Consider the following 72,089-nt stretch of genomic DNA (forward strand, 5'->3'; position numbering starts at 1 on the left):
CATTTCATCAAATCGTATATGAATCTGACTTATTTTTAATACTCGTAGAATTGTTTATAATTGGAGTGCATTGTTTATTTAAACATTCTCTTATTAAAATGCATTCAAAATGCTTTGTTTTAGGAGAAGCAGCCTATTGTAACTGTTAAGAGCGTGGCTTTGAAACTCTGCTCTGCTGCTGGCAGTTTCCTGACCTCAAGGGATTACTGCCCTTCTCCGCATCCCACGTGGACGCATTTAAATAATGGTGAATGAAGAGTGAGCCTATCGCATAGGCTCTTATACAGACTAAGGAAGTGCCTGATGGACCATTTGTTTTTCACTATTGCCCACAATGACACAAAGTGCACCTTTTTAGGCATTTGCATGTGTTCCTTTTGGTTAATATTTGTGAAGTTGAACTACTGAGTTAAATATGTGTGGTAACCATTTATAGATAGCATATTGGAAAATTATCCCCCAGAATGTTTCAGTTAAATACTAATCAATACTATGTACCCTGGTAAATATCAGGGATTATTGTTTTCTTTTTAAATCTGGCCAATCTAATGTTTAAAAATCAACTATTTTCATTTGCATTTCTCTGATATCTAGTGAGTTGGGTTATAATAGTTGTTTAACTCTGTCTGATACTGTGATTTATAATAAGAAATATGCATTTGGTCTTTGTTCCCACTCGTGGCACAGAGGTCCTAAACCCCTTGGACTTTGCTACATGAGAGCGTAGTAAATGTGTCTTCCGTTATGTTAATGAGGTGGACTCATCCCATCTAAGGATGAGGGACTGATTACCAGGAGAACCAACCATGTGTTTAGAGGAACTTTCAGTCTCCCAGTCCCTACCTCCAGGGAGGGGAGAGGAGTTGAAAATTTTCACTCAGCAATGGCTACAGACTGAATTAATCATGCCTGAGTAATGCAGGCTCCATAAACCCCTCCAAAGACAGAGTTCAGACAACTTCTGGGTTGGTGAACACTTGGAGGTGTAGGAAGAGTGGTGCATTCTGAGAGGGCCAGAAGCTCTGCACCTTTCCCTCCAAACCTTGCTCTTTACATCTCTTCCATCCACTGTGCCAGAGTTATAGCCTTTTTGTAATACACCAGTGATTCAGTAAATAAAATGTTTCTGAGTCACTCTAGCAAATTAATCAAATCAGAGGAGGGGGTCATAGGAACCTCTGATTTATTGTCAGTCAGTCAGAAGTACAGGTGACAACCTGGACTTATGATAGGAGACTAAAATGGGGTTGGGGGGTGGAGGGACACAGTGTTGTAGGACTGGCCCCTTCAGCTGTGGGTCTGCTGTGTCTCCATGCAGACAGCGTCATGATTCAGCTGAACTGTTAGAACACCCAGCGGGTGTCAGGAGCACTGCTTGGTGGTGCCAGGCAATGCCCTTTTCCTTTATCCAACCCATTGGAATTGTGATGGGGACACAAATACTTTGTGTAACAATTTACCCCAAAACTTAACAGCTAAAAAGAATTATTAACTCAGACAGTTTGAGCAGCTTTGCTGGATGGCTCTGTCTTGAGGCCTCTCCTGTGGTTTCAGCCAAGCAGTCAGCCACATTCAGGTGCCACGTCTGAAGGGGCAGGTGCCTCGTTTCTAAGCCCATTTCACGTGGCCATTGGCAGGAGGCTTAAGTTCCACACTGTGTGGGATTCTCCACAGGGCAGCTCACAACGTGACTTTCCCCAGAGCAAGATGGAAGCTACTTGCCTTTTTATAACCTAATATTAAGAAAGACGCATCATTACTTTTGCTCTTATTTGTTATAAGCAAGTCATTAAGTCTACCCTACTGCTTAGTGAAATGTGTCACTAAGACCTGTGTGCCCTCTAGGAGGGAGGATGATGCGTGGACACAGTTTTAACACCTTAGCACTGAGCTTCTTTAATCCTTCTGTGGACTGCTTGTTCACAGTGTGACCATTTACTCCACTACGTATGAGAATCTACAAGACCTAAGCCACTATGCTGGGTAACAATAGAGTCACATTCTTTGTTTCTCCCATCAATTACTTTAGTAAATGCCTATATCCCCCAGTGGATACTTGAAATAAGGATAGTACTATGCCCTATATACGCTATGTTTTTTCCTATATACACATACCACTTTTTTTTTGGACATATCCGAATTGCCAACCTTACTATTCTTGTGCTTGGGACCATTGTTAAGTCAGATTACTTAATACAAGCACTATAGCACCATGACAGTCAGTCCCATAACAGAGATGGTACTAAGTGACTAAGGGCAGGCAGTGTGAACCCTCCAGCATTCACCTTCGTTCATATCCATGGGTTATACATATATATTCTTTGAGTCCTCTGTTTCCTATACCATTTTTATCTTTCCCTGTCTATTTTATGCCCACTAATTATGCTTCTTCTTCCCTGTACCTTTCCCCCCCTATTCCTCCCTTCCCCCTCCCCACTGAACTCCCTCTGTGTGATCTCCATTTCTCTGATTCTGTTCCTGTTCTGGTTGTTTGCTTAGTTTTTGTTTTCATTGTTTTTCTTTTCTTTTAGGTTCATTTGTTAAGAGTTGTGAGTTTGTTGTCATTTTATTGTTCATATTTTAACTCCTTTGTAGGTAACTGTCTCCTTTTCTCTTGCTGCTTTTAGGATTTTCTCTTTGTCTTTAATCTTGTGTAATTTAATGATGATGTGCCTTGGTGTGTTCCTCTTTGGGTCCAACTTCTTTGGGACTCTCTGGGCTTCTTGGGCTTCCTGGAAGTCTATTTCCTTCGAGAGATTGGAGAAGTTTTCCCTCATTATTTGTTCAAATAAGTTTTCAGTTTCTTGCTGTTGTTCTTCTCCTTCTGGCACCCTTATAATTCAGATATTGAAATGTTTCAGGTTGTCCCAGAGAATCCTCAGCCTGTCTTCATTTTTTTGGATTCTTATTTCTTCATTCTGATCCAGATGGATGTTTATTTCTTCCTTTCATTCCAAATTGTTACTTTGAATCCTGATTTCCTTCTTGTCACTGTTGGTTCCCTGAATATTTTGCTTTATTTCACTTTGGGTATCTTTCATTTTTTCTTTCATTTTTCAACCAAGCTCAATCAGTTCTGTGAACATTTTGATTACCAGGGCTTTAAATTCTCCATCAGATAGGTTGGCAATCTCCTCATCGCTTAGTTCTGTGGTTTTGCTGTGTTCTTTTATTTGGGCCATATTTCTTTGTCTTGGCAAACCTGATAAGTTGTAAGGGTTGGGGCTTTAGGTATTCACCCAGGCAGGGTGACCCTCCTTGCTGCACTGTGGGCTGCCTGTGGGGGAGGGGCCAGAGAGGGAAGAACACAGCTTGCCTGCTGGTCTCTAGCGTACTCTCCAACAGACTCTCTGTCAGACTGGAAGTGTCTCCCACCATGGCAACCCCAGCCTTAGCCCACAGTCAGCTCTGAGTCTTAGTTTTTCCCTTAAGTCAGTCCCTCCTGCGCAGCTCTGCGGAGCTCGGCAGCCAGCCGCGCCCCTCAGCCCCACCCCTCAGCCTCCTCGCCCAGGTTTTTCTGAGTGGGCCCTGGAGGTCCTCCTTACCAGTCTGGTTGTTCTGGTTGATTTTTTCTTGAATTCCTTGGTTGTCAGAGTTCAATGAAGTTTGATTTTCTGGCACTTTGGGTTGTTTATTGATTGTAGATTGGTTGTTATGCTCCTCTGGGTTGTGCGAGGAAGTTAAGAGTTTCTACCTGCGCCTCCATCCTGACTGGAACTTAGTTTGGGTTTTAATAATATTCAAGGCAAATGTCAGGGTCCTAAACCAATAAATGATTACCCTTTGTAACATCTTTTTAAATGCTCTGAATTTAGGGACATTCTAATTATTTTCTACTGTGCAGATATTGACTCCTTTTTAATATTTACTGACAAAGTCTATAACCTAGTCAGAACCAAAGATTGACCATCAATTTGTAATTCATTACAAGTAATAATTCTAGCAATTTCATGAGTGACTAGTTAAGAAGGTAAGAAAAGAAGAGGTGTTCCTACTTCTTCTAGAAACCATGCATTCTAGAAAAATGATTTTTTCCCTGAATGATACATACCCCAAATGTCAGGACCTGTTGGGAGATAGAGCTAATATGTGTTGACTACATATAATGTACTTAGAATGGGGTATGTATTACCTATAGCAATATTAAAAACCATCATATTAGGTATGAATTCTATCCATTGGAGATTGGGTAAGAAGTTAAGGTTTAGAGAGTTTAAATAACTCAATGTTTCAATGTCACACAACTAGTAAATAACAGAGGCCAAATTCAAATTCAGGTATGTTAGATTCCAGAATTCTTGATCTAGGTTAGTAGGAATATATTACATGGCAGAAGTTCTTTAACTCTCTTAGAACATCTGATATTTTTTCTAGAGGAAGGGAATATTGACTGAGAGTTTCCTATTACCAGTATAAACCAAGTCTTGAACACTTCTTGTTATGTATTTTTTATTTACATCAGTCATACAATAAAGTAGGACATATCCACCAGCTTTGCCTTTACTCAGTCTCTCATCCTTGGTATTATGGAATGTCATGTCCCTGAACATTTTCCGTGCACTTAGTTTATACACAAAAAGTGTGTCTTTTGTTTCTGGAACCTTCCAGGTAGCTATACGAGGTCTGTCCAGAAAAAGTCTAGCCATTGTTAATATAATGAGAACCGTTTGTGTGACACTGGTGTAACCTGGAAGCCAAGGAAAGTGGACTGGAATATGCATGTGTGAACAATGACAACTTCATTGTACTATTCAATGGAGGTGGTAGACACCATTGAGTAAGCATGTGTCTTGTGTGGCCTTCTCGTTCAAAATTACTGAGCAAAGAGAGCAATTAACTGCATCTCGTTTCGCATTAAGCTTGAATGTTCCTCCATGGAAACTATTCAGATGATTAGAAATCCATAACTATGGGCAACTGGTGACTGGCAGCTTCATCACGACAATGTGCCCACTCATCAATTATGTCTCATACAGAGCTTTTTGGCACAACAGCAAATTACCCACCACGTGACTCAGCCACTCTACAGCCCACATTTGGTGCCCTGTGACTCCTGGTCTTTCCCAAAACTAAAATGACCTTTGAAAGGCGAGAGATTCAGATCATCAATGAGATTCAGGAAAATAAAATGGGGCAGTGGATGGTGATTGGGAGAACTCTGTTAGATCCCAAGATGCCTACTTCAAAGGGGACTGAGGTGTCATTGTTCTATGTATAATGTTTCTGTATCTTGTATCTTCCTCAATAAATGTATTTTTCATAGTACATGGCTGGATACCTTCTGGACAGACCTCATACACTGACAAACTACCTAATATCAAATGTATATGATTTAATTGTTCCCAGCTTCACATCCTTCAATATTTTCCACCATGTCAGCAAGGTTAGAAGCCTGAAAACCATATTTCTGGGACACTTTACCAAGCTCAAGTGCCAAATTTCTCTTAAATACTGACATTGAGAAATACGGGCAGAAGTTTTGAAAGTGGGAGTATCTGAGAGATTTACAAATATTGACCCAGCACATTGGAATGCACACTTCAGGATTTTTTTTTTCCAGGAGCGGCCCTGAGCCCTGAAGTTTTAACTGGTGTCATTAGTCAAAGAAGTTTCTCCAGCAGCTGGGGAGACGTGACTGGTACATGGCTTCCAGAACAGGTGTGGTAGCAGCTTCCTGGTTGTTTCTCTGTTCCTTTCAACACTTGTGTAGCTCATTCTCTGCACCAAACCTTGCTTGGCTTCAGCTAACTAAACTGGTATTTTATGTCAAGACTGAAAACATAGCATTTTCTTCCCTTACCAGCTTTTATATATATTCCTTATCAATTCTGTATTTGTTAAAGGATACTTGTGAATTTTAAAATCATTATTAGTCTTTGACACATTAAAACTTGAAAACTAAATTTCTAATAATAAAGCACATCACATCTCATTATAAAACTTAATATTTTTCCAAGAAAAATTTTCGTAGTGCTTCACAAGTTCATGAAAATTCTTGTTACTGGATTATTCTTTGCCCAATCCTCCATCGTCAGCTTTGTGCTTTACAAAAAGTGTAAATAGAATTAATGAATTTAAAATGAATAAATAATCCTAAAACAAATTCCTTGATATCTGGTTGTTTGTTGCCATTTACCTTATTTCCATCAAAATGCTACTTAGAGAGTAATTTCTGGTGCATTGATGGGCCCATTTAATTGAGGTCCAAATATGAAATAGTTTACCGTGTCTTTTCTAATCAGAGTAGGAATAGGAGAGTGGTAAGTAAGAGTTGTAAGAAAAGAAGAGCAACTAGCTATTCGAGAGAACATCTTTCATCCCCTGAGGGTAAGGAGTTGCACTAATGAGATATATACAGTATACATCATTATGTATACAGGACGAGTATATGCAGTGCCAGTCTGGCCACAGCAGAATGGTTACCCTCCTGCCATACAAATCAACAAAAGAGGATAAAATATATGAAGCAACTGTGTTTAGGCTTTGGGGAAAACACAACATGTAACTATAATCCCTGAGAGAAGGATAATTCATGAGCTGAGTCCCCATTCACCTTGGTTTTCTGCCCGGGCACTTCCCAAATTGCAGCACAAGGAAGAAGAACCCATAAAGAAGACAGCAGCCTCACTGGGCAAGGCAAACACTGGTCCTGTTTGGGACCCACAAGTCTGCTGTGTTCTGTGGCACAAGAGGCAGAGATGAGGGAGTTGCACAGAGAAGGAGCCTCAGAAATCTGCATAGTGGTACCTTCAGGGATTTGGCTAAACACAAATCCTTGCAGTGTGAGGCTCGACTCCACAGGTCACAGGTCTAGCACAGAACGATTGTTGGAACAGTGAAAGCAGAACCGAGACCCTAGAAGTGGCCAGGTGTTGGAAGAAGTTCCATTTCCAAACTGCTGGAGTGAAGAAGCTCAGAAAGGCCACACCTTGAGAACAGGAACTGTGCCTGAGAGCAGTGGTCCCTCAGGTCTGGTCCCCAGAACAGCAGCCTCAGCATCACGTGTGAACTTGTTGGAAGTGCCAGTGTTCTGACCCCAACCTGGTCAGGGAATCTGAAACCCGAGGGGTGGGATCCAGCACTTTGTGGATCAAGTTAAAGTTTACAAGGAAATCGAAAAGTATTTTTAAGTAAATGGTAATGAAAACACAACTTATTAAAAAATTAGTGGAAAACAGTTAAAACCATGATTTTCTGGAAATGTATAGATTTAAATATTTATATTACAAATGAGGTCATTTAGGTCTGTGAGTATGGGTGGAAATGGTTGGGGTGTCAGGGAGTGGCTGGGGGAAAATGGAGACAACTTTATTTGAACAACAATAAAAAAGAGAAAAAAAGAATGAACTTATACATTTATACAATTTAAAAAGAATAGTAAGCTTGGAGAATTGTGTTTCAAGGCCACTACTGTATGATTTTGAAGTTAATTTATTGTCTGCTGTCCTTAACAGGAAAATGAATGAGTCTTTGAAAGGATGAATTCCATGGTCTGTTTATGTCCCTAGATTTTTACTTCATTCTATTTTACATGTTAACCAAAGAGCTGTATCTGAGTTATTAATACTGTGACAAGGTCTGTTCTTGGTTTTCCGTGTTAGCACGTGTCTTTCAGCAAGTGCATTTCTCTCCAGGTCTCATGTTCTTCCTTTACGTAATGAGAGAGTTTAAATAGAGTGTGTCTTTTTGACCTACTCTAAAGTCATCTTTGTTTGCAATATGACTGCATTATTTTGAGTAATAGTTCAATCATCATGGGGCTCTTAATCTCAGTTTTTTAATTCATAAAATTGAAATAATACTTTCTCTTTTGCTGACCATATTGGTATCAAATGAAGTATCAGATATAAAAATGTTTTGTGTAAAACGCTACACTATCATATTATGATTCTATTACTTAGTATAGTGGGTAAATGTCTATTTGAGGGTGTTTATATGTTCATATACACACATTTAATTTTATTAAAGTATCTGTGCTTCACAACACTTTCTTTTAAGTTGGGCAGTTTATAGTAATACTTACCCTTATAGGTATTTGTTACTTTACTTCTTCAGACTTAATAAAAGGTATGGCTACAAAGTGAAGAAATTTGGCCTTTTATTTAGGACATATGTATCTAGCCAACACCCAACATGTCAGCTATTGAAATACTACTTAAATAATTAAAAGCTTATTGATGCTGGATGACTAATTAGACACAGGATTATGTAAGTCCTACAAAAGCTTAGGAGTGCCATTCTAAACTTTTCTGGAAAATCAAAAGAACATTGCCACCATAGGATCATAAAGCTGAAACAAGTTCTCTGCTTCTGGGCCTTTCCTAACATTCAAGATAGTTTTATCTTCCATCATCAAATGTCTTAGAGAGATTGGTTCCCCACCTATGATATCTACATCCATCATTTAAGAGATCCTATGACAAAAGTCATATCCATTCCAATTTTTAGATGTGATTTGTTTTACCACAATCAAACTTAAGGCAGGAAAAAACTTTGGAAGGTAGATCTTCATTAGAATAATAATAAAAAATAACAAGTCTGGAATTCAGTTTTATTTTAATGCTCCACTAACTTTTTGAGATTTTCTACCTTTTCTGTGAACTGCTCTGTTCTGCATGGTGCCCTTTGCTGCGTCTTAATTGTCCAAAGATTCTCATCCAAGTGTTGACCCACTCTTTGGTCATTTTCAGTCATTTGTGAGTTCTTCTCTGCTGTCCAAACAAAACAGATTATGTATTTTTCTATTTTTACCTCAATTAAGCATTTTGAGTAAACCAGATTAACTGATTTATTACAACAAACTATATAGTACATTATTCCCTCACAAATAACCATATAAGTAGTGACAGATTAGCTCAGAGTCAAGTTAACTGTGTATAATCCAAGAATTAGAATTTCAGATCTGCTGTGCTTTTCATGCACGCCCTGGGGAAAACTGGCTCTTACCAGCACAGACATGTGTAATTATACCAGTAAACCAATTTAATCATTAAATGTGAAGAGCAGTTTCTAGTACTGTAATAAGAATACAACACACCTGTACAAGACAACATTTTTAAAAGAAAAAATCCTCTTAAAGTTACCTTTAGTGAAAAATGAGAATACATTTTTATTATTTCTTCATTTAGCAGATCAGAAAACTGAGTGAAGTATTTATTTATCCCAGAGCTCTACTAGGAATTGGCAGAGCTCTAACATACATTTCTGCATCTCAGTCCCCGTAGCTTCAAAACTCATGCTCTTAACTCCTGTGCTGTATCTGCTACCCTTTTAGTAAAGTTTTATGTTCTAAAGCTAAAAGTCAGAAGAGTTCGCATAATAAAACACCTCGAGTGTGATTACCAGAGATGGGGAGTAGGTGCTGGACTGAAGACAGTGGTAGAAAGTACACACTTCCAGTTTCAAGATGAGTAAGTACCAGGGATGCAATGTGTAGCATAATGACTCTAGCTAACACTGCTGCATATATATACATATATAAATACATGTGAAAGTTGTTGAGAGAGTAAATCCCAAGAGTTCTCAATACAAGAAAGAAACATTTTCTCTTTTTTTTGTTTTCTCCTTTTATTGTATCTATATGAGATGATGGGTGCTAACTAAACTTATTGCAGTTATCATTTACCAATGTATATAAATCCAACCATTATGGTGTACGCCTTACACTTATATAGTGGTGCATGTCCGTTAGATCTCAATAAAACTGGAAAAATTCAATTAAAAAAAGGACTTCTTAATATAGAGGCTGGTTCCATCAATGACCTAGACCAATAATTGAAACATTTATTTTCGTGGTTATACTTTCTTCAGAAACAAGGTTCTCCGCTTTGGCCCAGTGCATCTTACTGCGCAGTGCAGTCGGAAACCTCGCTCGTACCCTGTTGCGAGGCTGTGGCAGAGCAAGGATTTGCACTGGTGGATACCAGCGAGGTCCGGGCGTCCTGCAGCCCGCTGTTAACTCTCTCCTCATCCTGCATAGAGCGCCAACTGACCCAGACTGCTGATTTGTTGTTGGGAAAGACGAAAGAGGCAGAAAGATCCCAGAATATCTGATTCATTTTAATGGCTGGAACAGAAGCTGGGCTAGGTAGGCAGCTGAACATCGTGTCCTCTATGACCCAGGTAAAAATCAGACATTACAGTGTAAATTGGCAAGAAAAACTGTAGCTTGCCTTAGCACAGGAAGAAAGAAAAAGCCGCTGCTCGGTGATGATTCTGTCTTTTAAATCCTCTCTGTTGAAGAAAAAGATAAAAACGAGAACTCAATAAGGCCTTCACCTGATGATAGCAGTCAAGGATGGAGCAGTAAGCGGAGAACGTGGCCTAGAAGAAAAGGTTGGAGTGAAGGAAGAGCTGGAGCTGCATACAAAAAGAACGCACTATGGAAGAAAGAACAGGAACTACAGACATCCCCGAAGTTCTGAAGAAGAACCTGGAGGACGATTGTTATTCTTTTCTTTTTTTTTTTTTTTTTTGGAAAATTGAAGAAAAATTTTAATGGGCACTTCTCAAAAGAAATTCTAAGTATCAATACACCAATGAAAATACAGTCAAACCTCGGTTCTCAGAAGTCTTGGTTCTTGAACATCTTGGTTCTTGAACAATTCAGTTCTCGATCAAGTTGTTCACAGGAAAAATGTCTCGGTTGTCTAACAAAGCTTCAATTCTCTACCCGACAACCCTTTCACGCTGATACCTGTATGATCAGTCACACGTCTCCAAGTTATTCTATCAACAGGAGGAAACTGGTAGTGAAACTTTGGTCCCAGACCAACCTTTTCAGCCAGTCACAGGCCTTGTCATTGTCACAGTGTCATATGCCAACATGAATGTGCATTATAATAGTATCCCAATAGGAAAGAACATTGACTTATTAAGGATAACCTTTGATTACACTCTCCTGTTGGTTTTGTTGTATTTGTATGAACAAGTTCAGTATAAAAAGGTGGTATCATCCATTTTTTTTTTCCTTTTGATTAAGGAAAAGTTCCACAAACCCTAATAAGAACCAGGAGGAGGCTGATCTTCTGGGGAACAGAGTGAACAGCCAATGATATCCCAGCATATATGAAGACCGGAGACCAAAAATTGTAGAGGACATTGAAAAATCAGATGGTGAGGAGAGTGCTTAAGGACAGTAAGGTCCCTGGGACCAGTGCCAGGACTAGGGTGGCTGCAGCCCCAAGCCGGGTGCTTGCCAGGTCTGCTGCAAGATTCTTGGGAGAGACCCAGGCTGGGCTGTGTGAGAGGCCAGGTGCTTGTTTGGACCTGTGGGCTTGAGTAGGAGGAATTTCCCAAAAAGAAAAAGAGAAAAAATAGGCACTCAGTGGCTGTTTGGGGAATTCTCCGCAGCAGCCGCCTCCTACGCCCCTACCCCCCCAGCCCAGGCAGCTGCACCCAGAGACCTGCAGGGCCAACTGGCTCTCTAGGAAGAAGGTGGAAATGCCTCACAGAAGGGAGCTGCAGGGCTCAGGGAGTCAGCAGTCCCCAGAAAGATTTGACTCAATAGGGGGCTGAACTACCCTGAAGGGGTGCTGAGAGTCCCTAGCATCTAAGACAGCAAATAGCAAGAACGTGGTTTGTGAGTTGCCCCTAATTAGTGCACATCAAGGACAGCACAACTGATGGACTAAAGGCCAAGGCTGGGCGCAGAAGGGTCCTGAGGAACTGGGCTGCAGGCTGGACAACAGTGAAGAGTGAGGCTCAGGAAGGGAGAAAAGTGAAACCAATCCCTCAGCCGGAAGCAACCAGGAAGACCAGCAGAACTGGCCTAACCAGTTTAAAGCCAGCAGAAGCCTTTTTTTTTTTTTTTTTTAATTCCTTCTTCCACCCTTCCTTCCTTTCCTTTTTTATTCTTTCTTCCCTCTTTCTTTTTTTTTAATTTAAATTTATATTTTTAAATTCCTTCTTCCTTTCTTTCCTACTCTTCTTTTTTACTCCTTCTTCCTTCCTCCCTTTCCTTTTTTATTCCTTCTTCCTTCCATTTTTTTTTCTTTTCCCACAGGTGAGAAAATAAAACCTGGAGCTGTGAAAAGACCAGAGTTAGACCCAAAGAGGGGTCATTCCAACAGCTGAGACAGTGAGACAAATTTCACTTTACTACTCCAGAGAACTTGCAAGGTAGGAGTGGTGAAAACCAGTACACCTGCTGGAAAAGGAAACCAACCAACAAAGGAACCACCAACAGATAACAACGGAAGAAGGTGAAGGAGGGAGTGGAAGCCACACTAACCTCAATCCAGGACTGTTCTGGAAATACAACTAAATGGTGGAGAAATTACCCACAACAAACAACTGAACAAGAGTGAAAGAAAAGCCTCAAAACCTTGTACACAGAGAAGAATCAGCTCCACCATAACTTGTCCACACCTGCACAACAGAATATAAGACATGGTGGATGGAGTGACCCTCAGTTAACCAGGTGGAATGAAGGACCCACAGAAGAAAGACTCAACAATAATCAAAACCCAAAGACATGCAGAGAGCCAACATAAACGACAGCCCAAGACCAGCAAGCTCAGGAGATTAAGGAGACTGCACCACTGAATCTCATGGGTCTTCTACCATAGAAGTTCACAGCAGAAACCCAGGGAGTCAGAACAGATCAATTTAAGCAGCAGAGGTTAACAAGAAGAGTCTCACAAACAATGGGAAGATAAAGAAACACTCCCCAAATAAAAGGATAAGAGGAAACCTCAGAAAGAATGCTAAATGAAATAGAGGCAAGTCAACTATCAGATACTGAGTTCAAAGCAATGGTTAGAGGAAGCTCAATAAGCTCACAGAGAATTACCAGAAACTATAGGGAAACTACAATGAACTCACTGCAAACTATATCAACATGAAAAAGGAAATAGAAACTATCAACAAGGGCCAACAGGAAATGAAGAATACAACTTCTGAACTGAAGAACACAGTAAAAGTAATCAAAAGCAGGCTCAATGAAGCAGAGGATCAAATCAGTGAGCTGGAAGACAAGGTAGAAAAAAAAAAACACCCAGAATGAGCAATAAAAGGAAAAGAGGCTCAGAAAGAATGAAAAGGGGTTAAGGGAAATGCGGGACAACATGAAAAGTAATAATATCCATATAATAAGGATACCAGAAGGAGGAGAAGAAGAGCAAGGGATAGAAAACCTGTTTGAAAAAGTAATAATGGAAAACTTCCCTAATTTGATGAGAGAAAAAAATCACACAAATCCAGGAAACACAGAGAGTCCCAAGCAAGAGGAACCCAAAGAGGCCCAGTGCAAGATGCATCATAATTAAAATGGAAAAATTCCAAGACAAAGAGAGAATCTTAAAGGCAGCAAGGGAGAAACAGGAAGTAACATACAAGGGAGCCCCAATAAGGTTAGCAACTGACTTCTCAATGGAAACGCTCCAAGCCAGAAGAGAATGGCAAGAAATATTCCAAGTAATGAGAACCAGAGGCCTGCAACCAAGGCTACTTTACCCAGCAAAGCTCTCAATCAAGATAAAAGGTCAAATAAGGAGCTTCCCAGAAAAAACAAGTCTAAAAGAATACACCTGCACCAAACCTGCTCTATAAGAGATGCTAAAAGGACTGCTTTAAGAAAAGGAAGGAAAAGAGAGAGACAGAGAGAGGGAGTGTGGGGGGGAGAGGAACACAGGTATGAAAAAATGGCAGTGAATAAGTACCTATCAATGATAACCTTATATGTAAATGGATTAAATGCTCCAATCAAAAGATATAGAATAGTGGAATGGTTAAGAAAACATGACCCACACGTATGCTGCCTATAAGAGACCCACTTCAGGACAGAAGACCTACATAGACTGAAAGTGAAGGGCTGGAAACAAATTTTCCAAGCGAATGGATAGGAAAAAAAAGAAGCGGTAGCAATACTCATATCAGACAAAATAGACTTCAAAAGAAGGGCCATAAAGAGAGACCCAGAAGGTCACTTCATAATATTCAAGGGAAGAATCCACCAGGAAAACAAAAACATTGTAAATATACGTGCACCCAATATAGGAGCACCCAAATACATAAAGAAAATCTTGGAGCACTTCAAGAAAGATATTGACAGCAACACAATTATAGTAGGGGATTTTAACACCCCACTGTCAAAGATGGACAGATCTTCCAAACAAAATATCAACAAAGATGTTGTGGCATTGAACAACGCCCTAGATGAAATGGACTTAACTGATATATATATAGAGCCTTTCATCCCAAAGAAGCAAAATACACATTCCTTTCAAATGCACATGGGACATTTTCAAAGATAGACCACATGATAGGACACAAAATAAGCCTCAACAAGTTCAAGAAAATTGAAATCATATCAAGCATTTTCTCTGACAACAAGGGACTGAAACTAGAAACAAATCCCAAGAAAAAAACCCCAAAACACTCAAAATCATGGAGACTAAACAGCATGCTATTAAACAATGAATGGGTCAAGAATGATATTAGGGAAGAAATCAAAAAGTTTCTGTAAAAAAATGAAAATAAACTCACAAAAATCCAAAACCTATGTGACACAGCACAGGCAGTCCTGAGAGGGAAGTTCATAGCAATACAGACAAACCTAAAAAGAATAGAAACATCTCAAATAAATATGAAACTCGAGCACCAACTTACACCATACACAAAAATAAATTCAAGGTGGATAAAAGATTTAAATATAAGTTGTGACACCATTAAAGTCCTAGAAGAGAACATAGGCAGGGAAATTTCAGATATTTCATGCAACAGTATTTTCACTGATACGTCCTGTACAGCAAGGGACAAAAAGGAAAGAATAAACAAATGGGATCTCATCAAAATAAAAAGCTTCTGCATGGCTAAAGAAAACAGCTTTAAAATGAAAAGAGGACCAACCGTTTGGGAAAACGTATTTGCCAATATTACCTCAGACAAGGATTTAATCTCCAAAATATATAAAGAACTCACACGTCTCCGCTCTAAGATAACAAGCAATCCAATTAAAAAATGGGCAAAGGACCTGAACAGATACTTCTGCAATGAGGACATGCAGAGGGCCCAGAGGCATATCAAAGGATGCTCACCATCACTACCATCAGAGAGATGCAAATTAAAACCACAATGAGATACCACCTCACACCAGTCAGAATGGCCATCATAAACAAAGCAACAAACAACAAGTGTAGGAGAAGTTGTGGAGAAAAGGGAACCCTAGTGCACTGTTGGTGGGAATGCAGGCTAGTACAGCCACTGTGGAAAACAATATGGAATTTCTTCAGAAAACTAAAAATGGAACTGCCTTTTGACCTGTCAATTCCACTGCTAGGATTATATCTTGAGAACCCCAAAACACCAATCCAAAAGAACCTATGCACCCCAATGTTCATAGTAGCACAATTTACAATAGCCAAGTGCTGGAAGCAACCTAACTGTCCATCAGCAAATGAGTGGATCAAAAAACTATGGTACATTTACACAATGGAATTCTATGCAGCAGAGAGAAAGAAGGAGCTTATACTCTTTGTGACAGCATGGATGGAACCGGAGAGCATTATGCTAAGTGAAATAAGCCAGGCAGTGAAAGACAAACACCATATGATCTCACCTTTAACAGGAACCTAATCAACAAAACAAACAGAGAAGCAAAATATAACCAAAGACATTGAAATTGAGAACAGGCTGACAGTGACCAGAGGGGAAAGGGGAAGGAATTTCAGAGGAATAGGGTGAAGGGTTTGCTGGAACAATTATAAAGGACACATGGACAATTAACAGGGGTGGGGTGGAAACGGAAGGTAGGTGGGGAGGGCTGGGGTGGGAGGAAAAGACAGAAAACTGTACTTGAACAACAATAAAAAATAAATAAATAAAATAATACAAGAAAAAAAATTAAAAGAACCAGGAGGACTTCTCTCCAAGCCTACTTTGAGGAATCCATTCACAACACGTTCCATGGAGAGTCAGGCGACCACAGGTGAACTGGCCACCCTCAAAAGGCACGAAAACTGAGCCTTGCAGTCTCTGAGGTGGCCCTCACACCACTCTGCCAACAGCCACATGCTGTCTGAGAGCAGCACCATGCCTCAGCCCGAGAGCCTGCAGCAGGACACCTAGGCCAGCATGCCCTGACTGTTCCTGCACCTAGGAGCCACTTCTGTGAAACATGTCATCCTCACCTCTTCCTGTGACCCCTAGCAAGGAAAGGAGAGTGGCGTTTGCCAGATATGAAGGCAGGAGAAGTAATGAAACAAATGAGGTCCTGTCTTGGAAACTTGTACCTGACAGTCACACTCCTGGTGACCTCTACCCTCGTACACTGACAGGGCAAAGTGATACGATTGTTAGTGAAAATTCCAGAAATCCTTGGAAAGATGTCTTTTTTTTCTGAGAAGAATCTGAAGGCTTTACTAGAGCAGTTTGATTGCTTTCTGAGGTTTTTAGCAGAGTAACATGACGACTTCTTTCTCTAGTCTGCCTAGGCCACTGCCTGTGAGGCATTAAGAATCAATCACAAGGTGATTTATTCAAGTTTCCAGGGCTCTGGAAGAGCTTCTCTGGGAAGCTTTGCAGGCTAGGTCCCTGGTGGAGAACTGGGGAAATGAGGGGATATGCAATGTCTATCCCAGGGGGGCTTTACAGATGCAGGCCTCTTTATTTGAGTTGTTACATATTGTAGTTATTTCTGTTAAAGAGTACTCCATCTGTACCTGAGCAGTCTCAACACCTCACCCTAGCCACTGTACACTCATCTGTAACAGCGGGGAAAGAGCAGCTCTGTTCCCATTGGACTTTGGAGTTATTGCAACAACCACATTTTTTAGCTATTTATTAGCACAAAGCTAAATTGCTTTGCAAACTGTTTTCATTCTTATGTTAATACTGAGCAACTCTGCCCAACAAATTTTAGTTTTGCTTGGATACCGCAAAGTAGCCCCAAAATGTTTGAGAGGAAGTTGATATTGAAGGCAAAAGAAAAGTTGTGGCTATACATTTGCTTGTTACAGTTTCGCTTCTGTAAAGTCTTATTTTTGGTGATCTAGAAAATAAGTGTTGCCTGACTTGTTTGAGATTTTACAGCTACATTTGGCTGTGTAATGTTATGATTCCCATTCTGTAAAATGTTATTTTTGATGTTGTAAATAAAGCAGAAGCCCCAACCCCCCTCAAAACAACAACAACAACAGGGTTTTCTATCAGAATGCATTTTTTAACACTGTTTAGCTTTTGAGATCATCTCAAGCACAGATTAAATAATTTTCATTTGATTGAGAAAAATATTCACTCATTCCTTCATTTTTATAAAGTGTAATGTACCATCTTCCATGTCCACTTCTCATGTTAATTTAAATATATAAGGAGAAATTGAACAATAATAAAAAATTTAAAAAATATATAGGGAGATACACCTTTTCTCTTTTGGTTGGGCTTCAAACTCATGGTTAAGCAAAAGGAAATTTTAACTATTGTCTACCATCAAAACTTATTTTACACATTTTATCTTTTAAGGAAGGTAGGGATTGTATACAATCTTTCTTCTATGAAGATTTCCTATTGGTTCAGAAAAGAACTGATGCATTCTGAGTTTTCAAAAGCATAATTTAAAGAAAAACCTCTGAGATTTATGAATCTCATACAAATATATTAGAGGCAAGTATCAAAGATTGGCTTAGTTTACTAATGAGGGATCCAGCAGAACTATAAAGCTGATCCAAAAGAGGATAGGAGGAACTGCTATATATAATTAGTGAATTAAAGAAAGAATGCAGAAATAAAATTAAGTTAGATATAAAATTAGTGATGTCCTAAAATCATAACATTTTGAGTTATATTCCTACTAAACAAAAATCACTTGTACAACTCCTGCAAAAAATTATTTTCAACTCTTCTTTTTTTTAATTTAACATCTAATTCTTCAGAGTATGAGCCTAACCAACAGTAAAAAGTATATTTTAAAAATGCCTTCTTCCGAAGAAGTGAATAATTTTGGGGAAGAACTGCTATACAATGCTGCACCATATCCTTGAAAAGGCATACGGTCATTGTTTGCTTTCTTTTTAGGATAATTTTTATACTATTCTCTTTCCTACCTTCCCTGTTAGAAATAGTACGTTGTCTAATACTTCATCGACACTTCTGTGCCATATTTCATTTAGTTCTCAAATGAATATTCATAAACATGAGACTTCTATGAAACTGATTATTTCCTTGTAAGAAAACCCTTAGGAGAACAAACTTGGCTAAAACAGTGTAAATATTTTGAATGTTATCGATGCACATAGCCACATTCACTTCTTCAGAGGAAGTGTCGGTCTGTTCTGCTCGTGTAGCGCGGCGTCCTCTGACCATCACACTGACAGAAGTACAGCATCATCATTTAAAAATCGGGCAGTTTGGTAGAGACAAAATGAAACCTCATTTCAACTCACCTATACAGTATCTGGTTACTAATTACGTTGAATTTTAGCATAGTTTTGTTATTCTCTTTAAAAATTGTTATTTGCTATATTTTTCTGTTTAGATATTAGTGCCCATGTTTTAAATCCTTTGAGCTTTTAATACCAGAGGAACATTAAACCTTGTGTTTAATTCTTACACATCAAAGAGCTTGTCATGAATAGTATTAATAGAATATTTTATGTGAGGAAGAACAACATCATAAATGAGGTTCATTTGTGCTAACCTGAAACTCAACATAAGATTACAAATATACTAGTAAAGATGTAATGTTGTTTCCTCTTGCCCCATTAAAACTTCTTTAGTGAAGACTGTTTTATATGAAAACTACATATACAAATAATCTTAATAAGGGTGGAGAACCAAAACTACAGGATAAAAGATATTTGTAAATATAAAATTCTTTGCAAGATCACTGTAAGCATTATATTAATAAGTAACCAGTTTAGCTTTAGGGTATTATGTTTAGAACAACTTAGAATAACTGGGCCATCTTCCATAATAGTTTAAATCTTTTTGTGTGTGTGATGTGCTTGTAAAATAAAGGCCTGAAACTGATGTATACCCAAGATTATGTTATTCATGTTGCCTGCAAAGTGTGTGTGTGATTATATAATGTAGGAGCCTGGCTGTTTCCTCTGCCAATGCTGTGATCAGGTCCTTCAACAAATGTATATATTCACACACACACAAGCATGTAAAACAAAATATGTCATTACTACTTTTGGTATTTTAAAAGTTTTCTTTGGTATTATTACTATAGACCCATTTTAAAAATGGGTAATTAAAAAAATTATCCTACTTTCCAAGCCTAGAAAAAACATCATTGAATTAAAACATTCTCTTTCATAATGTTTTCTCATTTGTAACAATTAGCTCTCTCTCTCTCTATGTATATATATATGTATATATAATATACAGCTTATGTACAGTAAATACAACTATAAAATAATATATTTAAATGATATATAAAGCACATAGATATATATACATATAGAAATATACAATATAGGGGACTAGAGAAGAATTATGATAGTAGATATTGGAAAATGGATTTTTTTGAGCTCTGCAGAATCCTGAATAAATCAGTACCTATGAAACTATAGTAACTTTTGAGATCACTTGTGTGTTTGTTTGTTTGATGTTGTTGGGTATGGGGGTTGGGATCCCAAAGAAAGTGTGAGCCGTTGTGTTCTCTGCCAAGGTCCAGAGACCCACGAATCTGAAGTGGGATTCAGGGTGAACACACAGTCCTTTGGCCTTTTTTCCACTCTCCCTTTGCCGCGGAAGCCACTGATGAGAAACGTTGCGTAGGGAGGGTAGGAGGAGCAGGAGGGAGGGGAATTAGAGGGGCGAAATCCCAGAGAAAAAAAAAAGTCCTGGGAAAACTCTGCAGGCACTCGCGTCCGGACAGCTCCTTCCCACGGCAACGGGGGCGTCTGGGTGCTCGGTTGGCGCTCAGCTAGCCGCTCGCACTCGCGTCCCCTCGCACAGCTCTGCCCCGGCTGCCAGGGCAGTGGGACCGAGCTCGCGTGGGACCGGTGACGCCTGCCCCCTGACTTCCACTGCACACTTCGAGTTCCATGAAATCTTCCAGGCGCGTACTGCTCCTTTACTAGTTAGTTGAGTAGGGGTGGGAGCAAACTGCTGGCTCTGCCTTCAAACTCCCACTCCCCCCAAAGGCCCAGTAAATGCCCAAGAGGGTTAGAGGCTGGTGTAAACGCCTCGGAAGTCGGACCCCCAACCCCCGGCTGCTTCCTAGGCCAAGACTGTGATCAGGAAGGAGCCTTTTGCTTGGAAGATGAACCAAAAAGAGTGTGTAGGAGTGGAGTTGGGGGAAGCTCTCAGGATCCTGAAGTCAGGGACTCAGATTCCCCAGGGGTCTGTGACCACCTGGATTCTCCCGCTTCGCTCCTCCTCCGCATATTTTACAGCACTGACACCCGGCGGGTATTTTTGTATCAAATCCGTAGGCAAAGACTTCTAGGCCCTCACTCGTGCTTGCCACGATCAGATTACTTTTCACAGACTGGAGCTGCTGGGAGGTGGGGTATTTACTTTTAATTCTTTTAGGTATGTTCAGTTCACCTTGTGTGGTTGGGTGTGGAAGGAAGGGAGGGGGTTTTCCAAATGGGGTGAAGTTGCCATTCCATGGGCATTACCCTGCCTGTGGGGTTGGCAGTCCTTGAAGTTTAGAAGGTCTGCAAATAAGTACAGAACACAATAGAGTCCCCCTCCCTTCCTCTCCTTTTTTTTTTTTTTTTTTCTTTTCCTGCCTTCAAAAGCCTTCTTCGAGGCTGAAGCTGGGCAGGTCTCCAAAGGTGCAGCAGCCACAACAATCTCGCAGTTCCAACCAAGCTAAGCGGCAGTTGCACAACTTCCAGCAACTCTCTTAGCCGGTAACTAAAGAGCTGAAAGCCAGGAACATCTGAGGAGGTGAGGAGCAGGCTTCCAATCCTCCTCCCTTTACCCTAGAAATCCAGATACCCACAACCCCCACCCTCAGATAACCTTTGAGATAAGATCCTTTCTGTTCAATTGCCTGTTGGACCATGGCTCCCTTTGGAAGAAACCTGTTAAAGACTCGGCATAAAAACAGGTAAAGTCCAGCGCGTGTGTGCTCGCGAGTTTATGTAAAACTATGGGTTTTTTTTTCCCCCAGTTAGATTTTGATGAAAATTGTTCTTGGGGGACAAAGGCCTAGGGAGTTAGGTCTTGTATTTATACTTAACTGGTGAGGATATTGTTTCCCTAACAATGACTGCAGTGGCCAGGGCCAGGATCGCTGAAGATAATGATTATTTTAACTCACTTTCCCTCCTTTGGCCATTGTTCCACAGCCAGCATCTCCCGAGTCTCTCTTTGTGTTGTTGCCTTGCACATTTGAGAGTAGTGGGCTGGCAAATTTCATTTTGCTTCAGACTGAATTTTAGTGTGTTATAGGACGAGTTCAATTTTTGGTGAAGATATAAGTAAAATTCGTTAACCATTAATTAGAACAAAAAACACAGCTGCTGATACAATCCTGAAACAATGCTTCTGCTCCCCTAAAGTAGGGCAGTCCTGAAACTCAAACAGTTCCTGAAGTGAAAATACCCGGTAGAGAAACTTTTCATGAGCTGATTCTTTCAAAATCTTTGAAAACTTTAGGTGGTTTTAGGCACTAAGGGATGATTCAAAGAGCTGTCCTCCTTAATCCTTATTAATATTTTACTTTGATTTGATTTCCTTTGCTCTTTTTCAAGCCTGCAATGTTCATAGTGTAAGGAAATCTTTCTGTCTCTCTGCCTCTCTGCCTCTCTCTCTCTCTCTCTCTCTCTCTCTCTTTCACACACACAGATGTTTTTTGAGCCAGTAATGTGTTTAGGTCCTATTAAGTGTTTTATTAACATCTCCAATGTTATAGTTCTGTGCCAAAAGAGTGAAAATACCTTTACACATGGGCTTTATTTTTTTAATGTATTTATTTTGGCATACGGGCTTTTCCACAAAACGTCTCTCAATCATGTCTGTTTGTGCTTGTAATTTACTTAGTGTAAATTTAAAAGCATAGAATTAGATGGTAGGAAATGATACAATTAAAGTGTCTACATAGGAATATAGAGTGATACAACTTTAAAGTAAATTTCCACAGTTTAAGTTGTACTGAATGTCTACTTGAAACATTCTGTTTCTAACTCATTGCAAGTGTTTTCATGATTTAGTTGATGAAGTTTGCTTAAGAAACTAAAACAGCAGTGCTTAATACTTTCAAAAAGTTTAAACCAATTTTATTTGCTAATAACTTATACCACAAATGTGGTATTTCTGGTAATTGATAAAACTATATGGTAAAATAAAAATGTTTGGGTATTATCAAAAATATGTTAGTGATGATTATCAAAAATAGGTACATTTTTAATGTATCTTAGTACATTAAAAAATTCCACAATACTCCCCTTGTCAAAAGAAAATCCTTACTACTTTAAAAATAATTATACAGTAGCATTATTTATGAGCATATTTGTTTAAATGCTGTCAAAATATATTAAAAATTACTTTGGGAAAGTTCATAGTTTTATAAGACAAGTTATCTTTCTAGCGTACTGATCTTTTTGAACACTTCCCGAGTAGTTCAGGATCGTTGTGCGCATGCGTGTGTGGTCATTTTTTGCTTTTTATTGTTATAAATTTAAGAATTCTGTCACTGGTATGCCAGGTAACAGTGCCCTAAAGCTTTGCGTGCACTGCTGTGAGTTTCCCCCAGGGGAGTACATTTCCATCGTCGTTACTTCAGTTTTGCTGCTGCACCATCTACTCTGCCCATAACACTAGATTTTGTTCAAGGAGGTAGGTAAGTATGTGACATTTTTTATGCAAAATTATGAAAAAGTGGAAAAAAACAACAGTAAGAAGTGAGGAATTTCGTAGTATTTCAAGTTTCTCTGAGAAAATGGAGTGGTGCTCCCAAAGTGATGCTTTATTTTGAACCTATTTTGGCAAAAGTGGTAACAGGGTATTAAGTTCCTCTTATAATTGAGTGCTTCTGTTTACAGATTTGTATTGTGTAGCCCTTTAGAACAATGTAAACCACAGTGGTAGTCAAGTATGTACAACTACATGTATTTCAAATTAAGCAGTAAATAAGCCATGTGGTTTACTGAAATATACTTTGTATCTATTGATTTTTCCAGTATTTAGTATTGCTATTGATGAGATATTTTTGTTTTGTTCTATTTTATTTTCCACCTTCTCAAAAGTGGAAACTACAGGGAAAACTTAGTTACATGATTAAGTTTATCTACTTCTTTTACCAGATTTGATTCTATAATGATTTAAATAATCCTACTAGGAGATAGAAAAACCAAATGTCTTTCCTTAAATGACAAGTCTCTACCGTTTCATAGAAAATGTGATTGATAATAAAACACTTGTCTGATAACAGTGAATGTATTCCTCAAACATTGTATAAAATTCCTTATAGAATGTAAAGGAAGAATTTGAGTAATATATTTGTATAACTCATGATATATAATTCATACAATTAAAAGAACCACTTGAACATAATTGCATCTTTGTCAGCAGGGAAAAATGCAAATTACTAGAAAGAATATTAGGAATTTGAAATCATAAAAATTTGAGAAAGTTTATTTATTGAACTTCTTGGCATCTTATTGTCTTTTCATTTTGTCCTCTCTTAGAGTGGTATTTAATCATCCAAGATCTGTAATTATTCTCCTTACACATAGATATTTGAGATTTTTACAGACAAACAGGACACGAATGAAACTTTATGTGGCATAAGAACCTTTCAAAGACATAGGCTGGGACTCCTGGAGAGGGCGGGGCATAGATGTCTAGTCACCGTTGTATTTTCCGCCTAGAACAGCGCCAGCCCTGTGATGGACCTGTGATAGAGTTGTTTATATAATTTTGTAAGCTGAAATTATAATTTGTACTCAAACTGAAATATAGTAATTATTTTATATTCTATTCATCATCTGATGTCAGCTGGTATTCTATAAAAGGGAATGTTTTATAAAGGTTTAGTTGGCATTTGATATAATTCAAAACCCAGGGAGATGGAAAAATAATTACATGGGCCTGGACACTAAGTTTATCCTACCCTACCAGATTATCTTTTCCAAATTTTAAAAATTATTTAATTCAAAAATTTTGGAAATAATCTTAGGAAATTTGACAGTATGGTCACAAAATGATTATATTTGAGCATGCAAACCTTTTATGCCTTTTATTTCTAAGTTCCTTAGAAATAAAAAAATGGAGCCAATCTAAAATTCTTTATGTTTACAATTAGAATTAATGTTTATTTTCTAAGTGTAGTCATATTTAATAAGAAGAGTAGTTTTCAGGAGAACGTTTGAAAGATCTTATGCAGCTTTTTGTTCAACATGAAGAATAAAACTTTTGGAGAATCTAGATATTTTATTTTCAATAAACTATTCAAAGTTCTGAAAAATGTTTTCTTAAAGTCACTAGGTATATACTGGTTTAGATATAAAAGCCTAAGAAGCAAATAATGAAGTCTAACGTCACTTGGCATTCATATGAACATTCAATAATTGGACTTAGGTTATTAACAGATTCAAATATTCACATAAGTTCTATTTGTGATCTTTATATTAGTTCTGTTTTCAAGATGCTGGTTGTTTCAAAAACTAGTGTTACTGAGTAGCAATCAGCAACTGTTGTAAAAGTTCAGAAAGGTAGAACGTCACTGTAAAGCTTTTAGGGATCCTTGCTTGTGAGCTATGATTCCATGGGGTTTTAATTAATGAAATTGGAGGGCAGAGAAGTGGTGGAACCTTTTACCAAACCTTGCTAGAAACAGAAAATTGAAATAGTAAAGCGACATCTCATATGTTTGTTGAAAATTTAAAATAGAATAATTCATTTAGGCGATTTGTAAGAGAAAAGAAAATTCACAATGATTATGAAGGGATGTAATCTAGTTAATGTGGTCTTCATAATTATTATTAAGTACTGTTCAGTCTGCTCTTGACTGTCCTTTGGCTTTTCTTATACCTATGGATATACGTCTATCACAGATGATAGAAAACGCTGTCATAATAATCAACTTCAAATTAAAAGTCGCCAAGATATATTTGTTATAAGGGGGCGGGGAGGGAGGCAGAAAACTGTACTTGAACAACAATAAAAAAATTAAAAAAGAAAAAAAGAAATAAAATTTCAGCTCTGTTGTTTATCATTGATACATAAAATGTGCATTAAAGATTGTTTTGAATCAATTAAAGCATATCTGGCCAAGTTTTAAAAAACCAGGTGCTTTAAATTGCTCTCATAAGTACATCGTACCACAAATGCTTCAACAGAAGGAAGAATTAAGTTTTGTGGTTAGAAGAATTACGTTTTGCTGGCAAGATGGATATGTTTTCTTTATAATTAGGAGGGTGGTAATTCATGAATTCTGCAGAATGGGAAATTATTATGTAATGTTTTTGTCTAACCTTTAATAAATATTTTAAATAGTCCCCAAACTGGATTTAGAAACACCAGATATTTGAGTATGCGCATCTTCTTAGTTCCCAGGAGTTCCTGAAAGAGATCTCCCTAATGATACCTGGTAATTTAAGGAGTTACCAGTTGGCAGCAGACAGCTTGTTAAGAACAATGACTGGAATGCTCCATTCCTGGCAAAAATAGCCTGAGAGCAGGAGCAGTGGCGAAATTGAGCTCCAGGTTAAATCTTGAATTGTTACTCAAACAGCCATAGCCAACTTAATATCCACTACATGAGATGTTTTATTGTGCTCTGTACTAATTCTTGAAATGTCAAGGTATAAAGTTCTTTAATTGATTTTTTTGAAAAAAAAAGTTTTAAAAAGTTTGTAGCTGGTTAACAATGTTATTTACATAAATTTTGATTGGTATGTAGTTCTAGGATATTTGATAATAGCTTCAAGTATTCACAAAAATATGGCTTTTTTAATTTTAGTTCTGAAAGTGGAAAAAAGTTGAAGTGGGGGTACGAGTGTATCTCTTTCAGGTGCATGTGGATACCAGTTCCTGAAAACAAATCTCTTTGTCTCTAGCACATTGGTTTTCTAAAGCAAGGCAACGTATCTGCACCATGTCCATGCAAATAAATTCAGCGTCCTTCTGTATTCTAATGTTTCGTTTTTGTTTTTAAGAGAGAGGGGAAGGGAAGGAGAAAGAGAGGGAGAGAAATATCAATGTGTGGTTGCCTCTCACATGTCCCCCACTGGGGACCTGGCAGGAAACCCAGGCATGTACCCTGACTGGGATTCGAACCTGCAACTCTTGGTTCGCAGCCAACACTCAATCCTTTGAGCTACACCAGCCAGGTGTTCTAATGTTTTTTAATGTGTATTTGCTTAGAAGGTTTTAAAGACATTCTTTTGGCTAAATACACACAACACAAAAAACATTGATTCCTTAGGAATTGATAATTTACTTTGTAAATTTTGATTCCATTTTCTGGAACCTGTCATAATATTATACTTTCTAGACAAAGTTTGCATATTGGTTGATTATAATAAAATTACTGACATGAGTGGGTACCCAAGGGTAAAGTTAGTTCTTTATGTGAATTGAGCTTTGGGAAGATGTTTAGCACCGACAAGATATTTCAAGAATAATAATAATCAATGAGAATTAAATATGCTGACTAAGAAAACAAAGGGCTAGGAAGCCCTCTGTTTTTTATAAATAAAGTAACTTAAGATAGTTATAAAAGTTCTCATTGAGTATAGTCTTAGTGAGACCGGGGACTTTTTCTATCCTGTTCCTTTCTGGGTCACCTGTGAGTAGGTAATACTCAATAAATATTTATATAGTTCAACAAATTGATTCATCCTGTGCTCTCCAGAGAGAGCTGATCCCTGCACAGTACTTGGGTCACAGTAATAGATCAGTATGTCTGATGCATGAGTAACCTAAAGAATGGATCCAGAAATTCAAAGTCAACCTCTCTTTATCCCTGATCCTAGCTCAACTCCTCTTTCCTGTCAAATGGTGAAGGGACATATCTGACAAACAGATGCTGTAAATGACTCTACCTGACTTTAGGTAGAAAACAAACCAAGGTAACTCACTCTTCAATAGGGATACTCTCCCATAACTTCATGCTCATTAAACAAAACCAAGTATGTGTAAGTGAGGTTTGGCAGGCGATGGTGGGTGGCTACTGTATACGCCACTGCTGAATGTGAGCATTTCCTCCTTCGTGTGAGAGAAGTGGGAAATATGATTGCGAAACACTTGTTTTCTCACATGAAAAGAGGATTCGTGTTCTTTGTATAATTTCAGATAGGAGACAGAGAGAAAAATGTTAGAAATAGGCAGAAAAATATCTTGCTTAAGAATTGCAGCTCTTTATTCACACAGACCTTAGGTCATATCTCAGATCTGCCATTACTAGTTGTGTGCCCTACAGCAAATACTTAATCTTTCTAATACAACAGCAACAACAATAACATGCGAAGTTAAACCCAAGTTTGATCATTAGAGGGGGTGTTCAAGAAGGAAAAGAATACACAATTAGGAATGAAAGTATCGCTAAGGTCACTCTGGGGTCTTGGAAGGTGGCCGTGCAAATCAGGCAGCCCTTATGCTTACGTCTCACTAGCGTCAAGGTGAACCCACTGCTGCTCACACTTCTTATGACACTGTGTGCCAAGCCTGCTTTGAATAACCTACATAATACTTAAAACAATGCTGTGAAGAAGATGCTGCTATTGTCCCTATTTTACAGACACAGGCCTGCAACAAGTAAGTGACAAACGCAAGATTTAAATCCATACTTTTCACTATGTCATATAAACAATGCGATGCTAGGACAAAAATATTTACTCTTCGTTCAGCTCTTTTAGCTTAGTTTAATGCTCACACTTTTTTTGAGCCAAATTGTGAGACCATTGATGGATTTTGCAGTGCGTAGCACAGCGTAATTTGAGGGATAATTCCTTCTGTGTGTTTATGGAGTTTTGAAAACAAGAAGAGATACATATTTTAGATATGTCAAGCTTATCTTTAATAAAATGAGAGATCAAATATTTAAAGCCCCTTTCGTGTCTAAGCTTCTATAATTCCAAAATACCTTCTGCAGATTAGAGTTGTCCTGTCCTTGTTTACCTTTTCAAGATAACTTTAGAAAATAGAATTACAAGAAGAATTTTTGTGAGTGTGATTTCATTTTACCTAAAACATGACGTATTGCCACATATCCTCCATTGTGAAAGGTAACATTAGGGTGAGAGTCAGGGTGTTTATTTCTACTGGTAATTATATGTGATTAATTTATAAATTATAATATCTAAGAATTACTGAGTATTTAATATCCGCTAAGCAAGTATGTAAAATTTATGAACTTTAACTGATTTCTTCCGGAATGGCAAACTGGATTTTGTGTTGTCCCAGACATGCAAAGACACAGCTCCATTCCTAAGAGATTTAACTCCTAATTGAGAAAACAGCATTATAGTTAAATATTTCATGCATGAAGTTATTTTTAAATCATTCTTTCATGGGAAACTATCTTTGACAGGGTAGATAAAAGCATAATCTTTATAATACAATTAAGAAAATGAGAATATAATATTTTGGAGTGGAGGAAGGCTTCTTCTCTGTGGAGTAGGTGCTCAATTAATGTTTTTGATTGACTCTAAGTAGAAGTTTGTAAGACAGAAGTAAATGAAGGTAAAGGAAAATAAAAGGAGCATCAGCATAATTAGCATGTATTAAACTCCTACAGTTAGGTGACAGGTTTGGACAAGAGAAGGGAACACAATAAGGTATATAAAAAGATGTAGGATGGGCTCGAATCACACAAAGCTAATAAGCCTGACGCAGATAGGGTAATCAAAAGAGAAGAATTTGGAAACAGGCAGAAATATGGTCTGTTTGGTGACAATTTATAATCTCGGTTAGGTTGTTAGAAAACAACATTTGACAACTGAGGAAGTGTAGAGGAAAATGTTAGATGTGTTTATAACAGTATTAGACTTACAGCCAATTGTAGTTAACTGCTATTCATTCTAATTATCATGTTGGATTGGTCAGATTGTCAATTCATAGCATTGGGTTATTCTACTATTTTGTGCACCTTTTGAATTTTAATCCCATTAATGCATATAGTGGTTTAACTTCAGCAAATTTTCATGCTCACTGATTTTGCTGTATAACTGATAAGAGTTTGATGTCTGAGGCTAACTGGTATACTGCAGAGTGTATGCGTGTTCTCAACCAGTGACTAAGACATTTATAGTCTCCTCAAATGCCTTGATTTACTCTAATGCTCCTCATTTACTCTGACCTTTTTAAATCCTTCTGGGTCTTCTGCAGTATGGATAACTGAAGCTACTTACAATCTAGTAGCGGGGCATTCATCTGGGGAAACCACAGTCTTTCATAGTAGGGTCTGAAGATACCTATGTTTAGCTCTGCACATATGACCTTAATTTTGCCTGGATGCTCTGAAAGATGCTATTAAAAAACACAGCATGTTTCTATTGGGTGGACATACAATAGCTATAATGTCATGTGAAGACAAGTTTTTCACATTTAGAAAAAGCGCTTACAAAGCTATAGTGAGCCTTCGAGAGTGCTTTTCTGGCAGCACGGGCAGGCAGGCACTTCACAGCAGTGGACCACACAGCATTAACTGTGGTTTCTGGGCTGCCCGCTCATCTGCTCCAGTGCTGACGGTCAGAGAGCTTCTCCCTAGGACTATGAATAATAGACGTGAGACTTAGACTAAATTACTTTAAAAATATTGACCATTCTTAGTGGTTCTGCTGTTTTGTTAGGAGAACTTGCTGTAATCACAGTTTAGAGGATTAAGTAAAATGGCAGCTTGTGGTGTGTAATGCTCTAGGAAGCCGGGCATTCTGTTGTGTGGCTTTCTTGTTCACCTTAGCACCTAAAAACAGAGCATTCACGAGCTGTCCCATGCTGTCAGATTTGGCATCTACTTGTACATACTTGGCATGTTGTACCTCACCATGATGGTTATTCGGTGATTCTTAAAAATCCAGAAATATTAAATGACCCCCACACACTGGGGGGGCATTATGAGAAATTAAAGACAAATTGGATATGAGTCATACTTTTAAAGAACTTGCTGATTAGGAGACACACAGACATACTTAAATTATTAGGATACAAGGCAGACATTTGAAAGTATAATAAAATTCGTGTGTTCAACAATAAATACGTATTTACCTCCTAATATGTGTCACGTTATTCTACTCACTGGGGATACAACAATGAGAGAGAGTCACGGTCTCTACTCTAGTTGAACGTACAGTGCTGTCATAGACAGGCAGACAATAAGCAAACAATAAATGAAACAATTGTTTCAAATGCTGTTTGAAACAACAAATTTCAGGTAGCAGCTACTATTAAGAGTCACTACAGAGGCAGAATTTATAGGAATTCAACATTAAGTTGACAAGGAGCAGTAGAAAGTCTCAGGACGAAAAAAAGAGTCAGTGATAACTACGATTTTAGGCCTGAGTAACTGGGAATAAAGTGTATCACCATAAAGAATAGAAAGATAATGGCAAGGATAACTTGGAGAGGGAAGAACATCAGGGTGATGAGTGAAAAAATTCAAGGTGCCATTTGAATGTTTCCAAATAGTCCACCTCCAAACACCTGGTGTTTGGACATGCTGTACCTGAGGTGGGACGGGGAAAGTAGCTTTTCAACCCACCTACTGGATACCTCCTGACATCCATATGGGGCTAATCAGTTTGGAACATACTGCACCTGCAACGGGGCTTTAAAGGCAAAACACACCATTTCCCGACCAGGGCCTTCAGACTTTAGTGATCCTTTAACCATTACCTTTGGTTGAAATTACTTCTAAACATGGCCATCACTTCCATGGGTTTGTAAATTTCTTCTGTTTGGAGACCATGTTATTATACCTTTTTATCCCCTAGAGAATCAGACACAGAATCATTGAGTAGACACTGGAGTTCAAAGAATGTTTTAGTACTTAAATAAATTAAAATTTAGATTTTTGGTGCAGATGGATCATCTATGTCAGAAGTTGGCTTTTTTTTTATGTGTAAAAGGCCATGTAATAAATATCTCAGGTTTTCTGGTCCTTATATTGTCTTCTCCAGTACTCAGTTCTGTCTGTATAGTGTGAAAACACCTGTAGACCATGCACAATTAAATGGGAGTGACTATATATTCCAACAAAACTTTATCTACAAAAAAATGTGGTGGAACTGTTGTGACTACTAGACCCTAATTGACTGAGAAATTCCCTTCATTTATCTCCCACCCCTTTTATAATCCCATCTCCCATCCTTCCAGCCCACTAGTACTCCAAAAAATAAAAGAAACATTTAAAATTAATGTTAGGTGCGTAGACTTCAAAGATGAAAGACTGGGTCCAGGACCTGACTAAAAAACTATAAAAAAATAAATGCAGAAGTTCCATTACAGAATGTCACTGGGTTCTGTAAAAACATCAACAATGGAAATCTACTTCTATCTGGGGTAGTAGAATTTGTGTTATTCAGAGAAGGTAAGGAGGTTTTCCTAGAGGAAGCAATATTTGAAGATGAGTAAGAGTAGGTCCAATGGAGAAGGAGGAGGCCTTGTGTTTCAGGCCAAGGAAACAGGCTGTAGAAAATCCCAGAGTGAAAACAAAAATATGGCAGATGCTGTCCAATCCAATGCATAGGGTGATACATGTGACAATCGGGTTGCCCTCATATTAGACTTGTCAGAGGCCAGCAGAAAGTTAGGAATCATTGGATGAATGTGCATCTTAAGGAGTACTTGGCTATGAGTTGTAGGAATTATATCATGGAAGGAAGCCTAGGAGCAGGCAGACGAGATTGGCTGGGGGTAAGGAGGGAAGGGGGTAAGATGGAGAGAGAGGGGAAGAGGTGAAATGGAAAGGAAGAAAAGGTAAAGTGATCAGAATAAAGGACTTGGAAACCATTTAAGGATTTTAATCAAGGAAGGTATACATCGAGATTGAAGTTTAAAAGGGCAGTCTGACAGTATTATGGAGCACAAATGTGAGTGGGCAAGAGTTTATAATATAATTTGTAATATCTGACTACAGTAATCTATTGTAAAACAGAAAGCTGTGAATTGTAATAGTGGTGATAGAAATGAGGATACATATTTTAAAATTTGGAAGGAAGAACAATATAACAGGGCATGAGAGAGAGAGAGAAAAGAGTTGGGATGACTCCCAGTTTTCAAGCTTGAAAGATAGGGCAGGGGGTTCATGATTGCATTCAGTAAGACAGGCAATCAGGAAATAGAATAGTTTGGTGTATGAGAGGACTGGATGATCGGTTAGTTTGGATGGGTCAAATTTGAAGTGTCTTGGGCTATACAAATATAAATATCAAGTAAACATGCAAAAAAAGAAGTTGGGAATAAGGGTCTAGAGTTCAAGGGCAAAATAATTGGATTTGGGAACTCTCATCATACAATTGGTTGATAAAGTTGTGGGCGATATTACAGTCACTCATAAAATGTGTATAGTGAAACAAGAAATGAGTCATGGAAACCTGGGGGATGCCAATTATACCAGTTATCACTGACTGCATAATAAAATATCCTAGTAATCAGTAGCTGAAGACCAAACTTTATTATTTGTGAAGATTTTGTGGGTAAACTGGGGTGGTGCTTCTGGTTCCTCATGGGCTCTCTTGTGAGCAGTGGATTGGCTAAGGACAAGGTGCAGATGGGACAACTGAGATGGCTGGGTATCTCTTCACTTGGTCTTTCATCTGAGGCTTTTTCTTCAAACAACAGCATCAGTTCAGCTGCAAAAAATCTGTGTCCATTCCTGCATGACTCCTACATCCACTGAATGTGCAGAGGAAGCAAGACTCCTGCAGGAACTGAGGTGGAGAAGCTAGGAAGGTGAAGAAGGTACTACGGAGAGTGAAATCAAGAAGTCAAGCAATTGATTGCTGCAGGGATGGGAGAGAAAGGTCCCAATGCAGTGTTACAGACAGGTCAAGTCTGCTCAGTGCCGGAAATGGCTATCAGATTTGGAGGTTAGGAGATCTCCAATAAACCTAAGAAGAATTTTGTCTGTTGTGTGTGGGTGAGAGTATAGGTCATTTTATTATGGTGTGGTGCTGTTACTTTAAAAGTGACAAACTAGAGAAAGTGACTGTGGATTGCTGCTTGTGTTTGTGAAGAAGAGGAGAGTTGAATATGTGGTCAAATGCTAGTTGTTACAAAGTGTCAGGGTAGTATGAAGGACCAGAGGAAAACATAGAAGATAAAAAGAGGTTAAAAGGGATAAATAATAAAGCAAAGTTCTTCACAGGTGGAGGCAGTGAAATTCAGAGGATATTAAAGAGTTTAAAATGTTGGGAAAGTAAGTGGATATGAGATACGTTGGACACAAATAAACGGTGTTTTTCTCTCAGCGATAATGGTTTCAAGTATCTCCTTTTTCTTAACAGAATGACAGGACAGGCCCTGGTAGACTTTTGTTCTTACACATTATTAATTTATTGTTGCCTTTGGGTAATTTATCTATGACTAATATGAAGAGCTAATTATTTTAGATAAGTTCCCAGTCAGAGCTCTCCTGTTATTACAGTTTATTACAAAGAAGGTTCAGAAAGTGAACATCGGACACAAAGGAGTTCATCTTGTGCTTTCAGCTCTCCGACCAGATAAGTCAAATTCTTACACATTTCCAGTGCCATTCAGACGTGCCCGCATATCTCGGAATACATTTAGAGAGAATATTAAGTTGCTGCAGGCAGATACAAGTCGAAAATCTCCACCATTAGGAAATATCTTTCACTAAGAAGGCAAAACCAGTTAGGGACTTAGCTGCCAAAAGGAACACAAATGCTAATCGTTGACATAACTACAGCTATCATTAAACTAAATATTCAGCCCAGGTAACTTTCCTTTAATAAATACGCTTATGCTTTGTGGTGTGAAATATTTCTCGACAAAGTACAAACCAATAAGGAAACTTTAGGTATTTGCCAGGCACAGGTAACACTGGAACACAAGCACTAGAATTTCCAACGAGATTATATATTTTCTCGGCATTTCATCTGGCAAATATTACAGGGTAAATATTTGCATTTCGATTATAATCAATTTCCGGAATCTGAACTACGAGCTTTGTTTACTTAACCCTCAGTAGTTTCCAATACACATTCTTTACACATTCCTACCCCTTTTCTCTGCAAATGAGAATTATGTAGTGTAGCTTCTCTACAGTTATGGGATGTCTAGGGTTTTTCTTATCCTCCATGACTGGCATATGTTATTACTTCCTAGAAAAATTAAGATGGAATTACTAGAGTATATAATAGTGATTTATATATGTGTGTGTATATACATATATATATATGTGAAATTTTAATTTTCAGGGTAATTTTAATTCATTTTTGACTTAGAATTTTTCATAGAATATTTAATTTTCTGAAGGACTCCAATTTGAAAACTATTTTTTAATTGAATTTATTGACCTGACTTTGGTAATAAAGTTAGATAAGTTTCAGGTATACAGTTCTATACATCATCTCCATATTGTATTGTGTGTTCACCACCCCAAGTCAAGTCTCCTTCTATCACCATTTATCCTCTCTTTACCCGCTCCTACCTCACCCCACCCCTGTCTCCCTTTGGTAACCCCCATACTGTTGGCTGTATCTGAGGTTTTTCTTTTTCTTTGCTTAACCCCTTCTCCTTTTTCACCCAGCCCTCCAGCCCCCTTGCCCTCTGACAGCTGCCAGTCTGTTCTCTGTTGTCTATAAGTCTGTGTCTAATTCGTTTGTTAGTTTATTTTGTTCATTATATTCCACCTATAAGTGATATCATGTGGTATTCATCTTTCTCTGATGGCTTATTTCACTTAGCATAATACTCTCCAGGTCCATCCATGATATGAGATTTCCTTCCTTTATATAGCTGAGTAGTATCCCATTGTGTAAATGGACCACAGCTTTTTTATCCACACGTCTATAATAAAGTGTTAATGGGTTGTGTTTAGTGAAAGCTATATAATAGCATTACTTTTCATCAAAACAGTGATTCAGATTTTCTTAGTGCCCTAAGGAAGATGTATTATTTATGGCTCAGAGGTTGTGTGATTTTTCTCTTCCAGGGTCCCTCTTGAGGTCCCTGGTAGGTTTGAAAATTAAACTGACACAAATTAACAGGAAAAGAGCATATACATTTATGATAAGTTTTATATGTGTGGGAGCCTTTCTAAGGAAATAAAGAGCCAGAAAATGGTTAAACCTGTGAATTTTACGCTAGGTTTGATGAAGAGTGTACACTTGTAAAGAAGTACAATAAGTCAAATAATATGAGGTAAGTTCGGTAAACTGGAGGAAACTTAGCAAGTCCTCTTTGTTGGATTCTTTTGTTCCTTTGTCTTCAGAGATAACGGTGCTCCTTCCTCCAGGTGTAGAGAGGGCACCTCTCACATAAAGGTGTTATGACCTGTTTCACAAGAGAGATGCAGGCGGAAAGTCTGAGTGAACTTCCTGCTTCTCCCATTTTCTCAGATTCTGTATGCGAAATGTATTCAATACACCAAGGTGCCATATTGAGGGCATATTTACTGTCCTGAATCTTATTAGATATATTTACTTTACTCCAAATGCCATCAGTTTCCCACAGTGATCAATTAAGTACAGAAAATAGCCCAAACATACTTAAAATTGAAAGAAAAGGTCAATGTAACTTTTAAAGGCTGAAAGAATGGGGAACACACCATGCTTTAGACAAAAAATTACATTTGTGAACAATTCCCTAAAACTTAAAAAAAGACCTGTAACTCTCTCATAGGGTGTTATTCAACATCTGTTCCTTCAAAACTTAGAATGTTTTCTGTAAGAGAATCCATCAGCATCTTTTATGGAATTCTCTATAATCATTATTTGGTTACATAAAAGACATAATATTGTAATTTCTTATTAAATAGTGATGGCTTGGGAGAGTAATGACATTTCATTTCATATAGTAAAGAAAATTGCTAAATTTGTGCATTGTAAATGTCTCTTGTAAATCATGAATTTTGTGAGATGTCATACCAAGAAGGTCAAATAAGTTTAGGAAATACTACATACTAGATTTCTTTTCCTTTCCCTGGGGCATAGGGTGTAACATTAGCACATTAAATGCTCTGAGAATTCCACAGTGAAAACCTTTCTCACTGTGTTTACCTAGGAGTCAGCAGACTTTTTTTTTTTTTTTTCTGTAAAGGGTCAGATAAATATTTTAGGGTTTATTAGCCATAAGCCCTCTCTCTCTCCACTGCTAAGTTTTGTTATTGTAGCATGAAAACAGTTGTAGAAAATATATAAATGATAAGTATGGTCATGTTTCAATAAAACTTTATAGACAATGAGATTTGAATCATACAATTCTCATGCTTTATAAAATAAGTATTCTTTGATATTTTAGAGGTATTAAAATGTAAAAACTACTCTTAGTTCATGGACTATAGAAAAATAGGCAACAGGCCTAGATATGAGAAAATTTTATGTCCTGGAGGCTTTGTTTAAACCAATTTTAAAAATCTTTTAAAAATATGAATTGAATGGGCAATTCAATATTTTATTCAAGCATCTACTAAAAAACTGCAAGTTAATTTTATAGTTGCTTCTTAACCAGGTAAAAGAATTAAGAGTCTGTGTAATGACAAGCCTTCAGATTTCTAAAAATGTCAATCATTGCATATTGCATTGATAGATGCTGCTGTATGCATTGACAGTGTATTGAAGTAGGTGATTAATAATCTGTTAGCTTATATATTTTTCTCATGATGTTATAAAAGCCTGTTCATATGTCTGACTCAGATTTGCTTTCTGGTTTTCAGAGAGAAAACAATGAAATATATTGCTTATTACAGTAGACTTAATAGAGACTTCATCAATGATTCTAGTCAATTCTTATTTATCCAAATTATTATTTTTTTTCTGGTGTTCTTATTTTTCCCCACTCACTGCTGTGGGTAGTATTGAACAAGTCCTTAATCTCTTATTCCTCAGTTTCCTAACCTGTAAGATGGATTTGATAGGAGGGCCTATCTGATAGGGTTCTGATGAAAATTAAATGAGTTAATATGTATAACAATGCCTGATACATACTAAGCATTCAATAAATGTTTATTACACTTTGTCTCCTTTCACACAAACCCATCTGTTCTTCTCCCCAGTCACTTTATTGTTTTTTATGTGCCTGTTCCTTAACTCCCAGGCCCTTACATTATCGTGTTAAGTCACAATTTCAAAGGGTCTTCCTTACTGACAAGATCCAAATCAGCATCCTGTCCCAAATTAAATCTCTTGAGGTTCTTTAACTTAATCTGATATTCCACAGAGGGTGAGGGGAACTGAGGATGACTTGGAGATATTGAGATCTTCTATGTTTTTTTATTATTCATTAAATATTACTTAACTTTTATTATTGTCATTCTTTTTTATTTTTTGAAATTTTATAGCACATTTGTACAGAGTACGTTATTATTTCAATAATGTTGAGCATGGTCTTGAAATTTTAAACTCTCTCTCTCACTAGACATCTTTTCTCCCTCCTAGCTGTACGAGAAACTCTTGAACATAAAGATCATCTTGTCTTCTACACCATTTTACACTTAGCACTTATTCCCGTTTGCTAAAACTACAGTTCCATTGACAAATAAAACAAGTTGTAAAAGTTTATGTACCGTAATTCAAAATGGACCATTTATTGGGTGGGTAAATAACTAAGAGTGGATTCAGTTGATTTACCTAGAACTTTATTTGTTTCTAACTATATGTTTAAGCTTTTATCTTTACCAATTGTGTCTCTTATTTTTGTTTGTGTCTGGATCATTACTTTTTTCTTATTATAAAGCCACCCAATCATATTATACAAAATATAATTCTTTTACATAATAATGGTGAAGTTAAGTAATTTATTAGCTAAACTAATTATAATTATACTGTGATAATCTTGATTATTGGGAAACATGCCATTAAATTTTGAAGTATGATCTTGAAGTAAAAGTGACTTCAAATATGATCTTTGAACATAGTTGAGACATATAATTTAAACCTTTAGCATCCAAACTGATTATTTATGGCATCCTCAGCATTTTAAATTTCAAAATTGGTATAGTGGGTTTGTATACTCAAATACTGGCTTATAACCTTTGATGAAACTTGATTTAGTTATTTTGCTCTTTATTCTTGCTCATCTTTATTCTTTAATGAATTATGTGCTTTTATTTAAAGCAAAGTGAATTTCTACAAGGTACTCTACAAGGTTCAGGCTCAAATCTCTACAAGGTGAGATTTGAGTCTGAATAAATATACTGACATAAAATTCATTTTTTATTGTTCCCATTCCAAATCATCATTTCTAAACTTTGCATTGTTAAGTTATTCTATCTCCAAGTGTTATTTACTAACATGTTTTTGACATGGTTTGCAGACTGTGAGTTAGAGACTGAGGTTTGAAATCCACTGGAAATCCTTCCCTGTGAGATTTCATAACTTATTTGCTTAAGATGTTTTGAGAAAGGACTGTCTAAGAAAGGTCTTCATAACTTCTCAGTCATCCATCTTTTCCATTAAAAATTTGTCTATTATGAGGGATTAAAATCGGTTTCCTGCTGGATCAGAATCTCGGTGCAGCAACAGTTTTTTTCCCTGTATTGTTATTTTGTATTACATGTATCAAAATACAGAACACATAAACAAATAACATATGTTGTATTAATTATGGCTGAGCCTTGCTATGACTTTGAATTGCATAGTAATATTAGGGTAACGTATCTTTTGAGGAATATAAATGTGTTTTGAGATTAAATAAAAATTGGAATGGCATTAATTGTATTACGTGTTAAGAAAATATTAAGGACACAATTCTCATTTCCCTATGGAATGAGAAGTTTGCAAAGCATTTACTTATTTTCAACTGCATGGAAAAAATCTAGCAATATCTTAACTTGGCCAAAGGCTGATAAATGTAAAATATTAGTAGCCTTTGCTTTATATTCAGCAATCCGAAAGTACAAATAACAAGATTTTTTAAAATATGCATTTGCCATGTCAGTGCATTTGAGTAAGAGTGACCTTGGGACAGTGTTCGCAGGTTGTCTGTCTTCCGAGTAACCAAAACAAGATAATGGGATATTCAGTGTGGTTTTATTGCTACGGAATCTTTAAAGGCTGTTTCTGACTTTCCCAGGCACAGCTTACATGCCTGCAATGCCACCAACCCTTACTAGGTGATAGCACACGTTTTCTTCCCTCTCATCTCATTTCCCAGGTGTCTCTGGGACGTCCCTTTCACCCTGTAAAGACTACAGATATTATCTTGGCTTCCTCTTCACCCAGACTCTGGGTGCCTAGAAACCCCCATTGCTAATCTGGTCTTTGTCCCCTTTGTTGAGGGCAAAATAGGCTGCAAAGAAGGAGGAAAAGAGAAATGCAGTGAAAACCTTTGCTGCTCAGGCCAGCCCCGTGGGCCCCTGGCACCACGCTGGTGTTCTTGACCATAACCCTCATGTCATGCTTTCTACACATTTTTTTACCCCACAGTTCACTCCCCATATTTGGCAAACAGATGCTCAACTACTATTTCTTAGTGAAGAAGAGAGATTTACTAGTGTGTGAATGTAAGGTTTTTCCTGAACTAAAATTAACTCTATTCCAAATAAAGTTTGTTTCTTTCGCATCTAGATGCAAATATCGGTATTTCTTAGGAACAGCTCCGGGATCGGCAGAGGGACTCCAGCTGTGCAGGATGAATAACAACAGGCATAAAACTGGTTATAGGTGAAAGGAGAAAAAAATGCCCATGTGTGTTCCATTCAATAGAACATCAACTTTCATCATTTATTTTAGACTCCTTCAGTTTGGAAATATCTCTCTTTTTGTAAATTCTGCTTTCATATATTTTACTATTAGTTTCTCTAGAAGATGTAAGAAAAAAATGGAAAAGTGAAGCTACAATGAAAGTATATTTTACTGTAAATCTGGAACAGGATTGCAAACAGCGTGAGTACTGACACTTTAGGCTGAGTAATTCTTTGCTGCGAGGACGCTGTTCTGTGCGTGGTAGGATGTTTAAGTTTCTGGCCTGTGCCCACTAGACGCTAGTAGCACCCCTAGATAGATGTGAGAAACGAAATGGTCTCCACACTTTGTAAAACGTCTCCTAGGGGCAAAATCAGTCCTGGTAGAGAATCATTGATTTAGAAGAAGAGAATCTTCAGTTTAAAGAATAAGTAATGGTAATTTAAAGGAAACAGAAATCTTTGAGGGGTGGGCGAGGAGAACTTGGATACCGCCCCCCCCCAACCAAGCTTCATAGTTCTTCACCCTCCAGTCCGATGCATCCTACCATTAAGTCACCAGGCACAGGTGCCACCGATAACTTGGAACTGAAAAAGTCCTGACTTCCGATTTCCAGGCATAGAATGTGGTCCTACAGAGAGTTAAGCAGTAAAATGATTTTACTTCAATTCATTACTATACATGGCAGCTAAATTGAGTCAGAATCATACTTTCCAGGCTGGTCTAAGAAATAACTATCAAATTCTATGGAAAAGTGCATTCTAAGTTCAAAACATTTTCTATACATATCTATAGATTGCATTATAACATAGGTTCTAAAGATAAAAATGTATTCAGAGGTCCAAATATTTTTCATAAATATCTGTAGCTTGCATTCTGGTGTTCATATACTGGTATTTTTTAAATAATGTAATTATTCTTAATCAATAATTTATTTTGATTCCTATTGGTTTAAAAGTAGAGTTTAATATGAGATATTTGTCCTGATAATTTTATTCATCAAATTTCAATTAAACTTTAATGTCTACTATATATACATATGAAGAAATGATGCCCTTTGTTATATTCTCCTGTGTCCCAAATTCAATTCCTTTCCTCTCGAAAACTGAATAAACATGGCTAAATATTGTCTGTCTATTTCTGTCATTATATGAAATCCTTTTTCTGTAAACATACATTTTATGGGATCTTAAATTTGCCATTGAAATATCATATTCAATATTTTACCTTAAAATTTAAGATATAAATAGCTGACTTATTTCCTAATGCTTTGTGCATAATGGTTATTCAGTGGAAGTTTGTTGAAGAAATATTTTTATGACTGTTGCATTTGTATTTATAAGCCAAATCATCTTAATTCTATGTAATTGTTTTAGAGGCATTAAATTATTTATCAATGGGGAAACATTTTTAAGTCTCTGGTTGACAATAGAGTTAATGCAAAAGTCTCATGTTTAGTTTTCACTCTTAGCTCTGACCGAATATGGAAAAGTACCTGTAAGTGAGGGTAACACATGTTAAAGTGTTTTATTTAGCATGCAAATTTTCTTAATTTTTTGATAAATATATTATCTATAGGCAAAACTGAATAATGAAGTAATTAGAGGAATAATCATATACACACATATATATATTTTTTTTGGTGTAATATGCCTCATTAGCACAATCTTAATAATATCAGAATTATAAACCAGAAACATTCTCAGCTCCTCTGTGATCCAAAGATTACATTAATGATGTTTTTTAAATATGTCTCATTAGCTGAAAAGTTATGTTAATATTGGAAGTATACCTGCAAAAATATTGTGAAACAGGTGAAAAAATATTGTGGGATAGGTTGGAAAGTATTTGTAAGATAATATTGTTAACTACTACAGAAAGGTCAATAAAGTTACTGAATAACAATAGTAAAATACTACCCCCTGCTCTGCATTAAATAATAACAACACTAATGTTATTGTTAGTGTTAATAACCCATACTTAGCTAGGTTTCTTATTTATTTACTTGAGAGAGGCAGACAGACAGAGGGACAGAAGAACATCGATTTGTTGTTCCACTCACTGAAGCATTCATTGATTGCTAATTGTACGAGCCCTGACTGGAGATCCGACCCGCAACCTTGGCATTTTGGGACAACACTCTCACTGAGCTACCCGTCCAGGGACCAGGTTGATTTTTATAACTTTCAAAGCACTTTTACTTTTTCTCATATTTGATATTTGCAGAAACCTTGTGAGAAATGTGAGTCAGATATGTCCATTGCATTATTACAGTGAAGGGTACAGAGGATTAGAAAAAAGATTGATTTATCACAGTTCAAAATGAGTATTACCAATAGTTAAGATAATATAATAAATTTAAAATTTCAGTCCATTTTTGCTCACTATACTCTTGCAAACCTTCACAAATAACTCTCATTAATGTTTCAAAGGGAACAAAAGAATTAAAGAATTTAATAAAATGGATACTTAGCATTATGAAAGTAGAAACATTTCTACTTTCTAGCTTTATGACTTTGGGTATGTTACTTACCCCTCTTCCTCTCGGTCCCCTCATCTGTAAAATGGAAATTATATTAATAACTATCACATACATGAGTTCTTAAAAATCAAAGGATGCTGCAAACCAAGATACATCTAAAATAAAAAGTAACTTTGTTGAACTGGAAATAGTAAATGTTAACAAACATTTTCAATATACATACGGGAAAATAATTGCACTGTTAAGTAACATTAGGTGAGCAAAGGCAGAGTATGTGGAGCTAAAAAGAAAAATAAAAAACTTTAATAACATTAATCGGGTTGACAGTGATGATATAAATGTGATGATGATTATGGAACTAAAACACTGGGATAAAATTAAAAATAGAAGCAAATTACTGCGATATGATTTTCCAGTTTTTATATGGTTATAGTATGTACTCTGGGAAGTTTAAGACCCAGTAAAATTTTTATCACTTTTTCCAATAGATATACACAAAAGCAAAGGAAAGCAAAAACAACACTCTTAGGCATGCAACATATATATTTATGTTTATTTTGCTGTATTAGAATTGGAGGTTATATGTCTCAACTACTAGATTTGAATCATTAGGTAAGAACTGCTTGTTACATTATGTTACATGACAAACCAGTTCATCTCGTCTAAGTTTGTATTTTCAGCTGGTGTTTTGTATGTGTTTGTAGATGTCATTACTTACACTAGATAGTAAATTTCCAGTGATTTGGAAGGAAACATTTTTTTGTCCCTGTTCTTGTGTTACATTCTTTATTTGTATCAGATGGCTAGATTTGCATGGGTCTGTGAGCAAATGAAAACAATTACTTCTAAAAATAGTATTAAGATTGCTAAATTGGTTTAATTCTGATTAATATTTTACATCTTTTCTATATTGTTTATTTGAATATTCTTCTTTTATGATACGATGCTGAGAGTCATCACTGTAGCTTCTGGGAGCCACTAGTGCAATAAAAGCACTAGAATTGACACTGACGTGCTCCCTGACCAGTTCTGGCACTCTCTCCCCAAACAGGCCAGGGACACTCTCGTAAATTGTGCGTGTCTCTATACCATCCACATTTCCGTGACAGTGACAGACACACAGGAAGTACTCAGCAAATACTTGTCAAATCAATACAAACTCAGTCAGAGCCATACAATAAAATATAGTTTTAAAATTCCTAAGCCTGCTACAAAGCAGAATTTAAAATGATGATGCTTATACCAGGTATGAAAGATTTATTGCCTAAATTCAGTAATGAACAGTCATCACTATTTTTTTTAAGATTTTGTTTATTTATTTTTAGAGAGAGGGGAACGAAGGGAGAAAGAGAAGGAGAGAAACATTGATGTGTGGTTGCCTCTCACATGGCCACAACTGGGGACCTGGCCCGCAACCCAGGCACGTGCCCTGACTGGGAATTGAACCGGTGAGCCTTTGGTTCACAGCCCATGCTCAATCCACTGAGCTACACCAGCCAGGGTAGTCATTACTATTAAACATTATCAGTCAGGTAGCACACCTATGAAAATTATCTGGTTTGAATGATATTTGTAAAAATTCTACAAAATATTTAGACATAACTGACCCAAGAAAATACAAGGACATTTAGGGAAGACTTAAAAAGAAAAGGTTTGGAAACAGAATGTGAGGTTATTAGTAAAGGCACAAACTCTCTCATTTGTTATATGGAAGTGAAAACATTACCTTGATTGTGAATATGGCCATTAGTGTTACATTGGCCACATGAGCTGACAACGAGCAGATATCCAGGGGAAGTCATAAGATACAAGATCTCTAGCCTTCCCAAACAAGAATTCCAACTTGAGTAGGTATCATGAAAGTATTGGAGAGTTGTCACATACACGGTTATTATTGTTCTACTATATGAAAGAATGTAGGGTTGAAGAGTTTACAGGCCATGTATTATCCTTAGCTACAGACCCAGAACTGACATTTCCCAGCCAGAAAGTGGAACAGGACATCGGGGCCACTCCAAGGAGACAATAATAAAGGCTTTTATATACAGAGTTTTGTCAGCTAGAGGAGGCACTCAGGCCAGTCAGAAATCCCTTTTACTACATCATAGTGGGAATTAGATTAATAGGAAAAAGGCACAGAATATAGCACCTTTCCACACACTTTTTTTGTCCATGTTGAGAAATGCCCTTTCTTGACCAGCTGAGTACTCTAATGGGGCACTACGGTTCCATTGCTGTCACAGACGGATTTGTGTGATAAAGTTCCTCCTAAAACAGTATTTTATGATTTTCTTCCAACTTAATCTGCATGTGTAAATCATCAAACTTGTAAACTTTTTTTTAATAGTGTAATGATTAGAACTACACCCTGGAGTCAGCTCTCTTGCTTGGGTTTGGATCCTCAGCGCACCACTAACTCTGTGGCCATAGAAGACTCTCTAAAACCCGCTGTGCTTCAGTTTCTTTGTCTGTAAAACAATGTCATTACCCACCTCACAGAATGTGAGGATTAAATGGCTTAATATATGTAAGAGCTTTGAACAAGGCCTGGTACCTAGTAAACATTTATAATTGATGACTATAATCTTTATTGCTGCTTATTTTTCATAGGATTTCTTTTAGAGTTTTACCCTAAAAACTAAAAAATACTATAAAATAAATAATCTTTAGTTTTAACATCATAGCTAATGCCATTATCTCATAAGATTAATAATTATGACATCTATTTTGTTAATTTTACCATTATTTATAAAAAAGTCATATGGAAATTAGTTGTAATTTAACATACAGTACATGCACTGAGTATGTGTTATCTCTTTCAAATCATCCAAGTTAGTAAGTAGACTCACTACACAGTATAAAAATAAGTTTGTGTTAAACTGGAATATTTTATGGATATATGATTAAAACATATATCAAGGTAAGGATTAATTTAGAGGTAACTTGTCCTACACAAGACAGACAGTAGTTAGTGTTAGTTACTTGGAGGATATTTGTTTTTGTTTAGAATGTATTTGTGTGTTATTTTTCTACTAACTGAAATATGAAAATAATTTATCTTAAATTCTAACCTACTGTTTTGCTGCTTAGAATCATTAAATTATATACCAAATGCTATCAGATATCACATTATCCAATGCTGAGTCATTAAATGTAAAATATTTTATTAGAGAATAATCACAACTCAGAATGACTTTAAAAAAATTGTTTTATTGTTGTTCAAGTACAGTTCTCTGCATTTACCCCCCACAACTCTCCCCACCCCAGCCATCCCCACCTTCCTCCCCTGCTTCCACAACACCTTGATTTTGTCTATGTGTCCTTTTTAGAATGACTTTTTGAATAATCATTTAAAAAATTTTATTAGTACAGTTGAATATTTAAATTTTATCAGGTAGTCTCTAAGAACTAGATCTAATTTTCTATATTATTTTGTGTCACTGATTTGTTCTTTCTTCTTTAGTAGTCACTTTATGATCTCAGGAGAATCAATAACTAAAGCATAATAATCAGTAATTTAAAGTAAAGATAATAATATAGGGTTAGTCACTATTGCTACTGAAACATAAACACTATAAGCTAAATTCTAAGTGTTAGATGATTCTAGAAGCCAGGGATAATTTTTTCAGCATATACTTTGAGGGTACTACATAAATAAAGTGATAAATGACATTAACTTTCACAACAGGCCAGTTACTACTCCAAAATCTTATGTCCCCATAAAACACATGGGTTATAATTAATTTCATATCATTTGTTTCTTAGCATTACTTTAAAGAGATATTATTAAAGACAAAATCAATTTTATTTACAGTTAGGATGCAAATATGATTCTAAATATTTTCCAAAAGGTATAACCTAGAAATTATGGAATTGTCTTGCTTCTTTATTACCTGTGTTTTTTTACTTCCAAAACTGTTTTTTTTCCTGCATTCCTCTATATTATAAAAGAATATACTATCAAGTCATTACTTGATATATGTAGTCCTAACTCTAACCACTTCTGAATACATCTACTCCTAAAACCCTAGTGGAGGCAATTCTCATCTTTCTCTTAGACCTCTCCACTAGAATTTCAGCTAAGCCTTCCTGCCTTTACTTTCTGCCCTTTTTACAGTCCATTCCGTAAACAGAAGCCAGATACGCTTAAAGCATAAATTAGATTATATCCTTCCTCTGCCTAAAACTCTCCCATCACTTCTCATTAAAACTAAAACAAAATCCAGATACCTAATCACGGCCTGAAAATCAATGCCTCTTTACTGGACATCATCACCTGCCACTTGACCCCTCTCTCCCACCAGCAGCAACCTTCAACCTCACTATCCTCAGCCTCCAACTACATTCATGCTCCTTCTGTCCCTTGGACCTACTTCATGACCCTTGGTGTTCGCTCTTTTTGGAATTCTTCCTTTAGGCCTCTGATCGCCTCCTCATAACTTACGTCCCTATTCAAATGTTGCCTTCTTAGAGAAGTCTCCCTTAATCACTCTAAATAAAATACACTTCTTTTTCCAAGCCATTCTGTGTCCCTTTATCCAGGTTAATATTTTTTCTAGCATTTACTACTATTGGCATTATATTAATTACACATGTGTGTTTATGTCCTCATTTCCTTTTTTTATTGTTGTATCTTTAGCTTGTCAGACATGCCTGGCACATGGTTGACATACAATAAACATTTGTTGAGTGAAATAATGACCGTTTTCAAAAGGACTATTTCAACTCTACAACTCCAATATCATTTCATCGGTGTTTATAGTCCTGTGTGTTCATAGTCCTTCTCTAGTCCTAAGGCTCCAGCAAAAATAGCTGCATTCTATCTCCACTGGTTTATCCCTGCTTTGGTAATTGTCTTAACTCCAGCAGTTTTAACTCACTTACATTAGGGTTGCCTTCTCAAGATGACTTAAAATAGTCTCAGTTGCATTTGATGAGAATTTACTCTTTCCAGAGCCCAATAACAAATTAAAAGAAAATTAAGATATTTTCCATGGTTTAAATTTTTTTTCTTGCAATAAAACTTCTGATTATATGCAGTCTTAACCTCAAAATGTGTCTCTGTTTAAGGGTATTAAAGTTAAACCACCTGTCTGAGTTTACACAGGTGATGACAGGAATATAATGTGATTTTTTTTTTCAGATCTCCAACTGAAGACATGGATTCAGAAGAGAAGGAAATTGTGGTTTGGGTTTGTCAAGAAGAGAAGATTGTTTGCGGTTTAACTAAACGCACCACCTCGTCTGATGTCATCCAGGCTTTGCTTGAGGAGCATGAGACTACATATGGAGAGAAACGATTTCTTCTGGGGAAGCCCCGTGATTACTGCATTATAGAAAAGTGGAGAGGCTCGGAACGAGTTCTTCCTCCACTGACTAGAATCCTGAAGCTTTGGAAAGCATGGGGTGATGAGCAGCCCAATATGCAATTTGTTTTGGTTAAAGCAGATGCTTTTCTACCAGTTCCCTTGTGGCGGACAGCTGAAACCAAATTAGTGCAAAACGCAGAAAAACCGTGGGAGCTCAGTCCAGTGAATTACATGAAGACATTACCACCAGATAAGCAAAAAAGAATAGTCAGAAAAACTTTCCGGAAACTGGCTAAAATTAAGCAGGACACAGTTTCCCATGATCGAGATACTATGGAGACCTTAGTTCATCTGATTATTTCCCAGGACCATACTATTCATCAGCAAGTCAAGAGAATGAAAGAGCTGGATCTGGAAATTGAACAGTGTGAGGCGAAGTTCCACCTTGATCGGGTAGAAAATGATGGAGAAAATTATGTCCAGGATGCTTATTTAATGCCCAGTTTTAGTGAAATTGAGCAAAAGCTAGACTTGGAGTATGATGAAAACCAGATTCTGGAGGACCTGAGTAAAAGTGGTAGAATCCTACAGCTGGAGGAACGACTAACATATTACAGAATGCTCATTGACAAGCTCTCCACTGAAATAGAAAAAGAGGTAACAAGTGTCTGCAGTGGGATACACGGAGATGCAGAAGGGGCGGCTGCAAGTGAACTTGAAAGCCTAAATTTAGAAACTGTTAAGTGTGATTTGGATAAAAGCATGAAAGCTGGTTTGAAAATCCACTCTCACTTGAGTGGCATCCAGAAAGAGATTAAATACAGTGACTCACTGCTTCAAATGAAAGCAAAAGAATATGAGCTCCTGGCCAAGGAGTTCAGTTCACTTCATATCAGCAACAAAGACGGATGCCAGCTGAAGGAAAACAGAGGGAAGGAGTTTGAGGTCCCCAACAGCAGTGGCCAGGTTCCTCCCTTCACTCAAAGAGTGTTTAACATGTATACAAATGACACGGACTCAGACACTGGCATCAGTTCCAACCACAGCCAGGACTCAGAAACAGCCGTGGGGGACGTGTTGCTATTGTCAACTTAATTCGATTGGCTTCTTTCTGACCTACTTTACTGTGTTCATGTTTGTTTAACTTAATAGGGAACTTTATTTTAAATATTGCATTCTGAAAGAAATGTAAATCCTGTTAAAATATTCCATAGTTAATAAAAACTAGAGAAAGTAAGTTTGTTTTTGATTTAAGATATCCAAGGTGACTTAATTATTATAAGTACAAACGATGAACTGTTTACTAGGAATGTAGCACAAATAGCTTGCAAGGGTATGAGAGAAATAATTTGGTGGGGTTATAATCTCCAATAATGTAAAAGAAATTATTTATATAAGCTTAAATCTTAATTTTACACAGCCAATATATTCAAACTACACACATGAATAGGTAAAATGTGCTGTAATGTATTTTTTCAATGCTGTATTATTGAAATTTTTAAATCTGTAAGGTACATGACAGCTACTCTATTGTAACTATATTAATTGAAATTTTGGTTTGTCTCATTAATAGAAAGTACATTATCTCTGTCACTTCCTGAACTTCTCTACCTTCCCAGACCTAGGTCACAGGAGGTGGGAAGGGCTGTTGGTGGGACATGTACAAAGACAAGCAGTGGATGAGACTGGGGTATTGATGAGGAAGGGCCAAGTCCTGTATGCAACAGTGATTTTTCCAAAGAAGCCTGAAGCTATCAAGAGATAAGTATGTGCTTTCTCCAGCTAACATGGCCAGTCTTCAGATCAAACCAGTGGTCTGTGCAGCTTCAGTGTTTGAATAAGGTACAGTGTGGGTTACAGAGAAAACCACCTGGTGATAGTCCTGTTTGTTTACTCCCTACAAAAGTTGAAGGAGTGCAACTCGGGGTCCTTTGTGGGGGTAAAATAGAGCTCCATAGGCCATTTTGCCTGACCATACAGAGGGGAGCTCACAGGGACAAACAGCGTGCTACACTGTAATTCAGATTGTCTTTGTTGTACTTTGTCTAAGGTGCAAACAAACAAAAAAAAAGTATGAGCTCAATCCCCTACCCCCAAACATTCTAGTAAATATACAACAAATTGGATTATTTACATCCTGCCTTGACTAACTGACAATCATGAGAGGCTGTGCTTGGTTTTGCCTAGGTTTTAGTTAGGAAGTTCCTGGCTCTCTCCGCTCCTTCTTCTCTGATTTCTTTGCTTGTGGTCAGTGAACACATGATATAATAATAGTGAAACAGTTTTATTCTACTGCTAAGTGAATACTGTCACAGTTTATTTATTTCCTTAGCCAACACCTCCCTTATATGTCAGTACGCATGTTAGTAGAAATATTATTTTACTTATATATGAGTAACCAACATAGGAATATTGGTTAAGATTCCCAATTTTTTTTCATTTCTTCCATTTTAGTCTTATGCTTACTGCATAGTCCATCTTTTATTTCACTTCATTAATTTATTTTTTCACTGTTCCATCACCCAGACTTTGCACCAATCTTTGGGAAAATATTTAGAATTTCACTTTTGAGGAGCATCTATGTTATCATTTCTTGCACCAGGATATTGCTAAATGCTTTATTTGAAGTTGGCTGGTAAGAAAAGTTCATTCCAGAAGCAGTACAGTGATAAAGAGTACAAGATAATGCCAACATGGATTTAATTTTTTTAAAAAATAAGAAGAGATTGAATAATTATCTAAAAAAGGGTAGTTTATCTGCTTAATACTCTATTAAGTCATTCAGCAATGTGGTATATTTATTGTTACCTTAGGGGATTAAGTTTAGATCATCATCAATGACAAATTGTAAGTCTGTTTTCCTGAAGTAAAAGTAATCTCTTTGGATTACTCTTTAGTAAGAAAATAATTTTAAAAAATGCTTATTTGTTATATAATTTGCTTAGTTCTCTGAATTAAAAAGAGGATCTGATACAGAAATAGAACCAGACAGAGAATCATTTTAGAAACTTTGAATTAACTTTTGCTTTTACACAGTTAAACCCAGTGATGCATTCTGAAAACCAATTTTTCCATATTTTTACAGTAAACAATGTTAAAAACTCTTGTCTGAATGCAGTACAATTGAGTCTTAAATTCAATCTAGAATTTCCATTTCTCCTTCAGTTGTACAAACAAACGTGTGCTTTTGATTCATGACAATATTGTCACCAGTTACCATAGTGATTCTCCAATTTAGCATAGTATGTTAATAGAAATAAAAATAATAAAATGTCATGCCTTCATCTCTGGAAACTGAACTAGTTTTTATTAAATTAACTGAGAATTTGAATTACGAATATGGAACTTGATATAAATTTCAATGTTCTAATACTTTTAGAAGCTTTAAAATAAAGTGTTCATAAATTCTTGAGTAACCGGACAGGTTAACTATGCAATTGCTATATGCAGCTAGAAGTAGCAAACCCACCTTACTAGTCTTCCTTCCTGTAACAAGAATTGGATTCTCACCAACTGTGCCTTGTCTGTCATTCCACCTAGCGTGTCTCCTTTCCTCCATCTGCCATGCAGTGCAGTTCTACCCATTCTCAGTCTGTAACGTGTCTCTTCTATGAAACCTTGTTGCATTCAATCAATTGGAATATTTTTATTTCTGAGTACACACATATTTTAGGTGTACTTTTCAGAGAGTAGCATTTATACTGTGGCTTAACTTATATTATTTATATACTTATCTAACTTTCTTCCCCCAGTGTATTTTGATTGTCTTATTACTTTGTCTTTTGTTAACCCTACTCCCTCCAATCAACCTTTTGCCCTCCCCAATTTTTGAACTGAATGAATTGCTAAATTTTAGAAGATTTCACAATTGCTAAATTGTGACTTTTTTAAAAAATGTTTTTTTACCTTGTAAATGATGCTTGTGTATTTTTTATATATATATACATATATATATATTCATTTTAGCAGACTTAAAACATTAACAGTAATTCTATTTGTAATTTTTTGCGGGGAGGCACTAAATCTTCATATTATCAAAAATTTTTAATGTGGTATCTATTATTTTATTTTAAATTAGCAGTTACTGGTTTAAAGCAATGCAAATAGGAGTCTTTTTAAAAAGCCCCTTAATAGTTAAATTATAGTATCTTTGCATTTTATTCATGTAAGAAAAAATACATTTCATGGAGTTGAATTTTAAATGGTAGACACACAAAATCACTTTAAAATGTCCAAAATGAAATACCTACTTTCTCTTTTTCATTAAAAAATATATATGGCCCCTCATTAAAATGTAGAAGCTAATCTAATACATTAAAATTTATTTTTATATTTATTTAAAATTTACTATACATGACAAAATATATTTCTGTGGCTACCTTTTATAATTTTCAAAATAGGATTTTTGTTTTATTTAAAATGTATATTTTCTAGTGACGAAAGGAATACCTTCTAATGCAGGTATAGATTTTTTTAATATTAGGCTACTTCTTTTCATACTACCTGATTTGTTTAATAAACCTGATGTGATAAATATAAAATATATATAATTTTTTCAAGTGTAACTAATTCAGAATAATAAAAGAAATAGTTGTACCTTTTTATGTGACATTGCTTTTTTTTCTGGGTGTGTTACTTGGCTACATTAAAAATAAAATTTTATGTCAGTTGGAATTATATAATTGGTCCGTTAACACACAATTTAAGATCAGATATTTTATGATAATATAAATATATAGCAAATAATTGTACTGAACCCTATACATATATACATACATATGCTATTTTTTTCACAAATGTACGTATCTATGATAAAGTTTAATTTATAGATAAGGCCACAGTAAGAGATTAATAACTAATAGCAACAGAAAAATATAATGATATATTTTAATAAAAGTTAATGAATGGCTTGGGGCAATTATTAAGAAAAATGAGGGCACACAAACGCTGTGATACCGAGACAGTCAATCTGATAACCAAGGCAGCTGCTAAGTGACTAACGCTTGGGTGGTGAGTGCAGCCTGGATGCCCTGGACAAAGGCATGATTCACGTCCCGGGCGGGACAGGGCAGGATGGGGAGAGATTTCATCACACCACGCAGAACTGTGTGCAACTTCGAGTTCATAAAACGTTTATTTCTGGAAGTTTTCATTTCATATATTAGGAGTACAGTTGACTATGGGTAGCTGAAGCTGCAGAAAGGGGAATCGTGGGTCAGGGGACTACTGTGCGGGATGACTGCTTTTATGACCTTGTGTCTTGCTTTCTAAAATAAAATCCATTTTAGTGTAAAAATATTCACCTGTAAATTTCTCCTGCTATTACTCATTTTGCCACCACATTTATTTCTCAAAATAGGTCTTTAATTTTGATTGTCTTTAATAACTAAATCATTTGAAAAATAAGGAAACTTATTTGCTCATTCTGTAAACTATTATAAAATAACTATTAAAAGATCATCTAAAAAGATTATAATATTCAGTGACAACACTTTTAAATAACTTAACACTATTTTCTTAGCCAGCATATCTCAATAATGAGAGAAAAGACCATCATTTTGTTAATCCAGAATTCATTTGTGTTTTCAATAGCTGTTAGAATTGTGAATCACAATCGGTAAGTTCCATAATTAATAGTTTCACATTAGAAAGTGAAAACCTGAATGATTACTTTGATAATAAATAATCAATTCAAATATTTTTCTTAAATAGAAATATCAGACACATTTTTACAGAAGACTACTATGTCTTTGCCTACATTTCATATGTGTATAATATCACTGAGTTTATTTATTTCCAAGTAAAACAGACATATGATATTTAAATTATTGGTATTATTACTGTAGCTCAAATTACTCAAAAAATACATACCATGAAAAGTAAGTCTCCCTTCCACCCCATGTCCTAGCTACCCAGATATCCTTCTTAGAAATATCCGGTGTTAAGTGTTATTTATGAGTTGTTCTGGAGATAGTCTATACAGACACAGGTATATGTATAATCTCCTTATATTATCAATATAGAAATTCCTCATTCTATTTGATGGCATCAGGAAATGTTTTGCAAGATTATCAGTTTATTCCACCAGTCCTCTCCTGATGCGCATTATGTGCTTCTCAATCATCTACCATATGAACGATGTTATCGTATTGATGTAGTTCTGAGAGGCTAGATTACTAGATGTAGAAATGCTATGTCAAATGGATTTTTAAAGTTTAAAACACATTGCTAATTATTCTTTATGAAATTCACCCTTTATGACTTCAGTTGGAAATATACTCCTCTGTCCACAGCATTTCTTTTTAGTTTATTTTAATTCAAAATATTTTGTTTAAATGTTTTAATTTGAATTTGTATATTTTTCTCATTAATAACTTATAAGTTGCCCTGGCCAAGTAGCTCAGTTGGTTACAGCATCTTCCCAATACAACAAGGTTGAAGGTTCAATTTTGGGCAAAGGCTCATACAAGAATTAACCAATGAGTGCATAAATAAGTGGAACAACAATCTCTCTTTCTTTCTAAAAATCAGTAAATAAAAATTTTAAAAACTCGTGAGTTGTTTTTTTAGTCATTCCTAAAAGGGCCTTCCTGCTGCATAACTATTTAAAAATAAATTTCTCTCATGCCTTCTTTTTTACTGAATTTTTATGTTGTACTTTTAAACATCTGCAATTTATTCTGTTACAGTGTTTGAAAGTAGTGTGACATTGTGTTTTTGATAGTTACTGGTTATCCCACATTGCTTGATCAAATAACTTTGTTCCAGTGATTTTAAATGTCATCTTTTAATGCCACTCAAACTCTAGTATAGATTTGGGATCTATTTCTGGACTTTCTATATACCATTCCATTGATTTGGCTGTATATTTTACCCCTGGAAACACTCCGTGACTGAAAATATTAAATAAAAGAAAACTTGAATGTGAAGAAATCTAACCTTTCTATTTATGTAAGACAGATTCTATGAAGTGTGACTGGTAATATTTGCAATAATCATGGCCATAAGATAAATAAAGCAGAATGTCTATTAATATATGGTCACTGGTCAGGTTAGAATATTATAAGGCTACAAGGTTCCAGATAATGGCCAGATAGGAAAGCAAAAACTAGCGAGAAAGATTAAAAAACTACCTGTCACTGTTACTAAATATATCCATAATGATGCTGTTGTATCAGGATTTCAAGCATTTAATCCTTGTGCATCTTGATGTTATTAAAATCTGTGCTGATAACACTTACTAGCCACCCCCCCATTCAGGTTACTAGACTTCCCATTTTGAAAATAAAATGAAAGAAATGACCTTCCCTGAGACTCACCTCGATTTACTTATAGAGATTGATATAACACGTTGGAAAGTATTTCTATCAACAACCTCAGTTATTCATAGCTTTTAGTCAGTATTCTTATAATAAAGGACAAGAAAATATTCCAGGACTGTAAATCACTTAGGAATTTACCACAGTTTTATGTATAACAGCAAATTGAAAGCCCAATAATTGAGGAAGTGTTAGGTAAGTTCTGAGGTCTTATTTATGAGTAATTTGTAAAATAATCCTGATGCTTATAAGATCACACAGCTGTACAATCTTGTTTAAAAGAAAATTAAAAAAAGAAAGTATACAGATTAACTATGTTTAAGATTTAAGAAAGTTGAGGCATACCATAAAGCAAATGCATATAAAATGGAAATGCATAATTTTCTTAAGAGTTTTTATATTAAAGTAATAATTTGGGGCATAGTGTATTTCTCTTCATCATATATATTTCAAAATAAAAAAACTTTACAATTTAAACACACTAAATATAAGCCTGTAGATGATATCCCTCTAACCTGTCTTATTTCCTCGCTGAGGCTCTTTAGAGCCTTTCATGAATAGCACACAACTGGAGAGTGATGTGTAGTGACAAGAACGACTGGCCAGACCAACTAACTGGGCACTGCGCCCGAATGTTGTAAGCAAAGCATTTGAGTCAAAGGATGCCAGGGTTCTAGTTATAAAATATTTTTTAAAGAAAAAGTTAAAAATTTAAATATGATATTCCTTAAGTTCCTTTCAACTTGGTTAACTTATATAAGGTAATGCATTCAATGGATTTGGTACATGCACAACAAATATTGGATATTTGCTTATTGTTCTTGGCTCTATTCTCTTCTTTTTATCTCTGGCTTATACAAAATTAAATTAAAGTAGCCCAATAACCCTCAAAAGACTAAGTAAAACTCAAAACTCTGCCTCTCTGAACATTTATCTCTTATTTCTTTCCAAATTAGTTAGGGCAGGGCTGTAGGGTTATTACTATGGGCCTTGGTAGACAAATGAGTCATGGTTACACTAGTTAAACAATATATGGCCAGGAAAAAAAAAATACCATTGTGTTTCCTGAACAGAAAAACCACACTAGAAATAGAGGTGGGGACAAAAGTAACCTGTCTTTGTTATTTTTATATCTCTCTAGTATCTAACAGAGATTTGCACTTAGTTTTTGCCAAAAACATTAATAAACTTAGACATGTAACTGAAGGGCTTGCACATGTGCCAGATACAAGAGTTGTTCTATAAATGTAAATATGAAAAAGTGAAGCCTCTATTCTTAAGGTAAAATATACTTACATACTATGTTAAAAATGACACTACCTTTTTCCCTTCCTGTAAATTAATTATTTTATTATTATAATTTAAGTGTCTTGGAAAAATATATACAATCATTATCTGTCAGCCAGCACAAATATACTGGCACTCATACAGACACATGATCAATATAAGGTTTTTCCTTTGCAAACCCTATTTTAAAGTGGTTTTTTTCACTCTAAGTAGCATGTATCATACCCAGACAAGAGAGTAGAGAGCTTTATACATTTTCAAAGCTGAAACTAAGATTTTGAAGTGTTTCTTAGCGTTATATTTTAGCTATGTGAAATTCTCATGAGGGATTCTCCTCCAACAGGGGCAAGTGTTTCACATAATGATTGTTAATGCTTTTTCTGCTTTTCAAGGAGAAATCACTAACCAAAGAACAAACAAACAAAAAAACAAACAAACAAACTGAATTTTCTGAGGGGGATAAAAGCTCAAAACTGGACAGGAGGGATAACTATCTTTTTTTCAGCATCCACCCACCACACTATTTTCTGAGTTCATCTTCCAAATGATTATAGAACGCACAAATGCCACATCCTGAGAGAAGGAGCAGTTTTATTAGGGATGGGGGCATGGTGCTGTGACTGGGAATGACACTTACAAAGGAGCACAGACTAAAGAGGAAAGTGCCCTGGGTTGGTGATTTTACTTTCAGGCCATCCTGAGCCTCGAGTCTTTCTGTGGTAATTACCAAACCTGTCTCCATGACAGAATCACAAAGAGTTATTTGTTAAAAATCCAGATTCTTGAACTTTACCCTGGAGAATTTGATTGAGGAAGTCTGGATTGTGGCCCCAACTTTTGTGCTTTTAAAGAGCTACCCAAATGTTTTTAAAGCAATGGCATTCAAGTGTGGTTTACTAATTTTAGCAGAGCTGGGGAGCAACTGAAGCTTTTACTAAGAGAACCTGAAAGGGTGTGAAGAGCAAGCATTCTCAAGGAGACCACGAGAAGACATAAACAGTTCCAGGGCCCAAAGCCAAAGGCAATCTGGAAACAGAAACTCATTAAAAGGCAACTCCAAAGACTTCTACCCAAGGAGAGAAGACTTATTGTCCCCCTTTTAGATAGTGCTTAGTCTGAAGTGAAAATGATAGAAGGAATTAGGCTCTTATGGGGATTAGTGTGGCCAGATGGGCACTGCAGATACTTTGATGTTACACTCTTCCTCAAATGTGCCATAAGCATGCTTGCATATTAAGAATGATCAACTGTCCAAAAGCGTTGTGTTTTCTTGGCTCAAATTAAATGTGATTTCTTCTACAAAATAGCTAAGACAGTTCTCATTCAAGAAGCCAGATGGATTTAGTTCAAATTTGAATTCCAGTCTTTGTTACCTCTATGACTTCAGTCAAATTTTTTAACCATTCTGTTCCTGAGTTTCCCCAACTGAAAAACTAAGATGATAATATCTGACTTTTTGAAATGTTTTAAGAATAAGCAATATAGCATGAAAAATACCTAGCATTGCAAGTGGAATACAGTAGGTTTTTATTATTATGGTAACTGTTATTACCACAGTGCTTTCTTGAATTTATTATTTTTAATATGCTGATGATAATAAAAGAAGCATAGATCATTGCTTCTATAGATTAACTCTGTTGAGTTAAAACATTTAGATGCTCACCGGGTTGAAAAGTAAGTTATGCTGTAGTGTTTATGTCCGTGCCGTGGGGTTATCGACAGAGTGTCTATCTCTATTCATCCCATTGCCATTTCAGCTGGAGACATGCACAATTTGAAGTACATCATAAAAATTTACTTAACACGTTTTACTACAGTCCAGAATTAAAACTAAAAATGTGTGTGTGTGGAAAAAAGAAGACATAAATAGAGTTCTGAAGTAAGGTATTTAATACAAGTTTTACAAGAAATGCATACATTTTTCCTTGGAGTATGACTGTGTGTTTATACTTAACTGAGGCAACAATCAAAAGTTTTACAAAACCTGCCCTGACTGGTGTGGCTCAGTTGGTTGGGCGTTGTCCTGCAAAGCAAAAGGTCACCAGTTCTATTCCAGGTGAAGGCACATGTCTGGGTCGCAGGTCTGGTCTCAGTTGGGGCACATATAAGAGACAACCAATCAATGCTTCTCACATCAATGTTGCTCTCCCTCTGTTTCTCCCTCCCTCCTCCTCTCCATAAAAATGAATAATTAAAATCTTAAAAAAATGTTTTATAAAACCTAATAAGATAAAGTCACACTGTATTTTATCATTGAAGCACATTATGAAGGGGTTGCTTATTCACTGAACAGATAATGCAATTAAAGGCATTAAAAATGCCTAGAATCCCAGAATACATGACAGAATTTTCAAAGTTAAGAGATGTTGTTAGGGTGAGTAACTTATGTGTTGCAAAGCCTGCCTCTTTGTCACCAAGTGACAATTTGTCAAAAACATCTGACTGATTTTCAGCAATATTTAATTTAATTATATTAACGAATCAAGTTATATCAGGAAACATTTATTGTTTATATATGCTTTTATTTTTCTCAAAATAAAGAGATCAAGTTCAAAAACCATTTGTTCTGAAAACCAGTATTTTACAAATTTATGAACTAGTCATAATTGCCAATGGTCAAAAATGATGTCGAACAGTTTAGGTATTCTCAATAAGAAAACCGAAAGCTAAATGTTATAACAGAAATATGAAGTGGTATAACTGTTGGTTAAAGATGTTACAGCATGTAGAGTTTCTTTTATTTGTCAAAAACTGTTATTGAGCAAATATGTATTATTCTATATATAATACATTGTATTTTTAGAGTATTTTATTTTATTTATTGTTTTTTAATTATCTTATTGTTGTTCAAATACAGTTGTCTGCATCTACCCCCCACCCCAGACATCCTCACCTCACTCCCCTGATTCCACCCTCTTTGGTTTTGTCCACGTGTCCTTTATAGTTGCTCCTAAAGACCCTTCCCCCCTTTCCTTCCATTGTCCCCTCCCACCTCCCCTGTGGTTACTGTCAGGTTGTTCTTAATTTCAATGTCTCTGGTTATATTCTGCTTGTTTGTTTGTTTTGTTGGTTAGGTTCCACTTAAAGGTGAGATCATATGGTATTTGTCTTTCACCACCTGGCTTTTTTCACTTAGCATAATGCTCTCCAGTTCCATTCATGCTGTGCAAAAGGTAGGAGCTCCTTCTTTCTTTCTGCTGTGTAGTATTTCATTGTGTAAATGTACCATAGTTTTTTGATCCATTCATTTACTGATGGGCACTTAGGTTGTTTCCAGCTCTTGGCTATTGTAAATGGGCAAAAGACCTGAACAGATACTTTTCCAAGGAGGACATACAGAGGGCCTAGAGACATATGAAAAGATGCTCAGCATCACTAGCTATCAGAGAGATGCAAATTAAAACCACAATGAGACATCATTTCACACCAGTCAGAATGGCCATCATAAACAAATCAACAAACAACAAGTGTTGGAGAGGATGTGGAGAAAAGGGAACCCTAGTGCACTGTTGGTGGGAATGCAGACTGGTGCAGCCACTGTGGAAAACAGTATGGAATGTCCTCAGGAACTAAAAATGGAATTGCCTTTTGACCCAGCAACTCCACTGCTGGGATTATATCCTAAGTACCCTAATACATTGCATTTTATGAGACATTTTATAACAGATAACATTAAGTATGACAGTTTCCAAAAGCCGCAAGAGATTGCTGACCATTTTCCTCCAATTTTATTTCACTTTAGTGAGCTACAGAGGAGCCCATCAGTGACTGAAATTGGTGCATAAGGAAGTACATGATGGTTATGAAATAGTTGGTAAGAGACTATCTGACCTTTATCCTAGTGTTACAATTTTTAAAAGATTGTTTTAGGAACTAATGTGTTAGAGAGACAAGTGATAAAAGTACCAGAGGAAAAAAAATTACATGGCTATTATATTACAAAATATCTGTTACAATAACTGAGAATGAAGAATTCCCAAATCACTACAAAAAGACAAAATTAGCTGCTTATTTAGATCTTAAAATTTTCAAACTTCTAATACATTTGTTTATATTTCAAACAAGTAAATAAACAATTTTCTATATATAATGGAATTGGAGTGTATGAGTTAACTACCTGAAGCTCTAGTCTGGGGACGGGTCATTCCACACAGACAGCTTCTGCGTTTAGGCCTAGGTCACCGTGGAGGCCAGCTGCAACTGGCTCCATAGGTCTCTGTCTCCGCCTTATTGCATGTGATGCCATCATTAGCTGGGATCATGGGTGGTCACTACTTTATGCTTTACCCCACTATCTCAAACTCATAATTAGATCCCATGCTTCGTATTCATCATTCCCTGTACATACAAGTTAAATGAGGCTTGAAGTGTCTATGCTTTCTCCATGCTAAGTGAGTAATGCGTTTTTATGCATAATGCCAGAGGAATTTTTCCAGATGGCTAGAACTAGAATACACAAGTCAGAGAAGGAAGAAAAAAAAAAGGTTATAGCTTTCCCAGGCAATCAGTGCTCCATTGTCAAATATGTGAATCACCCTGCCTGCTGCTTTCTCCTCATTTTGCCTGCATTTTGAGGGAGTTAACAGTTCATGAACTTCTCTAAAACTGTTACCTTGACATCAGTAATCCAAACTGGAATCCTCAGAATCTCCTCAGACTCTTCACATCAAATTGTCATATTCATGTCCCCAAGTCCCATTATTTTTGCCATCCATGCGTGTATTTTTCAAAGTCCCATTTTTCTTTTATCAGGGTCTTATTGCAGCTGGGGTCTGAGAGTAATTTAAGAGTTCATGTAGTCCAAATCTCTCATATTACAAAAGAGTAAAGAGATTCCTGCACAGCTGGAGTTTTTCAGGTAGGTAATGGAGGAATAAGACTGATATTTGGGCCTTTGCATTCCCAAAAGAAAAGTGGGTTCCCCACAATCGCTGTGCTAAGTAACACTTGCTCTTCTAATTCTGATATTTTAATGAAGCTGCAGCTTTCCTTTGTGTCGTTCCCCTCTTTGGAAAAAACAACACAACAGATAGAAAAGTATTAAGTAGTCCTGGAAGAGCTGGAGTCTCACTTCAAATCCTTCGTCCTTAGAAGCAATTCAAATTGTGTCAGTCACCTAACAAACAGTTGCACCATTACAAGGATGCACCTCCTCACCTATCTCAACAATCGGTTTGTACTTTTCTGTGTACTGACTACAGGAAATTCAGCAGCAGTTTCCAAAAAGGCAGAGGAGGGGCTGTTTCTGAATGTCATAAATATCTGACAATCTTTAAGGAAGTGTTATTCCATATTTAGCATTGATTTTAAAGTGTTTAATTGTGTGTTCCTTCATTGCAACATATTTTGAATATATTGTATAGAATATCTGACAGATATGTCTCTCCTTTAAGTATAGCTTTCTTAGTTAAGAGTTTGCACTACCACAGTCTTTCCTTCTTGAATGCATTTATTTACTCCAAACTTGTGATGGGAAAAAAAGAGACCTGTCCTTTATGGAAGACATTCCATCCAGGTAGGCAGTCCTCTTCAGGATGAATGTCATTCATCCTGAATGAATGTTATTCATTCATTTACTTAACAAACGTTTGCTGCTAGAGGCCCTCAGTTTTTCAGCCTTTTCATCCTTAGAGGGGAATGACACAGGGACATTCCAGAATTATCTGTGAAGTTACCTGGCTGGAGCTTCAGTTACTGTGCCTGTTTTCTCACCCAACCCTTTCTGCTACTTCCAAGGGCTGGTGTGGGAGAGTTCACTCAAGGTGACAAATCTCCAAACCAATTTGTTTAGCCAGCTCTCCCAGTAATCCATTATCTTAGACAATCGAGAGTGTACTTAGTGTAATTATAATAAAGACATCTCGGGTGTTAGTCTGAAACTTAATGTACACAACCCTAGGGATGGGTGAGGAAACAGAATAAGGATAGGCCATAACTTCAGGTAGCACAATCAGCAAGAGAGGCAGGGGAAGAAGGTAGGTCATATGTATAGGAAATGATATGTATACACAAAATCATGACTAATAAAAAGAAATTATAAGAATTAACTAGACATTCTATACCTGGGAAAAAACAGTTATACAATACTTATAGTATATGCAATGATATCACTTTATATATGTAGCCCTTTGGAACTTTACAAAAACCTCAGAATACATCCATAAATGATACTGTCTTACAATTACAACTCACATGGATGCGAGTTAAAGGTGAACTGGCCTACATTTTAGAGATGCTCAAACTACGGCAGATCAGAGTGTTTTCCTCCCAGCATTACCGTGTGGGTAACATCGCAGGCGGGGGATAAGACTAGTTTTCTGCCTTGCTCATATCAGTATCTAATCTTAAACTGAACGTACATTTTATTTTCAAAAATAATATTTTAATTTTTCTTTTCTCTTTCTCCTTCCTTCCTTCTTCCTTCCTTCCTCTCTTTCTCTCTTCTTTCTTTCTCTCTTCTTTCTTTCTTTCTTTCTCTCTCTCTGTTTCTCTCTTTCTCTCTTTCTTTCCTTGTTTCAATACCAAAAAGTACATAGCTTTTTTAATCTATGCACTCTGATGAAATCTTTCAAAATTTAAACTTGCAAGATTTTGGTTTGTACTTCAGTAAAAAAAAAGTATAATTTACTTAGGAAAATCCATTCAACAAATATTTTATGGTGCCAACCATGAATATAACACATTATAATGCTTTGGTGAGTATAAAAGAAGTGTGAGTCAAGACACAGGTGCAGTCTGTGAGAGCTTTTTGAGGAAGCAAAACGTACAGCCATAAAAGAGTTGAGTGAGGACTATAACAAAGATAATATGAGAGAGATTTAAGGAAGGCCTAAATGGAAAGGAAAATCAGCTAGGAAAGGAACATAATATTTTTGAGAATCTTTATTTAGCCAGGAACTTTGCAATCATTAATTTATTTCAATTTTATAATTCAGAAAAATTATTATCTCAAACTGCAGGTTTTAAAAATGGAGACAAAAAGAGGAGAGTAAATTTCCCATGATAATATAGTGAGATTTGAAACTAAATGTCTTAATTTCAGACCTATCTTACTTTGGACTCTGAAGAACTTGGAAAGTTATAAGTAGAAAAATACCATCATAAGCAAAGGAATAAAAAACTAAGTGAATAAGCAAAAAGGCTTGAGGAGTGTAGTCTCATTAAAGGAAACAGATAAGAGAAGTGATAAATGAATGCTGCATTTTCTTGTATTAAATTTGAATAGTCAATAAATTATCAATAATATGAGCAAAAAAATGTTGGAGAATATTATTGTGGTGAGTATTATTACTGATGAGACGCTATTGCAAAGTCTAGATGGGAGGTGATGAAGCACTAAAGGGAGTCTACAGCTGGGATTATAGAGGGAGAGAAATGAGAGATGTTCAGCAATATTATCTGTAGGAAAGGGTTTTAAAATTGGGTTATGATTGAAGAAGAAGACAAAATATATAAAATGGTAAATTGATTGGTACCTAATATAATCAAGAACAGATAAAAGATGAGAGATTCTGATGTGCTGATTTTGAGGCCTTGTTAGAATTAAAAAATGAGTTGCTGTAACCAAGAGAAAATCCACAGAGCAGCGAATCCACTGTTTGTTGTAATAACTTTTAGAAGATTATAGAGATCCCAATATGCAGGTTGTGCCCATACCAATTAAATCAGAATAATTTAAGGTCGACCTAGACCTCAATCATTTTTATATCTTTCCCTGTGTAGCTAGGGTTGAGGAGCCTGGGCCACAGAGGGTGAGATTTGAAGTTGTGATTATGGATGAGATCACTGCCTGGTGAGTAAATACTCACTCACTGTAGAATGCTGAGTCAGCAAAGGGAACAGAGAAGAGGAGGCCACAGACAAATGGAAAAAGGGACGTGTAAGAACCCAAAGGCGAAGTAATGAAGTCACAGAAGAAGACATAATCAATGGGCCAACTGTTCAGACACAATCAGAAGACTAAAAAAAGGTTTCAGGTTTTCTGATAAGAAAGTTACCTCCTGATTAGAGAATCAGTCTCAGGAATGCAGTGAAGGTCACGGAACAATCGAGTGAGACAGGATGTTGAAAAAGGGAGTTAGTTCATGTTAACTAACACTGGAAAATAAGTTGTCTGGGAGCTGAGGAAGAAAAAGACTGAATTGAAGGAATTTTGTGATTTATATTATGGTAGACCTGTGCACATATTAAGCTGAAAGAAAAGAAGTAGAATTTTGAGAAAGGTTCAAGATGTCTCCAGAAGCCTGAGGAAGACGGTCCATGAGAAAGTAAGAAACAATGAAAAACAAAATACATACAGAGGATTAGTCCTAGCAAGTAGAGAAGTTTTGTTCTTAAAAAAATGATGTGAAATAGGATGACTATGGATTCTCTGAAAATGAAGAGACAAGATAACTTTCTCTGGGTTTTCTGGTATGATAGACGCCGTCAGGACAGCCAGGAAGGCATGGAGTATGCAGATTTTGGCAACGTTATTAATAAGCCACACACACAAATTTCAGAGCAGTAGTGAAGGCTCAATGAGGACACATGACAGGAATTTGTGGTAAATCTTATTAGCATGATCTTGAGACATCTTTCAATAAAGCTCTGTACTTAGAGAAGTTGGGTATGGGTGATTGTGAAATGTTTGCTATTGATACGAGTCAAACATGTTTAGAAATTAACAAGGACAGATGAATAGGTCAACAGACTCTGAGAGACTTGTGATAGTAAGCATGTTATAAAAATGGTGGAGCCTGTAGTTCCAATTGGTTTCATTAACAAAGTCAAAGTGGGGGGAAAAAGAAAGAGGTGCATTGAAATACTGTGATGTTTAGTGATTGGGAATTTGTTGTCTCAAGTCAAGAAGGAGGAGAGAAAAAGGGGTAGAAGAGAAATGTTTTAGATTTAACAAGTAGATATTCATATCAAAATGCCTTGGGGACAAAAGAGTTGGAGGAGTAAAAGTCACTAAATCTAAAGAGTTGAAAGGCATGCGAAGCTATCACTCATCTTAGACAATTTGCATAAGGCTTATTATAGTCTAGTCTACAGAGACCACTAAATAGAAGCTACAAAAAGAAACAACATGCTAAGTATTCAAAGAAAATACTTTTTGATAATTTTATCCAAACATTCATCAAGAATTGTTCATTGAAATGCTAGTCTTACCTTTTAAATAAAAGGAGTGAAGGAGTTCCAAGGGCAAAATTTGGGAGAAATTTGTATCCTACTTTCTATTATGGATATTTTCAGTGTACATTAGCATATTAAAAGATTCAAGAATGTCTGTGTTAAGAAGGGCCAAAAAATGCACAATAATAAATAACAATGACAACAACAAAAACCTTGCTTCACGTAAGTATGTCCAAACCTATTTGGTTACTGAACTCTTTTTTTTTCTGTTACACCTGAAAAGATCCACTACAATAGCATGTTATGAAGCATTTTGGAAAACATTGGCCTATCAAATTCAAATTGAAATGTGGTTTTAGCAATGATTTTTTTTCATATTCATTGAGAAGCAATTAAATTAGTTGGGATCTCTTATTTTTTCCAATTTTACTTTATTTATTAAATTCATTAGCCCACTGATTTTTGTGTTGCCTTTAACTCAGTAGGCAAGGCTTAAGTTTTATTACATTTGATTTTGCACAAGTTGAAGCACACATTTGAATCTTGGCATTAAAGGAATATACAAATACTCATTTTTAAAATAGTATGATATGAAAGAATTATTAATAGATTAGTGTTTGACTCAAAAGGTTCATAGATGTAGAGTAATAGAGGATAATATAATAATAAGAATTCAGAAAAAGAATGTAAACAGGCCCATCGACCATATCATATATATATATATACAATATATACACACACACATACACACACATAATATAGAAGAAAACTAGAGGACCATATATCAGAATATTCATGGGGATATTCCATTTAATAACAGATTTCATTATTTCATTGGGCCTGATTATACATTCTAAGTTTGCTACAATGTGTATATACTACATCTGCAATAAAAACATGAAATCAACTTGACTACATATTCCACTGATGACAACAGAATCTCAATCCTGGCTTCACAAGGCTGACAAATGTCCTACAGCAAGTTACAAACAGAAAACTGAAACACAAATATGAGCCTGCTCCAGCTGCAGGTCCACACTGGGGTCAACAGGTCAGCTTAATTGGTGTTATATGTAATGCTGTGTTGTCTCAAGTCTGATCATATTCTAAACAATATGATTATGTTTGAGTTGGGAAAGATAAAAATCTCATATGCAAATGAGTTTAATAAGTTTTAAAAATAATATGGGAAACAAATATTCCTTTCAAGAGAACAATAACCCAAATATAGGTTAATGTTTGTTAGAGGAGTAATTGGAAGTCAGGTATTCTGCTGGGATGACTAATATAAAATTACTGCTATTAAACCATTTTTCACTTAGAAGTATGCAATTTCACTGGACACAAACTAACACTTTAGCTTGCAGGACATCAGGATGTTAATCATTTACAATAGAATGTATCTGCTGAATACCAGTTCCTGTGTAGAAAATAACTTGAAACAAGAAAATACCTGCTTTTGTTGATCAGGATTGAAAAGTCATCCTGTTGTTTTTTCTTTCTCATTTTCTTATATCTGAAGGTAAGGACTTCTAAGGACAGATAATAGTTTGAGTTGCATTATATTGAGGGCACATAAATAAGCTCCAAAGAGACATATGTGATGGGGATAAAGAAATATAGTAATGTTTTATTTTTATTTTTTTCTGGGAATCTCTTCAGGTAAAGGGTTTAGCCAGGTTACAGTAAACATTTAATTATATAAAGAGATTTAATGCAACTCACTAATAGGAGAAAAGGGCACAGTGATTGTTCTCGTTGTGGGATGAAATTGTCTTAATGAGACTGTTTCAGTTCTCACCTGTCGAAACTTGAGCATACGTCACTTGATCTGATGGTTCTCTTCCTAGTCAAGGTATTGACCACCCACTTCTTTTGTAGAGGTTTAGGGACATAAATTTTAGGTTAATGATGCTGGTAACTTCTCTGTTCTGTTAGCTTTAGCAATAGCCAATTCTTTATCCCTTAAAAGTCTCTTCTTGAGTTTCTTGCTTATAAAAATCACCTACTATCATACTGAAGCAAAGGTGATTTTGTTGAAGTATAATAGTAACCCCTAAAGCCTTGGTGGCCTCTGGTGTTGGTTTTTGGCTTTGCCTGGTTTCGTTTTGGAATACAATGTATTAATTTATATAAAGTAAAAGAAGACAAGTTAGTATAACACCGTGAGGGAAAATGACAGTGAGTCAAAAGAAAACAGTATTGAGTCATAAAGAAAAAAGGGCTCATAAAATTAGGTGAGAAATTATGTAGGCAGAGAATAATTTCAGGGATGTGACAAAAACAAAAACAGAATAAACAATCAAAAAGGCTTTGTAAGACATAGGAAGTGGAAAGTTCCACAGATAAATAACTTTGAAAAACAAATACAGTATATGGGAAACCAACTGAACACAATTTTAAAAATTCATATTTAACTTTTACATATAATATATGATGGAATAATTTATCTAACATCTCCTTGTATTAAAAATTAAAAAGCATTAACAAACTTTTGATTATTCTTAGATATGGTGATGAGGCCTTCAAGGACTAAGAAAAATTATTTTGGGAGAAATTTTACTTTGCTAATGATAAATTACTTCACTGCCAAAAAAGAAAAAAGAGTAAATGTTTTTAGGAAACACCGGAAAAATTTATCTTTCAAGTTCTATACATGTAAATTCATGCAAAATTATCTAACCTGATTAACTATTTATTACTTCATAACAAATTATCCTGAAATTTAACAGCCTGAAAACAACACAAATTTTATTATTTCACAGTTTCCATGGGTCAGCAACAACAACCGGGGAACCGCTGAGCTGGGTGCTCTCCTTCAGAAGCTCTCACAGGCTGTAGGCAAAATGGTCCCATCTGAAGCCTCACATTGAGAAGGATGCACTCTCAAGCTCACTAACCTGGAAGAAATGCACATTTATGCCACTCAGTATCCCCCCTCATTTTGGAGGGACATGTTCCAAGACTCCAGGTTGTTTCCTGAAACCATAGGGAGTTTCCCACTCTATATTACTGTTTTTTCCTATATGAAAAGATTATGGTACATACAGTGAAAGATTCCCAATGAAACTATTAATAAAATAGAACACTTACAAAAATATACTGTAATAAAAGTTATGCGAATATGGTACTATTAAGGAAAATAAGGATGATTGGAACACTAGCATTGTGATATGGCAACAGGCCTTCCAATAACCGAGAAAGCTACTAAGCAACCGTCAGATGGGCAGCATCTGCAGGGCTGAGTACACTGGACCGAGAGATGACTCACACCCTAGGCTGCAGCGAGGGTGATAGCAAGAGATTTCATCATGCTACTCAGAACAGCAGGCAATTTAAATGTATGAATTGTTATTTCTGGGATTTTCCATGCAATATTTTTGGACTAAGGTTGACTGTGGGTAACTGAAATCATGGAAAGTAAAGCCAGAGATAAGGAAGAACTACTATATTGACTTTGAAGTCACACATCTAACTTTTTTGTGTGTGTGGAAATTTTCAAAATTAATTAGAGTAAAACCCATGAACTTTGAAATGAATGTCATTAAACTTATGATAGTTATAAATAATAAATATACTTAAATGCTTCAGTATAGATTATTGAGGTTGCTATTTCATTTATTCTGTTATTTTACTTATTCTTTTATCCAGTCAATATTTTTGAGCCCTTACTTGTTTCCAGGATAAGGCTGTGAAAAAAAATGTCCCTGCTCTCAGGTACCTTATGTAATAGTGAATGGAGATCGAAAATAAACAAGCAAACATTCAACAGCTTAGCTGGTGACACTTGCTGTAAGAAATCAAAGCATGTTATAAGAGTGTTGTTGATTATATACACATGTGTGTGTGTGTGTGTGTGTGTGTGTACAAAGTGGTCATTCATGGTGTCTGTGAATAGGTAACATTTGTGCAGATACTTAAAAGAAGTAAATATATATAAATGACAGAGTGCTGAGCCTTTCAGAGGAAAGAGAAAGTTCAGGCCTAAATTGTGGAAATACATGATTTGTTCAGAGAGCAGTAAGAGAGAGGGGGTTGTTGGAAGCACAGAGTAGGACTCAGTACTTGGAAGTCTGAGAGGTAACTGCTAGATCGTGCAGGCCCAGGGCAGGCCATCACAGAGGCTGTTATTTCCCTGGGTAAGCTGGGAAGGCACAGGAGAGACAACATCTGGGCTATGTTACAAGAGCATCCCTATGGATACTGTATGTAGACCAGCAAGCTGAAGGTAGAGTATAACAGACAGGAAAGCACAGAGACTAATTAAGAATCTAGTGAAATAATTCAGGTGAGAAATGATGTGGCTTGAATGAAGGTGACAGCAATGGAGGTGGTGCGGAGTGATCAAACTTGGGATATCCTTTGACGTTATGAACTTTTTACTGAAAGAATATGATGTGGTGTATGAATTAAACAATGGAGACCTTTGTGTTTGTTTGCTTGCAGATGTAAATTAAACAGATGAAATTAATCCCTATCTTTACTAATGGAATTTTCATATAAAGAGTTTAAACTAGAGATTTCTCAAAAAATAATGTTTTTAACTGAAAAAAAGTGAATGTTGCCTTTTTAAACTTCACATGCTATTTGGTTTAGAATGCTTTATAATTTTAATGCTAAAATATTTCCACATATTTCTCAAGATTTTTTCTCACTAAGTACTCTATGATAAGAGTGCCTTAGAGAAAAGTTTATAAGACTGATTCATATTAATTTTCACTGCTTATTTTTCAAATGAAAAATCTTTAAGAAGTCTTGATGGAGGATGCTTACAGTACTTAGTTAGAGTGAATGTCAAAGCTTAAGGAACTGATCATGTGTCCTGGAGCGTAACATTGACAGACTCACTCTCTCCATCCCTCTCAATTGCTCTCTGTTGGAAACCTATAAACCTATGCAACAGAAAAATGAATTTTCTCATAATGACTAGAATTTTAATTTCTGGAAAACTTATTGTTAAAAGCCAAAACAATAAATATAAATAGACAGCTGTAAGTAAATGAAAGCAATAGCACAAAGACAACTAAGTAATTTTATCTAATTGAATTCATTTATTTTTGATTGGAAATTATTTTTTAATTATTTTTTTCTCTTTGCAGTGTAAGCTTGCGAAGATTATCACATACCAACCATGTAATTTTGTAAGTCTCATCATTTGGGAGGACCTATATATTCCATCTGCAAAATAATAACATCGGGATGCAAGACTACTGCAGTCAAATGTTATAATTCATAATTTTATTGTGAGAAAGACAAAATATAATTTATAAAAATTGGTAATTTCAAAGTTAATAATTGTATATAGTGTTTAAATGTGCTTTATTTTGAAAGCTTTGCCAAGTTAGTCATATATTAATGTATTTATTCAACAATTATGTATTATTTTTTGTTAATATTTTGATGACTCAGGCATGAAGCACCCCCATGTCCTCAGCATTCCCCCAACCCCCCCGACACACAATTTCAGTCTATTTGGGTAATAAAATAAACAAATGAAATACAATAGAAAATAAGAGTGCTTTGATATATGTAGTCCAGGGTGAGTACTTTATTAGTTAGGAATCCGTGGTTGTAAATGACAGAAACCGAACTTATTTGCTTGTACAAAAAAAGAAGTTATGTTGAAAAGGAAAACAAGTTCTCACAACTAAAGGAAGTTCTATAACAACCCTGGCATCTCTGAGAACCTCAGGGTTTAGAAGAGGATTCAGCTCTGCCAATACCATCTACCTTTCCTCTCTACTTGGCAGCATTCTTTATCCTACAGAAGGATTTTTCAAGTGACAGAGTATGGCCACTAGCTGACCTACATTCACATGCTTCCTGTCTATGTGCCAAGAAGGGACTGTGATTGAACAGGCTAAATCAGTCCTAGACCAATAACTATTGCCATGAAGTACAAATACTGTGAGTGTCCAACCTGAAGCCATCTGTCCTCCACCTTTGCAAAAGGTGAGGAAAGGGATTTGAGCAAATAACAGCAAGATAATAACTACTTCAATGGCTAACCCAGAATATGCAAATTCAGGGGAGAAAGTATTTGAATCTCAGCATAAGAAATAGAGAGGAGGAGGCAGAAAAGGGTATTAAAGTCATGGAAACATAAGAACATGGTAGCACTTCTGGAGAACAACAAAACAGCTGTGTAGGGCTGCAGTGAAGAACACAGGGTGCTGGTAAGAAATAGATCCCACTTCCGGGAATATATCCAAAGGAACCCAAAACACTAATTCAAAAGAACATAAGCACCTGTACGTTCAGTGCAGCCTTATTTACAACCTCCAAGCTATGGAAGCAGCTCAAGTGTCCATCAGTAGATGAGTGGATAAAACTATGGGACATTTATACAATGGAATTCTACTTGATGATAAAAAAGAACAATTTACCCTTTGAAACAGCATGGACAGACCTGGAGAACATTATGCTAAGTGAAATAAGCCAGCCAGAGAAAGACAAATACCATATGATTTCACTCATATGTGGAATCTAATGAACAAACTGAACTAAGAAGGAAAATGAGGACAGACTCACCAATGGAGAGCAGGATGACAGCTAGTATTGGGGGATGGTGAAGGGGGTGAAGGGACTGAGAAAAAAGGACTCATGGACACAGACAACAGGGTGGTGATTGCTAGGGAGAGAGGGGTATAAGGGGACTAAATGGTAATGGGAAAATATAATCACAATTAAATAATAAAAGAAAGAAATAGGATTGGAAATGTGGATTGGGTCACATTATACAGGGCTTGTATATTTCATGCTATGGTTTGGAATTTCCTGACTAAGCTGGAAGACAATTGAAGAGGAGGCCAGATGACAATCAAAGCAAAACTGGTGAGAGCTTGAAGTTAGGAAGAAATTGTAG

The 72,089-nt window shown here is 36.3% G+C and overlaps 1 protein-coding gene and 1 pseudogene across 1 annotated transcript; both read left to right on the top strand.

Annotated features, from left to right (window-relative positions):
* Nucleotides 1-10,007: 10,007 nt before the first annotated feature.
* On the top strand, nucleotides 10,008-16,424 carry LOC112308416 (MSL complex subunit 3 pseudogene; annotated as a pseudogene).
* Nucleotides 16,425-20,697: 4,273 nt separating this feature from the next.
* Nucleotides 20,698-48,750, top strand: RASSF9 (Ras association domain family member 9). Its single transcript, XM_024560214.3, has 2 exons — nucleotides 20,698-21,007; nucleotides 47,336-48,750. The coding sequence occupies exons 1-2, from the start codon at nucleotides 20,961-20,963 to the stop codon at nucleotides 48,594-48,596; spliced, it is 1,308 nt and encodes a 435-aa protein (XP_024415982.2). The 5' UTR covers nucleotides 20,698-20,960; the 3' UTR covers nucleotides 48,597-48,750.
* Nucleotides 48,751-72,089: the final 23,339 nt, after the last annotated feature.

This window comes from Desmodus rotundus, chromosome 3 (assembly GCF_022682495.2).
Source record: "Desmodus rotundus isolate HL8 chromosome 3, HLdesRot8A.1, whole genome shotgun sequence".
Taxonomy (NCBI): Eukaryota; Metazoa; Chordata; class Mammalia; order Chiroptera; family Phyllostomidae; genus Desmodus; species Desmodus rotundus.

Bases quoted from the DNA above. Each gene is read 5' to 3' on its own strand.
- RASSF9 (XM_024560214.3), top strand. From the start codon at position 20,961: ATGGCTCCCTTTGGAAGAAACCTGTTAAAGACTCGGCATAAAAACAG. The intron at 21,008-47,335 runs GTAAAGTCCAGC...TTTTTTTTTCAG, and splicing joins AAGACTCGGCATAAAAACAG to ATCTCCAACTGAAGACATGG.